This window comes from Sciurus carolinensis, chromosome 3, assembly GCF_902686445.1.
Source record: "Sciurus carolinensis chromosome 3, mSciCar1.2, whole genome shotgun sequence".
Lineage (NCBI taxonomy): Eukaryota > Metazoa > Chordata > Mammalia > Rodentia > Sciuridae > Sciurus > Sciurus carolinensis.
In genome coordinates this window covers 44,733,717-44,804,718 of record NC_062215.1, presented here as the reverse complement: position 1 = coordinate 44,804,718, position 71,002 = coordinate 44,733,717, and the positions used below count along the sequence as shown (strand labels likewise).

General features: G+C 38.0%; 2 protein-coding genes, 1 non-coding gene and 2 pseudogenes across 3 annotated transcripts; 3 read left to right on the top strand and 2 right to left on the bottom strand.

Annotated features, from left to right (window-relative positions):
• Window positions 1-25,380: 25,380 nt before the first annotated feature.
• Window positions 25,381-25,487, top strand: LOC124981460 (U6 spliceosomal RNA). Its single transcript, XR_007107984.1, has one exon. It is a non-coding gene; the product is annotated as a U6 spliceosomal RNA (small nuclear RNA).
• Window positions 25,488-40,272: 14,785 nt separating this feature from the next.
• On the top strand, window positions 40,273-45,313 carry LOC124980753 (60S ribosomal protein L7-like 1; annotated as a pseudogene).
• LOC124980754 (enhancer of rudimentary homolog) lies at window positions 43,974-44,467 on the bottom strand. Its single transcript, XM_047546637.1, has one exon. It carries the CDS (start codon window positions 44,457-44,459, stop codon window positions 44,145-44,147), a length of 315 nt encoding a protein of 104 aa, XP_047402593.1. The 5' UTR covers window positions 44,460-44,467; the 3' UTR covers window positions 43,974-44,144.
• Window positions 45,314-46,030: 717 nt separating the features above from the next.
• Window positions 46,031-46,613, bottom strand: LOC124978819 (protein lin-7 homolog C-like; annotated as a pseudogene).
• A 2,184-nt stretch (window positions 46,614-48,797) lies between these two features.
• On the top strand, window positions 48,798-66,018 carry Znf286a (zinc finger protein 286A). Its single transcript, XM_047542642.1, has 7 exons — window positions 48,798-48,846; window positions 49,260-49,497; window positions 50,470-50,558; window positions 54,343-54,457; window positions 55,899-55,991; window positions 61,501-62,754; window positions 63,619-66,018. Exons 2-6 carry the CDS (start codon window positions 49,443-49,445, stop codon window positions 62,730-62,732), a joined length of 1,584 nt encoding a protein of 527 aa, XP_047398598.1. The 5' UTR covers window positions 48,798-48,846; window positions 49,260-49,442; the 3' UTR covers window positions 62,733-62,754; window positions 63,619-66,018.
• Window positions 66,019-71,002: the final 4,984 nt, after the last annotated feature.

Genomic DNA, 71,002 nt, shown 5'->3' with positions numbered 1-71,002 from the left:
CCTTTGAAGTAGGAAAGAATCTCAGAAAATCTACTCTCCTCAACATCTGTAATTAAGGAAACTCAGACATATTTTTAGCAATAAGTAGGGACTGTAAACTCACAATGCAGAGGCAAAGGAAGGAAAAATAGACTTTTTCATTCTAGGACCCAAAGTGTGCCCCTCCCTTCAGGGACTATTTGTGGTCAGATTCTGAGAACAATACATCATTTTCTGTATAAAGGACACACTCTCCTCTGCCTCACCAAAATCCCCCAGGGATCTCTTAAGTTTCAGGAGTCCTTGAAACTCAATTCTTAATTCCACTTCCCCTGGGACACCCGTTTGCTCAAATGGTTTCTACTTCTGCTTCATTGTTGAAAACCAAATGGATAAAGAGTGTTCTATATTTCTGTTCCCTGATTGGTAGAGAAATTGTATATAGGATTCTTAGGATGAGGGGGCATACCTCCTTCAATGCATAAACTCAGGAAGAATATGTAACACCAAGACTGTTCAAAAGAAACCATTAACATAACTACAGCCATCTTGGTTGTAACCACGATTTTGCCCATCAGGTGACCCTGGTACACAGCCCAAATCCTATGGGACAATTAAAGTTAAGATAGTCAACTGTGTTGTACTAGTGACTGATGTTCAGACTGTTTCTCTTGAAAACAGAATAAGTTTTGAGAAAGACCAGATACATTCTGGTTGGTCACAACCCATCTTTGTCTACTTTAACATACAGACCTCTTCCGAAGCCTGCCTTGGGGTACAGGGATCCTCCTGCTTTGTTGCTACCAAAGACAATTTTCTGTCTGTCTCAAATAAATTGTACTCTGTGCAATCCTGCCTTAGAGATGGGCAAGTCTATATTAATTTTGATTCATGATATGTGAGAAGTTTGCTGTAATGTTCTTAAGAAAGATACTTGGGAACCCAGCTTCTTTCTTCTCTGAATATGGACAACCACCCCAGGATCTGAAGGAACTGACCTTAGGATGAAGCCTTCAGAGTGAACAGCCAAGCAGAGGCTGTGAGGACCATGTCCTTAATGATGACATCACTGAGCTGCAGAATCAGGTTGATCCACTTTCCATACATTTCTTTATGGCTTACAAGCATTTGGGTTGGCAGCTTGATGGTGCTCAAATTCTTGACCCAAAGAAATTGTGAAAGGATAAATGTTATTGTTCTGTGAAAGTTGGTGATATGAATATGAGAATATTCTTGTCAGACACAGTCAAAATTAGAGTTGGAAAGTAATGAAGAAAGAAGACTTATGCCTGCTGTCTGAGATAAAGACTATTTCAGGGAATTTCCTTCTAGTTCTACATGCACCCTGTGATTTGCATGCCTACAATTTAGGCACAAATTTCTGTAACAAAATATATCCTTGCAGAACTGGGGATTAAACCCAGAGTTTGTACATGCTAGGTAAGTACTCTATCATTGAGCTTCATCTTGTCCTTTTAATGTTTTGTTTGGAGACAGGATCTTGCTAAGTTGTCCAGGCTGGGCTCAAACTTGCAATCCTCCTGTCTCAGTTTCCCAAGTCACTGAGATTAGAGATATGTGCCACTGCACCTGGCAAAAATTTATCTACAATAAACTTTGCAATAAATTCAGACAAGATGCTCTGGATAGCACACTTTCCCAGCAAGGGTACCTCCACCAATGAGCTGATGCCAACTCCTGCCTCAGTTCTCCAAGACCAATGAATTTTGTGTCCAACTTACTTAAGTAAATTTCTCCCTTTTTGCCTTTCAAAACTTCCCTTTGCCTCAACCTCCTTGAATATGCTCATAGTTTACTATGGCATGTGTGTTCCCACTAATATGCTTTATTATTCCCAAATAAATATTATTCTATTGAGAATCTGTTATTTAGGTTTATAGTTTAAAAAGAAAAAAAGACAGTTAAGTCTTCAGATAGTCTGAAACTCCCTAACAAAGGAATACTTTCAAAAAGCCATTCTGACATTAGCCTGAATTCTTTTGCCACAAAAACCTTAATTCCAGCTACATCCCTATGCTTCTGTTTGCATCATTTCAGGGAGTACCAAGAAACCTAGATCATAAAGTTCATTATAAGCACCACTGAATTTGTATCAAATGTTTTCCTCAATACTCAAGATGCTCTTTTCACTTACAGGCAAAATTTCTGCTAGTCACATTACTACTTTTAGAAACAGTAGTTAGTTTGGGCCACCTGACTCTGATGTGTCCATTCAAGGGGGTTCCATCACTGGAAATGTAGCCCCCCTCCACATTTGTATCCCCTATACCCTTGCAGGGATTGAGCTTGATATATAACTATAGCCATCTTGGTCATAACCACCATCTTTTCCACCAAGAGACCCTGGCACACATTCTAAAGCCTTCAGAATCAACAAAGTCAAGACAGCTGAGCATTTCATGCTGGCTACCAACACCCTGACTATTTCTCAACTGTTTTAGTCAGCTTTTTTCATTGAATAGGTTGTTCATTCCTTTGGTTTGTATCTCTGTGCCTTCCTCAATCCCAATAATTCTTAAATTTGGTCTTTTCATGATGTCCCATAGTTCTTGGAGATTCTGTTCATGATTTCTTACCATCTTCTCTGTTTGGACAACTTTATTTTCAAGATTAAATATTTTGTCTTCATTATCTGAGGTTCTGTCTTCCAAGTGGTCTAGTCTTTTGGTGATGCTTCCCATTGAGCTTTTTATTTGGTTTATTGTTTCCTTCATTTCAAGGATTTCCATTTGGTTTTTTTGAGAATCTCTATCTCTTTGTTGAAATGATCTTTTGCTTCCTGCAGGTGCTCTGTCAGCTTATTGGTATTATCATTCATTGCCTGCATTTGCTCTCTTATCTCATCCTTTGCTTCACGAATCTTCTTAATCGTGTATAATCTGAAGTCCTTTTCTGACATTTCTTCTAACATACTGTCATTGGATTCTATTAATATAGAATCTAGATTTGTTTGGATCATTTTCTTCCCTTGTTTTTTCATGTTGTTCATGTATCTTCCCCTCTAGCAGTGCAGATCTGGGGTATTGCAGATTTCCCCCTATAGGTTTATAGTAGCCCTATAGGTTTCCAAAACCCTTTCTTTAAGGGGAGATCAATATTAGCAGTGCCCAATTCAGACACTATGCAATCCTAGATCAAATAGCCCCTATGAGGACAATAACAAAATTGTCATAATAAACAGAATGAGTTAAAACATTATCTTCAATAAAACAAACAGATATGCAATAAGGTCTGTAGTTTCTAATGGAGGACAAAGAGGATGCAGAGGGATGTAGAATGTGGCTGTTAATGGGATAAGAAAAGATTATACAAAAGTTCTAGATAATAGAAAGGGTGAGAGTGTAATCAAAAGAAATTGGATGTTAGCATGCAAAAAAGGGAGAAAGAGACTCTGAGGGAACAGGTAAACAAAAGGAAAAGAGAGCAAGAAAAGTAAAGAAATAAAAACTTAAAATTGTTCAATAAGGAGAAAAAAGAAAATCTACAGTATAACAGACATATAGTAATGAAACCTCCCAGTGTTCAGTAGTCTGATGCATGAGAGGTACCTGACAATGAGCTTCAAGTCTCCAGCAGGCATCCCAGGATGGGATTTGCTCCACCTAAAGATCGGACCTATGGCTTCCAGGATTATCCAAGATGGCCACTGTGGCTTCCAAATGTGTTGGCAAATGGGGAGCTGCAGCTGAGGGTGTGGACGTGGTCAGCTGGAGATCCTGGAGGTGGATGCGGTTGGTCAGGCAGGGATTCTGGAGGTCCGGTGTGTTTTGTGTGGTTGTGGGATCCTGGAGGCCCAGTGCAATCAGTTGGTCTGGGGTCCCGGTGATAGGGCGCAGTCAGTTGGTCTAGGGGTCCTGGCGGCAGGGAGCCGTTAGTCGATGTGAGGGCCCCAAAGGCAGGGAGTGATTGATCGGGCTGAGGGATCCTGGAAACGGGGCTCAGTCAGTCCAGCCAGGGGTCCTACGGGGCCTAGCTGTTGTCTCAAAATGGCAGCAGCCACGTGTAATCAAACCTGCAATTACTGTGACAGAGAACTTCCAGACAACAGCAGGCAGCTGGTGCTCCACTGGCGGTCGGCCATCAGTTTGCTGACTGTTGTCAGACGATCGGAAGGTGAACTTCGTGCATTGGGGGATGGATAGGTGTAAGGCAGGCGATGGACCAGCCAGAGGCAAGCAAATGGCAGATGATAGGCGCCTGACAGTGAGCAATCTGCACTCAAAAAAGGCGTCGATATGCTGGCAGACTGCAGTTCATCACAGCAGACAAATGGGGTAAACACCAAGGAATCAATAAGCAGCATAAAAACTGCCTCACCAAGAAACAGATATCCTCTGCTTGAAACCAGAGTTACGGAGCGACAAGGAATGCAGCCTCCCTCTAGTACACCATCTTGGATCCTAGTCAGCTTTTTTGTTTCTCTGACCAAAAGACCTGACAAGAACATTTTTAGAGGAGGTAAAGTTTATTTGGGTCTCATGGTTTTAAAGGCCTCAGTCATAGAGAGCAAACTCCATTGATTTGTGCCTAAGATGAGGCAGAGGAAACAGCTGGGGACGTGGCACCAGGAAACAGAGAGGGAGACACTACAGACAAGGCACAAAATATTTATCCAAAAGAGGTACAACCCCAAAAACCTATCTCCTCTAACCACACCCTATCAGGGAATTAATGCACTGATTAGGTTCAGACTCTTATATCCCCATCATTTCACCTCTAAACTTTCTTACCTTGTCTCACATATGAGCTTTTGAGGGATACTTAATACCTAAATCATAACATTAACTGATGTTTGACAAATTACTTTTTTAAAAAGGTCTCAGGTAGATTTCATTTATTTTTAGGTCACCTTTGTCAGTTTATCTTAGCTTATAAACCCAAATTTATAAACTTCTGGGCATAGGGATCCTCCTGACTTTACTGTCATCCAAGACATGCTTCTGTTCACAAATCCCTAATAAACTGCATTTTGTGCAATCCTGGATTTGTTTGTCTCTTTCTTCTACTCTTTCCCCCCTACTCAGCCTTCAGCTGCAGGGTGTTTGTACAGGGGAGGCAACCGCAAAATGCTCCCTGGGCTGCTGCTTATCATAAAGGTCAGAACGTCCTCTTTCCCTTTTTCACAATTATTGTTATGACTTGTGTCTCCCAAGGCACATGTTATTAATACACCGAGCCTTTAAGCTTGAGCCCCAGTCCATGGCGCCATTGAGAGGTGGTAGGACATTTAAAAGAGGAACCTAGTAGAAGAAGTCAGTTCACTGGGGGGTGGGGGGTGCCCTTGATGAGCGTATTGGGATCCTAGTTCCTTCCTCTCCCTTTTTCAGTTTTTAGATGCCATGTGGTGAACAGGCCTCCTCCACAACATGCTGTGCTGCCACAGCCCAAAGCAACTGGGTCAAGTAATCCTGGACTGAAACTGAAACTTTTGAAACCATGAGCCAAAATAAACCTCTCCTCCTAAGTAGATACCTGAGGTATTTTGTCATGGCGACAAACAGCTAACACAATTGTCAAGTGCACTGATAATGCAAAAGCACTACTGGGTAAAACTGCTGGACTCCAGCACAAATCAAAGCAAGGACACCAAGCTGTACTGGTAGTCATGTTATTTTATCCCCCAAACACTCACATTAAAAACAAAAGCCCTTTTAAGGCTTAAGACTATGCTTGATTAAGTGGTAAAAAATTATTAATTTTTAAATTCCTCAACATTTGAGGATATGACTATATTTTCTAGGTAGCAAAATGGGACTACAAGTAAGGTATTTCTGATGTTTTTTTTTAGCAAAAAGTGTACTTGTATAATTGTATGAGATGCAAGCAGCCAGGTGCAGTGATGCACACCTGCTACATTAGGTACTCAGGAGGCTGAGGCACGAGGATCACAAACAGACTTAACTCTTGCCCCAGAAAGCATATTTTTATTAATTAACTTCCTGATACACATCTAGGACACTTTCTTCTTCATATTGTTTTTGGCTGATTTGAGTACTTCTTCATATAAGAAATTCCATAATTTCTTGCAAAGAATAAATTTCTCTACCACAATAGATCACTTTTGTTTCCACATACCCCACACCCAAATTCCCCTACTGTTAACACTTTATGTTATTATAATTTGTCACAATTATGAACCAATATTAATAAATTATTAACTAAAGTCCACACTTACTTAGATATCCTTGTTTTTTAATCTACTGTCTTTTTTCTGTCCAAGGATCCCATCAAGATCACGTCATATTCAGCTGTCTCTTTAGGCAACTCTGAATTGCGACAGTTTTTTTTTTGGCAGTTTTTTTTCTTTGTTCGTTTTGTTTTGTATTTGATGACCTTGGCTATTTTGAATAGTACTGACCAGGAATTTTGCATATCTTTTAATTGAATATTGTCTAATGTGTTTTCATGATTAGACTTGGGTTATAGGTTTTGGTGTTTGTTTTCAGAGGAAAAATAGGGGCAAAGTGTCATTTTCATCACATCTTATAAAAGGCACAATCAACATGACTTAGTGAGTTGATGTTGACCTTGATCACCTGGATGAAGCAATGTTTGTTAGGTTTCTCCACTATAAAACTTCTCCCCCTCCCTTTCTCCACAGAGTACTGTTTGGGAGGAAGACCCAACATGCACTCCACACTTAAGAGTTAGGAGCTATGCTCCACCTCCCTGAGGGTGAAATATGTTAAAAAAAAAATTTGGATTTCTTCAGGATGGGAGATTTGTCTATTTATCCTCACTTATTTATAGCAGTACAGACTCATGTGTATTCATTTTGTACTTTTGAGTTATATTACAATACTATTTTACTTTGCTGCCCAAAGTTTGTGCCAGATTTGTCCACTGGGAACCCTTTATGAGCTCTCTTTGACATGTTTTTTGTTTTATTGTGTTGTTTGTTGTTTTGGAGTACAAGATACTCATCTTGTGTATTCTCTACCACAATTCTGCAATCAACTGCTTCTCCAAGGATTCCTGGTTCCTTTTATTTGAAAATGGCATTAGAAAAAAAGATCTATTCATTTCCTTTTCCTATTTTCACATTGGGTTACTTTCTTTTTATCAATTTGCAGTATCTCTTTATACATTTTGCTTACATATTATAAATGTAGTACACTTGGATCTAACTCTTATGTTTCCAGAAATTTAAATTTAGCCTACAGAAATAACAACATGACCATAGAATTACTTGTTTAAGCAAAAAAATTGGAGAGAATACATATCTGTATATATATGGTGTGTAATAGTGCATCTATACCTCAGAACACTATTAATGCATTTTTTAAATGAAGTAGCTCTAAATTACTTTAAAAGATATCGACAGGATAATTTAGAATTAAAATGAGTTAAAACAAAACCAGTACAATCCTGGTTACGTGCACGTGTTTCACACAATACACACATAAGTAAGGAAAGAATATGAATGGATACACATTTAACAATTCTAAAGGGTAGAATTTAAAGGGAAACAGGAATGCTTATATTTGACTCTAAGCTTATTTTTTTTATACTTTCTAACCTATTTGAATCTGTTAAAAAGAGGCTTTCACTTTTGCAATGTAAAAGCAGTTAACTGTGTGTGTGTTAGAACAGACTCATTTAAAATCAACTGCTCATGTGAACTTACTCTGTGGTTTTGATCTCAGCATCAGAGCAAGAGGCACTGCTGCCACCTCGTGGTGCAATGCTACCATGGAAAACCTTTATCTAAGCATTTCTGGACCGCAGTACCCTTGCCATTTGAGGCAGGCTAATCCTTTTTTGTGGGGGTTGTACTGTGCATTGTAGGATTGACAGTATCCCTGGGTCTCTATCCCCTAGATACCTACCAGTAGCATTCTCTCCCTGAGTTGTGAGAACCAAAAATGTCCCCAGGGGGATATATTTGAGGTGAATTGGGGATAACACAGTATTTTCCAAATAGTTAGCCAATTGTACTGCAGCCATTATTAAACAATTCCTCCTTTTCTCACCAAATTGTAATATGAACCCCAAAATTGTTCACATTGCTGGCAAAATCGTTCTCCTAAGAGACTGATAGTCTTGTGAGTGCAAGGTATATAAACAACATGTATTCATTTACTTTCAAAAATATCACAATAGAAAGTCTTTACATTATAATTTTCTAATGTTTGGCATTTTTGTTGTTGGTGGTGGTGGTGGTGGAATAAGTGATCTCCAGTCCTTGGGTGTTCTCACACAGAATTCTTTTCATAGCTTTGGGATATTCTGAGATTCAAATTTGATGACAAGAAAATCTATGCTTATCCAGTGGATCCCCAATTGCCGGAGGCAATGAATCCAAAGCAAGAAGGATGCAAATCCTGGCACATGTGCTCCCCACTCCACTTCCAGGTATAGGGCAGGACTTTCTAGGACAGGACCTGTATTGTGGCCTCATCACAGATATCCAGTAAGTTATTACCACTACTTAATAAGCCAATTTCTTCATGCCTCATTCAGCTCACTTATTTCCTCCAGTGTTGCATTGCTATAACAAAACATCTAAGGCTGGATACTTTAAAGTGAAAAGAAGTTTATCTTGGCTGATGGTTCTGGAGGCCAAAGAACATGGTGCCAGCACTGGTTTTGGTTTTGGGTGAGGGCCACCTTGTAGATGACCTCATGCAACAGGAGCACGTTCAAAACAGAAGTCCCATAGCAAGAGATGATGCAAGACTGAGCTAAAAAACCGAACATGCCTTTTAATGACCTGCTCTCACAGTAACTAATCTAGTCCTACAAGACCTAACTCACTCCCCTGAAATGGTCATTAATTACTTTTGAGGGTAGTGGCCCCAGTGACCTAATCACCTCTCTCTTGTCCCCATCTCTAAAAGGTTCCATCCACTACCTCTTAATACCATTACTTTGGGGACCAAGTCACTACTACATGAACCTTTGGGGGATGGCCCCTATTAAAACCACAGCACCTATCCACTAGAAGTATCCCTATGTCCACTGCTCTCACAGTGTTATTCCTCTATGGTTTACATGTTGCTAAGAGGCCATTTTTGTTTGTTTGTTTTTCCTTTTATTTTAGTCTGTGCAAGTTCAGTTCTTCCTTTAATTACCCCTCCCCAATCAGTATGGGCATTATCATTTAACCTCTCTTGGATTATATTAGATATTTGAAGTTCCCTTTCATCACTGAAATCTATGGTTAGGGAAGATTAGAAATTACTTACATAGGCTTTCCATACCTAATGCATTTTTTTTTCTCCAGTGAGGATCCTCCTATACACAATTAGGCTGGCCTTGCTAGAATCTTGTCACATACAGGAATTTTCATTAGATGATCTCAAGTAATTTAATCTGGTGATATTTGATACAGATTCATATGGCTATTATGTTTTCCTAAAATGTTTTCTGAAAATATTGATTCAATCCTCTCCAACTCTTTCATCAGGATTGCATGAGATATTATTGTAAAAGGCTGTCAGTTTCCAATTTCTAGGGTGTTTACTTTCTGAGAACAGGTCAGCCTTCAGGAAATAGGAAAAGAAAGAAAATTCTGAGAGAAATTTAAAAAAGCAAATTCTTCACTAAAGAAAACACAATAACATTAAGTAGTTATTTTGAGAGAAGCAAACAAAGATTTTCTGAGAACGTAGATGTAATATGAATTCAACCCCATTTTTAATGTCTAGCCATTGACAACATTTGAGCTTTCACCCTTTCTTCAGTTTACCAGAACATACTTGGTACTTAAGGTGAGGCAATCCATGGGTATCTGAGTTCTTAGTACTGGCAGGAACTTAAATCCTTCACATGGGGACATGACACTATTCCCATTACTATGAAAAGAGGGAAGAAACTCAGTTCTGAACAACTGGAATTTCCTGGCCTACTCTTGAGGTAAGAAAAAACAATCACTGTGTGGTGGCATTAGTCACTTTCAGGTACTGATAAAAATACACAAATATACACATAAAGATTGATATTTATAATCTACTAGGTTATGCTAGATTTCAGATCAGTATTTTTTTCATTTGGATATGTAATATTATGGCAGTTAATTCTGGAGGGAATGGATTTTCATCCCTCAAAATATAAAAGCATCATAATTGTAACAACCTGTGAAAGTTTTAATCTTTGGTATTTAACAAAATTAAGTCTGGATGAATCTGTCCACACATTCAGGGTGATTCTCCACTGTGAAGCCTCTGATGCCTAATGAGGGCTGAACACCTGAAAGTTTTGAAAGCTTTGCCACATTCATTTTCCTCACAAGGTTTCTCTCCAGTGTGGATCCTCTGATGGTGAATAAGAAGGGCACTTCTACTGAAGGCTTTCCCACAATCTTTACAGTTGTAAGATTTCTCTCCAGTATGAACCCTCTAGTGTTGAGTAAGGGATGAACTCTGGCTGAAGGCTTTTCCATAATCTTTACAGTCGTAGGACTTCTCTCCGGTGTGGATTTTCTTATGCTTTATGAGAGTTAAGCTCTGATCGAAGGTTTACCACATTCCTTAGACTTGTAGGGTTTTTCTCCAGTATGAGTTCTGTAATGTCAAACAAGGGCTGAGCACAATCATTACAGATATGAGGCTTCTCTGCAGGTCTCTGTTGACAGAGGTGTGAGCTCTGACTTAAGACCTTGCCACATTCATTACATTCATAAGGTTTCTCTCCAGTGTGAATAAATTGATGGACAATAAAGGAAGAGTTGCGACTGAAGGCTTTCCCACATTCATGACATTCATAGGTTTCTCTCTAGGATGAATAAAATGATGTTCAATATGGGATAAGTTGTGACTGAAGGCTTTACCACATTCATTACATTCACAGGGTTTTTCTCCAGTATGAACTCTCTCATGTACTGTAAGGGCTGAAGAACTACTGAAAGCTTTTCTATATTCACTACATTCATAAGGTTTCTCTCCATTTTGGATTCTCTGAGGCTGAAGAAATGATGTATTTGGATTTAAGCCTCTTTTATATACATTATATTCCTTCTCACTGTGACTACTTTGATGATGTTTGATAAAGGATGAATTCGAGCTACAAGATTCCCTACCTTCATAAAGACTTCTCTCCAGTGTTAGTTTTCTGATGTTCAGTGTATTTCACACTATAACCAAAGTCTCTCATATTGATTATATTCTGAATTTTTCTCTCTACTATGAACTATATAAGATTGAACAAAAACTGAGAAATCACTGAAGATTTTACCACATTCATCACTGAACAACTTTCTCATTCATGTTATCTTTTTCTTCTTTAGGATAGCTTGGTTGTAAAACAAAATCTGACATCAGACTAACATGCCTACCAAATAAAACACACATTGGGCTACTATCTGCTATAGAAGTTATTTTCTCACAAATAGTTGTTGCTTGTTTTCTGAGTCTATCTTCTTGAGTCTCCTGTGTGACCTCTGAGAAAACAACATATTCCTGGATCTCTGTCAAACTGGAGGTCCATACATCAGCCTTTATGTCTCTCTCTGTATCTGTCCCTTGGTATGGTTCTTTTTCAGAGAGTACTTTCTTTGGTTTTGACTTTATGGTCTTCCAGTCTGGGAAGAAAAAGTAAAAATGTTCCCTGTACTAGAAGAAGAAAATGGCAAAGTGGGAATGAGATAATAAGACTATAAATACCATTATTTATACCACAAAGGTAAGTCAAACAGTCAAAAAATAATTTGTTCAATCTATTATGGGTAGACACTATGTTCTATGCTAAGAGTCAATGATAAACAAAATAGATATAGAACCTGCTCTTTTGAAAGTTATAGTCTATTATGGAAGACAGATATTAATCAAATAATTCCCAGCCTGATGAATGCTATAAAGATGCTATACAGTAAGGTGTTAGGGAACTCTCAATTGGGGAATGATAGTACCATACTGATTACTGTACATGCCAACAGTCCCTAGTTTCTGAACCACTAAAATCTTTCTTGGCTTTTTTTTTTTTTTTTTAAAGATTTTTTTTTATTTTTTTTTAATTGTATACAAATGGGATACATGTTGTTTCTCTATTTGTACATAGAGTCAAGGCATACCATTTGTGTAATCATACGTTTACATAGGGCAATGATGTTTATTTTTTTCCCCTTCTCCCCCACCCCTCCCACCCCTCTTTTCCCTCTATACAGTCCTTCTTTCCTTCATTCTTACTGCTCTCCTTATCCCTAACCCTAAACCTAACCCTAAACCTAATGCTAACCCCTCCCACCCCCCATTATATGTCCTCATCCGCTTATCAGCGAGATCATTTGTCCTTTAGTTTTTTGAGTTTGGCTTATCTCACTTAGCATGATATTCTCCAATTTCGTCCATTTGCCTACAAATGCCATAATTTTATCATTCTTCATTGCGGAGTAATATTCCATTGTATAAATATGCCACAGTTTCTTTATCCATTCATCAACTGAAGGGCATCTAGGTTGGTTCCACAATCTGGCTATGGTGAATTGAGCAGCAATGAACATTGATGTGGCTGTATCTCTGTAGTATGCTGATTTTAAGTCCTTTGGGTATAGGCCAAGGAGTGGGATAGCTGGGTCAAATGGTGTTTCCATTCCAAGCTTTCTGAGGAATCTCCACACTGCTTTCCAGAGTGGCTGCACTAATTTGCAACCCCACCAGCAATGTATGAGTGTTCCTTTTTCACCACATCCTCGCCAACACCTATTGTTGCTTGTATTCTTGATAATCGCCATTCTAATTGGGGTGAGATGAAATCTTAGGGTAGTTTTGATTTGCATTTCCCTTATTACTAGGGATGTTGAACATTTTTTCATATATCTGTTGATTACTTGTACATCGTCTTCTGTGAAGTGTCTGTTCATTTCCTTAGACCATTTGTTGATTGGATTATTTGTATTCTTCGTGTAGAGTTTTTTGAGTTCTTTATAGATTCTGGAAATTAGCGCTCTATCTGAGGTATGGTTGGCAAAGATATTCTCCCACTCCGTAGGCTCTCTCTTCACATTTCTGATAGTTTCCTTTGCTGAGAGAAAGCTTTTTAGTTTGAATCTATCCCAGGTGTTGATTCTTGCTTTTATTTCTTGTGCTATGGGAGTCCTGTTAAGGAAGTCTGATCCTAAGCCAACAAGTTGGAGATTTGGACCTACTTTTTCTTCTATAAGATGCAGGGTCTCTGGTCTGATTCCGAGGTCCTTGATCCATTTTGAGTTGAGTTTTGTGTAGGGTGAGAGATAGGGGTTTAATTTCATTCTATTGCATATGGTTTTCCAGTTTTCCCAGCACCATTTGTTGAAGAGTCTATCTTTACTCCATTGCATATTTTTGGAACCTTTGTCTAGTATGAGAAAATTGTATTTATTTGGGTTTGTGTCCATGTCCTCTATTCTGTACCATTGATCTACCTGTCTATTTTGGTACCAATACCATGCCGTTTTTGTTACTATTGCTTTGTAGTAGAGTTGAAGATCTGGTATTGCAATACCCCCTGCTTTGCTCTTGCTACTGAGGATTGCTTTAGCTATTCTAGGTTTTTTATTCTTCCAGATGAATTTCATAATTGCTTGCTCTATTTCTGCAAGGTACATCATTGGGATTTTAATTGGAATTGCATCGAATCTGTATAGCACTTTAGGTAGTATAGCCATTTTGACAATATTAATTCTGCCTATCCAGGAACATGGGAGATCTTTCCATCTTCTAAGGTTTTCTTGAATTTCTTTCTTTAGTGTTCTGTAGTTCTCATTGTAGAGGTCTTTCACCTCTTTTGTGAGATTGATTCCCAAGTATTTTATTTTTTTCGATGCTATTGTGAATGGGGTAGTTTTCCTAATTTCTCTTTCTGAAGATTCATCACTTATGTATAAAAATGCATTGGATTTATGAGCATTGATCTTGTAACCTGCTACTTTACTGAATTCACTTATGAGTTCTAAAAGTTTTCTGGTGGAATTTCCAGGTTCCTCTAAATATATAATCATGTCATCAGTGAACAGGGATAGTTTGAGTTCTTCTTTTCCTATTCGTATCCCTTTAATTTCTTTGGTTTGTCTGATTGCTCTGGCTAGAGTCTCAAGGACGATGTTGAATAGAAGTGGTTAAAGAGGGCATCCCTGCCTTGTTCCAGTTTTTAGGGGGAACGCTTTCAGTTTTTCACCATTTAGAATGATATTAGCCATGGGCTTAGCGTAGATTGCCTTTATAATGTTAAGGAATGTTCCCACTACCCCAATTTTTTCTAGTGTTTTGAGCATGAAGGGATGCTGTATTTTATCGAATGCTTTTTCTGCATCTATTGAAATAATCATGTGATTCTTAACTTTAAGTCTATTGATATGGTGAATGACATTTATTGATTTCCGAATGTTGAACCAACCTTGCATCCCTGGGATAAAACCCACTTGATCGTGGTGCACTATCTTTTTAATATATATTTGTATGCGATTTGCTAAAATTTTGTTGAGAATTTTTGCGTCGATGTTCATTAGGGATATTGGTCTGAAATTTTCTTTCCTCGATGTGTCTTTGTCTGGTTTAGGTATCAGGGTGATATTGGCTTCATAGAACGAGTTTGGGAGGGTTCCCTCCTCTTCTATTTCATGGCATAGTTTGAGGAGTATTGGAATGAGCTCTTCTTTAAAGGTTTTGTAGAACTCGGCTGAGAACCCATCTGGTCCTGGACTTTTCTTTGTTGGTAGGCTTTTGATGACCTCTTCTATTTCATTGCTTGAAATTGGTTTATTTAAGTTGTGTATGTCCTCCTCGTTCAGTTTAGGTAATTCATATGTCTCTAGACATTTGTTGATGTCTTCGAGGTTTTCTGTTTTGTTGGAGTATAGATTTTCGAAATAGCTTCTAATTATGTTTTGTATTTCACTCGTGTCTGTTGTGATGTTTCCTTGTTCATTCCGAATTTTAGTAATTTGAGTTTCCTCCCTCTTTCTCTTTGTTAGTGTGGCTAAGGGTTTATCAATTTTATTCATTTTTTCAAAGAACCAACTATTTATTTTGTTAATTTTTCCAATTGTTTCTTTTGTTTCGATTTCATTGATTTCGGCTCTGATTTTAACTATTTCCTGTCTTATACTACTTTTGGTATTGGTCTGCTCTTCTTTTTCTAGCGCTTTGAGCTGTAGTGTTAAGACGTTTATTTGTTGATTTCTACTTCTTTTTTTGAATGCACCCCATGAAATAAATCTTCCTCTAAGTACTGCTTTCATAGTGTCCCAGAGATTTTGATATGATGTGTCTTTGTTCTCGTTTACTTCTAAGAATTTTTTAATTTCCCTCCTGATGTCTTCTGTTATCCATTCATCATATAATAGTGTATTATTTAATCTCCAGGTATTGGAGAAGTTTCTGTTTTTTATTCTGTCATTTATTTCTAATTTCAATCCATTATGATCTGATAGAGTACAAGGTAGAATCTCTATCTTCTTGTATTTGCTAACAGTAGCTTTGTGGCATAAAATATGGTCTATTTTAGAGAAGGATCCATGTGCTGCTGAGAAGAAAGTGTATTCGTTCTTTGTTGGATGGTATATTCTATATATGTCTGTTAAGTCTAAATTGTTGATTGTGTTATTGAGATCTATAGTTTCTTTATTCAATTTTTGTTTGGATGATCTATCCAGTGGTGAGAGAGGTGTGTTAAAATCGCCTAGTATTATTGTGTTGTGGTCTATTTGATTTCTGGAATTGAGAAGGATTTGTTTGACGTACGTGGATGAGCCAATGTTCAGGGCATAGATATTTATGATTGTTATGTCTTGCTGATTTATGCTTCCCTTAAGCAGCATGTAATGTCCTTCTTTATCCCTTCTGACTAGTTTTGGTTTGAAGTCCACATTATCTGAAATGAGGATGGATACTCCAGCTTTTTTGCTGTGTCCGTGTGCATGGTATGTTTTTCCCCATCCTTTCACCTTTAGTCGGTGGGTATCTCTTTCTATGAGATGAGTCTCTTGCAGGCAGCATATTGTTGGATTTTTCTTTTTAATCCAATCTGCCAGTCTGTGTCTTTTGATTGATGAATTCAGGCCATTGACATTCAGGGTTATTATTGTGATATGATTTGTATTCCCAGTCAATTGACTCATATTTGTTTTTGACATGATTTGGTTTCTCCTTTATTTGGCTATTCCTTTAGGCTAGCGCCTCCTGTTGCTGATTTGCATCGTTGTTTTTCATCTCTTCCTCATGGAATATTTTGCTGAGAATGTTCTGTAATACTGGCTTTCTTTTTGTAAATTCCTTTAGCTTTTGTTTATCATGGAAGGATCTTATTTCATCGTCAAATTTGAAGGTAAGTTTTGCTGGGTATAAGATTCTTGGTTGGCATCCGTTTTCTTTCAGGGCTTGGTAAATGTTGTTCCAGGCCCTTCTAGCTTTTAGGGTCTGGATTGAAAAATCTGCTGATATTCTTATTGGTTTCCCTCTGAATGTAATTTGATTCTTTTCTCTCGCGGCCTTTAAAATTCTGTCTTTATTTTGTATGTTAGGTATTTTCATAATAATATGCCTTGGTGTGGGTCTGTTGTAATTTTGTATGTTTGGAGTTCTATAAGCCTCTTGTACTTGGTTTTCCATTTCATTCTTCAGATTTGGGAAATTTTCTGATATTATTTCATTGAATAGATTGTTCATTCCTTTGGTTTGTTTCTCTAAGCCTTCCTCAATCCCAATAATTCTTAAATTTGGCCTTTTCATGATATCCCATAATTCTTGTAGATTCTATTCATGATTTCTTACCATCTTTTCTGTTTGGCCAACTTTGCTTTCAAGATTAAATAATTTGTCTTCAATGTCTGAGGTTCTGTCTTCCAGATGTTCTATCCTATTGGTTATGCTTTCTATGGAGTTTTTAACTTGGTTTATTGTTTCCTTCATTTCAAGTATTTCAGTTTTTTTTTTTTCAGTATCTCTCTTTATTGAAATGATCTCTTGCTTCCCGTATTTGTTCTTTTAACTGTTGATTGGTGCGATCATTTAATGCCTGTATTTGCTCTTTCATCTCCTCCTTCAATGCCTGCATTTGCTCTTTCATCTCCTCATTAGCTTCCCTGATCATTTTAATTACGTACATTCTGAACTCCCTTTCTGACATTTCTTCTTCTGTGCTGTCATTGGGTTTTATTGATGTAGTATCTAGGTTTGTTTGGGACATTTTCTTCCCTTGTTTTCTCATATTGGTCAGCTGTCAGTGGGACCCTGAGATATTGCAGTTTTCCGCTACTGGCTTATAGTGTCCCGGTAGATTTCCAGTGTATCACCTCCCAGCCTTCAGTAGCCTGATGTCTTGGAGGAATCTGATAAAGCAGCACATCCGAAGAAAACTGCCCCTAGCCCCCTACTGGTTCCACGGTTTGGAACTGGTTCTGTGTGGAAATGCTCTCACTGTGGGCCTGCACCATGCAGCTGGCCGTGTGGGAGGAGCCCACTGCCGGAGTGTGGAAGGCTACCTTGGGAAGACTCTAGCTGCCCTGCCCGGCTCCGATAAGCCACCTCTATCTGGGCCTGCCACCCGGGCCGAGCTTTGCCCAGTGGGCAGACTCACCTGTGGCTCTATTTCAGTCCAAGTCTCTCAATGCCTCCCCTTCTTAACTCCTGGGTTCTGGAGCGACTGGGGGTGCAGTCACCCTCTAGGCCGCCATCTTGGATCGCCCCGTGAAGAGAGCCTGCGGCCGGAGTGGGCAGAGCCGCCTGAAGAGGTCTCTGGCTGCCCTGCCCTGATCCCAGAGGCTGCTTGCGGATCGAAGCTCTCCGTTGGTTCGGGGACTTGTGACTGGTTCTATGTAGAAAACCTCTCACTGGGCGGTCTGGTCTGAGAAGCTAGCCTTGAAAGGCACCTCCCACCGCAGGGGTCCAGGCTACTTGGGGAGGTCTCTGGCTGCCCTATCCTGGTCCCTGAAGCTGCTTGTGTGCCGGAGTACACTGCGCTGCACTGGCTCCGGGACTCGGAGCTTGTTCTGGTCAGAAAGGCTCTCACTTGCAGGCCAGTTCCGTTCCGAGAACCTGGAGAAGCTGGCTATGTGGGTGGGGCCCACCGCCAGAGTGCGCAGGGCTGCCTGTGGATGACTCTAGCTGCCCTGCCCTGCTCCGATAAGCCACCTCTATCTGGGCCTGCCACCCGGGCCAAGCTTTACCCAGTGGGCAGACTCACCTGTGGCTCTATTTCAGTCCAAGTCTCTCAATGCCTCCCCTTCTTAACTCCTGGGATCTGGAGCGACTGGGGGTGCAGTCTCCCTCTAGGCCGCCATCTTGGATCGCCCCGTGAAGAGAGCCTGTGGCTCTATTTCAGTCCGAGTCTCTCAATGCATCCCCTTCTTAACTCCTGGGTTCTGGAGCGACTGGGGGTGCAGTCACCCTCTAGGCCGCCATCTTGGATCGCCCCGTCTTTCTTGGCTTTTGATACATACTCCCTTGCCTCCCTTGTATTGTGTTCACCCCAACTAACATCATCCTTTAATGCCTGTTTCTTCTACTCTCACTAGCACAGTCCCCCAGATACTCTCGTTGATTACAGTTGAAGTTGCTCAATGTGACTATTTTTCATATTTTCCTCTGTTACCTTAAATGTTACAGGTTTGCCAGAGATTTCCTTCAATCTCCACTTTTTGCCATTTCTCTAAGACACATGCACACACACACCATCACCACCACCACCTCCACCATCAACAACAACAATGACTTAAAGGGAACCAAAGTTTAGAAGGCTGCAGAAATTTTTAGGAGGATCAGAACAGGACTACTACAAGTACTAATTCAGTCTTATTATGTAAACCACATGTGGCATACTTTTTGTTGTAAAGTAGGACTTTTTATATTGGTGATCTTTTAAGTTACTTTTTCAATATTATTATGGGCCAAATAGCATATGTATCTTTATAGTTTGAGAACTATTTTAAAAGTAAATTTTAATATGTGGATTTGACAACCTTATGTAATATAGGAAAACGAGAGTTAAAAAAGGCAATGAAGTCAAGCAGGAGGCAGAAGTCTTAGTAGTGGGACTAATCCAATATTAGGTTAGCCGAAAGGAAGGAACAACCTATTAATATTAGATCAGGTTTCTTGTACTTGACCTAACTTGAAACACTTCAAGCCCTTTCCTCCTTGAAATGCTTTCTTCTACTGGATTCATGACAATTAATCTGACCTCATGTGCCTCTTCATTCAGGTCACTCTAGGGAGTACCATCTGGACTCCCCTTTCCTTTACTTATACTGAAAAAAAATTAAATACAAAAATTTATACAACATACTTCTATCACTACCACTCAGCATTAAAAACTACCACTTCAATTATTTGTGTTACCAGTTTTCCCTGTGTATTTACTTCTGAAATATATGACTGATAAATACACTCATGTATTCATGTATATATGTATATCTATAATATTTTTTCCTTTTCTTTTTCAGATATAGTAAATGTTCATATTCATTAGGGTTCCAGGCTCTCTTGCAACTCTTCATGCTCTTTGGATGATCTCATTCACTTTCATGGCTTCAACTGTCATCCATTCTCAGGTGATCCTCAAATCTGAAAGATATCACCACCAGTTGTGAAATCTTTCCTTCACTAAGATGCATTTCACATATCCTCATTATAATCATCTACCCTCAGACATCTCCACTTAGATTAGAATTTCTTAATTGTAGCACTATTGATGTTTTGGCTTCAGGGATGTTGTCTTGCACATTGTAGGATATTTAGCAGCATCCTTGGCCTCTACCTACCAAATGATCATAGCATCTTCAGACACTTTTCAAATGTTCCCTACAGGGCAAAACTGTCCCCTGGTTGAGAATAACTAGTTTAGATCTGCTATAGATATTTCCTACGACTGAGGATAAATTGAACTCATCTTCCACCCTCCACACTTGCTTCTTTTCCTATGCTCTTCATCTCATGGGAGAGAACCTCCATTCACCCATACCTCTACTATAGTTTGGATGCTAAGTATCCTCTAAAGGTCTATATATAAAGGCTTGGTCCCCAGGATGGAGGTATTGGTAGGTGCTTGTGGGCCTTTAAGAGATAGGGTCTAGTGGGAAGTCCTTAGGTCACTGGAAGCATTCTCTTAAAGGGGATTGTGTGTCTCTTTCCCTCTCTACTACTCTGGTTCAAACTATGACTGTTCTTTCCTATGCAGCACCCCTGCCATGATGTGCCAACATTCACAGTCCTTACCAAAGTCTAAAACAAGTGGGTTTTTCCTGTATCAGACTTTGAACCTCCAAAATTGTGAGCTAAATAAAAAATTTCTCTTTATAAACTAGTTGCTTTAGGTATTTTATTATAGTAATGCAAAGCTGATTAATACAACATCCAAGTCAGAAACCTGGGAATTATCTTTACCTGTTACTCCCTCACCTCCTACTCAGTAAACTGTCACTTTTATATTCTTTGCATTATTCAAATTACTTCATTCTTTTCCTAGTCTTAGAAAAAAAAAAAAACTAGGTATGATGAGGATAAAGCAAATGTCTACTAAACAGGAGAGGGGAATGACCTTGTAAAATACCTGGGGATGGGACACAAGTGAGATCTCTGGATCCAATGCTACAGTAAGGAAGAAGTATCTCTTCCTTGTCTATCAGGATATGATAATATATGACCTAGTTCAGTGAGGTTGTGCCTAAAGGGACTTCACTTTAATACATGCCTGGAGGATTTAAGGGGAAAACACTAATTTACATTTCAAAAGATGTTATCTGCCTTCTTCTCACTTCTGTGTATGGCTGTTTCTTAGCACTTATCCCTCTTGCATTTGCATTTGTGAGTTTACTATTTGTTCCAATTGGGAGATGATATCAAGTTTAGAAAATGGAAATCCTACTTGAGGGAAAGGAACAGAATGTGATTGTAAGTTTAACAGACAAAGGACCACCCTATTCTCAGCCCCTCTTTGTTGCACTTTAGAGAGCAAAGGACAGGATAACTAATTGTCAAAAGCAACTGAATATTTTTTAAGTAGGGTAAGAAAATGTTTAAGAATCTGATCCAGATTCTGAAGGAAGAAATCCTTATTTGTTATTCTACCCTTAAAGTGCCTCGACCAGCGCAGCCAAACTCTCAGGTCCGGTGAGGGGCAAAGGGGGATTGGGAAATAATGATTCACAGACACAGATCTTGAAGATTAAGCTGGGATCAGGTGGAGCCTGCCCTCTGATGGAAATGCAGGTCTAAAGAGTTACATCAGCAATCTTTATTTATATATGTCTCATTATCAGGTTAAAGACTATGCAACCATTATTCTTTGTATTCAGGAAAGTTACAGAAACTAGGACATTCTAGATAGCTTTTCTACAATGTGCAATCCATAGTTGCAAAATGCAATGTTAGGAGCTTTGTGTAGCTCTCAAGAAAGTCCATTGTTTAAAGTTACTGTAAGGCCAGCAGCAACTGGAGGAGTGGAGTTGGTGAAACATTGTGGTTGTCTAGCATAAGAATTCCTTCCTTCCCAGGAGCTGTGTGTCTGAGATCAAGGTTAGAACAGAATAGGGGTCTTGCAGAGCCTCCTCATGCAAGGTATTGCTACAGTAGCGAAGCATCCTGTGCCCTTGCACAGAAACATTCCCAGGAACCAGGCATGCCACAGCCATGAGGGCATCAGAGATCCCTGATCTCAGTAACTGCTCTCCCATCCTCTGTCACCACACTAAACATTATAGGAGCAAAGGAATCTTTACACAGTAAAGGTCAATCAGAGAAACCAAGTTTACCCAACAATTCCAACAATTCTCTAGCATGACATCCCTGTACAAGACTCTGAGTAGGATCCACTCTTCCTCAGTGAAGTTCAGAGTCATATCCTTAAGTGGCACAACACTTGCATGGAATTTTAAAGAAAAGGTTGAAGGAAGCAGAATTTAGTGAAGATTGATGCAGTGGACAGGAAATGAACCCAACTATGCTTATTGCTTTGAAGGTGAGATTTTATTGACTTGCATATTAAAGAATCTTAGAATGTATATGCCCTTGGACATAATTTTATTTGATAGTAATTTTATATCTAGAACTCAATTATAAGAAAATGATCAGAAAGTGGGAACGGGGTTATTATAAGTTATAATAGTAAAACAGTTTTAAACTTATAATGGACCCACCATTTGACCCAGTTATCCCACTCCTTGGTTTATACACAAAGGACTTAAAATCAGCATACTACAGTGATGCAGCCACATCAAAGTTCATAGCTGCTCAATTCACAATAGCTAGATTGTGGAACCAACCTAGATGCCCTTTGAAAGATGAATGGATAAAGAAACTGTGGTATATATACATAATGGACTAGTACTCAGTCATAAAGAAGAATAAAATTATGGGCATTTGCTGGTAAATGAATAGAGTTGGAGAATATCATGCTCAGTGAACTAAGCCAAGCCCAAAAAACCAAAGGCCGAATATTTTCTCTGATAAGTGGATGATGATATATAATGAGAGGGAGGTGGTGGGGGTGGGGAGTGGCAAGAGAAGAATGGAGGAACTTTGGATTGTGTAGAGGAAAATGGGGCGGGAGGGGTGGGGGAAGAAAAGAAGGGAACTGAAACAGACATTATTACCCTATGTACATATATGATTACATGAATGGTGTGACTCTACATTGCGTACAACCATAGAAATTAAAAGTTGTACCCATTTGTATATGATAAATCAAAATGCAATCTGTAAAAATAAAAATAAAGAAAAAAAAGTTTTAAATAACCTACAAGTTTAAGGAGAGTGTCACAAACTGCTAAAAGCTCATTAAAGCCCACTTTCTCCTCTCCTTTTTAGGTACACAAATATTTTTCAAGCTCCTTTCCAATATATATTGCCATATGATTGAAATGTAAGCAGAAATGATGGGCACCACTCCCAGACCTGAATGACATATGTTCCTCCATTTTGCTTTCCCCTTCTGACTAGCTTATGAACATAACCCCCAGAATGAATTGGGAAACCACAGAGTAAAGATGCTAGATCCAGACAGCTCAGGACCAGATAGCTCAGGTCCCTGAAGGGCCATTCAATCAAACTAATGACTCAGTCACATGGTTAAAAAAACAAGAAATACACTTCCATTGTAATAGGGCTATTATGCATTGTAAGTGTATTGTTTACAACAGTTATTAGACAGCCAAACCCAACTAATTCAGAAGTTAACACCTTGAAGTAGGAGGTATCATAATAAAAATCCTGGCTTGAAAATCAGGTGGCTGGTTTCAAGAAAGTGGATCTTTAAGGCTTGAAATATGTAAACTCTTGATATACGCTATAAAATAATCAGTAACTATGAGGGCAGACTAAATGCTCGCTGAGCCTATGGCTCTAGAGGAATAGGTTGGAAAGAGTCAGAATGCTAATTTGTTAATTTGTGTAGGATACTTCTGGATATGCTTGCTAAAGAAAGAGAGTTGAACTCAGAGGAAATTTTCCCCTTTTCAAGCCAAAATAAAATGGAATATTGAGTCCAGAAACTGAAAGGAACCTATGGTTGAAAAAACAAAATGTATCTAGAGTTCAGATACTAGTAAACAAATTCTAAAAAGGACTTGGAACAACAAAGTCCCATCAAAACTTCTCAGCTGTTTGTTTAAAGTGACTCAGCCCTCTTGAAAAAAAAAAAGTCAGATTAAGGATATGGCCTTCCCACCCAAGCCTATTATTCACCTAGTATTAAGGTTATCTCTATTAAATTCAGAGAGAAATATGGTAAATAAGAAACTAAGAAATATATCAAATATAAGGATTATATCAAGAAAAGAACTTTGGCTATGATTATGATCTTTTAATTTGCTCTATTTAGTTATATACATGACAGCAGAATGCATTTTGCTTCATTGTACACAAATGGAATACAACTTTTCATTTCTCTAGTTGTACATGATGTAGAGTCACACCATTTGTGAAATCATAATGTACATAGGGTATGATGTCCATCTCATTCCACTATCTTTTCCACCCCCTTTCCCCCTCCCCTCCCCTCATTCCCCTCTGCCCAATCCAAAGTTCCTCCATTCTTTTCTTACCCTGCCCCCCCATTATGTATCAGCATCCACTTATCAGAGAAAACATTTGGCCTTTGGTTTTTTTGGGATTGGCTTATCTCACTTAGCATGGTTTCTCCAACAAGAACTTTGGCTATGATTATTTGTACATTAAACAAACTGGAGGCAAATACATCAGAAGTGTTTTGAGTTTTTGTGGAACAATAGATCCGTGATTTCAGTACACTTTCCTTTTTCCTGTGTCAGATAAAGCATCTCTCCTTGATTCAAAGTCATTTATGCCACTGACTTTCTACAATTCTTTCTTCCCAATCAAATATCACTACTTTCATTAGTTGGGAAGCTGCTTAAAAGGGCTTAAAAATGCCAAGTTGAATAAGGCCCTCCCAATCTCTTCCAGCCAGACACACTTTCTCACTGTCCTCTGAATTCACTGCATTTTCCTATAGCACTTTATTATTAAGTAAGCTCTTAGGAAATCTGATTTGTACCACAGACTTATGTACATCCTTTCTCCCAATAGGATTCTAAGCAGATGCAAGCAAGAAATGCCTCATGTACTTTTGCCTATCTACACCAAATGTTTCAAGTGAACAAATGGAAGCTTGATTCTTACTCAATCACAATCTATGACTTATCCTCCCCAATTATTTGCTAAAGAGGCCTCACCTTCCTCTCTCTAGACTGATGGGAGAGGTTGCCAAGTCTCCTGACCGTCACTGCTGCTTCCGCACAACTGAGGAACACCTGAACACTATCTTGTTGGCAGTCTATCCCACCCATATGATACTATCTTTTCAAACTCCTGCTGACAATCTTTATGTTAAGAGTAAGAAATCTATTTGCCTCAGTATAAAAACAAGATTTCAGGAAAGAAAGGAAAATCCCCAACTTACCTGGGATTTTGCTGTACTGTGAGAAGCAGCCATGGTTTCCTCCTTAAGATACCCTTTTTGGGAAAGAGCAGAGTCCCTGGATGGCAGTGTTTGAAGGAAAGAGTTACCAAGAGATCCAGTTATCTTTATGTGTGCCAGACCTATTGCATGAAAAACAGATTCTTCTGATAAAATGTGCCTCAGACTTCGCTGTCATATGGTTTGAAGGATTTTGCAGACATCTAAGGTTTCAAAGATGATCTCAGAGGATAGAATGAATGCAAACTTAGGGAACAATATGACCGTTAATGGGGTTCAGGATCTGCATGAGATTCCCTGTGATTAACCAAACAAACAAGAACAAAGAGCAACACTTAATATAGGGTTGGAGAGAAGCTCTAGCCTCTGAGGTGACAGATATGCCAATTATATTGATCTGATCATTATATGTTGCACAGAAGTATTGAAATGTCACATTGCACCCCATAAATATACAATTACTATGTCAAATTAAAAAAAATTAAAGACTGGTAGCCTCAACTCCTTTATTCAAAACTGGAAAAATTGTCTAACTTTGTGCTCCCTTCAACAGCACATATACTAAAATCAGAACGATACAGAGAAAATTAACATGACCCCTGCTAAAGGATGACATACAAATTTGTGAAGTGTTCCATATTTTTTTGTGTGTATTTCTCTTCCACAACATGGAAGCAACTTCAGCACAAGTAGACTGAAAAATTTTATAGCAGCTTTAAAGTTTGTAATTCTATAGAACCTTTCCTTAAATTTAAAACTTAATTATTTCACAATAAATGATTAACATGTTTAAAAAGTTGTGATACAGAACAAGGAAAAGCCAAAGGGGGGGTGGGGAGAAAGTAGTGCCATTCTACCAGTCACAATCACAGAGGTCTTCAGCCACCACATCCTAAGTATTCCAGGTCCAGGATAAGCCTGTGGCCATCTACTATGATTTTAATGTCCCCTTCAAAACTCACATTGAATTTTAAATGCTCTGATGACAGTATTAAGAGATGGGACCTTTAAGTGGTTGTTATCAAAGAAATAGGATAGTTATTGCAGGAGCAGCCTCCTGGTAAGAGGACAAACTCCTCTATCCTCTATCTCATGTACTAGCTTTTCCTTCTGACTTCCACCATGTGATGATGCAGCAAGGTGGCCCTCATGAGACGCTGAGCAGATGGTGCCACCAGTCCTAGGACTTCCCAGCATCTAGAACTGTAAGTCAAATACATTTCTGTTCAATGTAAATTACCCAGTCTGTGGTATTCTGTGACCACAGCAGAAAACACTAAGACACTATCTGTCCCACTGTACACATGATCCACAAAGTTGCATTGTGTCAACTCACTCATCCTGCATCCTAAGCACTGAGTACTGTGTACCTGGGCAGATAGCAGGCCCAAAACATTGTGAATGAATCAATGAATCCACTAATTCCCTTTGTCTGATTCCATGCCCATCAAGGAATTTTCTGCTTATGATCTACTTCCCCATTTTGATTTTTTGCTTACAAGGAGAAAATCGCTGATCATACTAACTTTAAGCAATTCTTTGAACTTATCTCTGGGTTGTAGGATAACATGCTACCTATTTAATTCTACATATAATTCTGTATTTTCCTAATAGTCTTCAGTTTATTATCTTTAATCATGCCTTACTGCTCCCCCTGCCCCCCATCTGCAAAAGTAATGGTTAAAGTCCCTTGTAAATTTGCTTGAGGAATCAATATTTCTAGCCTCAGTCACCATAAACAGCACAGTATTTCACAATTTTTAAAAACCCATGCCTCTTATAATCCTTTCTCATTACAACACTGTTTCTGGAGTTTTCCTGACTATTTTCAAATTCTGGCTCTGTGTGTCCATAGCCAACTTTCTTCTGTGCTCCAGTTTCTTCACTTTAAAAAAAAGGGAAAAATAATGGTACCTACCTCATAGTATTGTGCAGTAATGCATATAAAGGGACCAAACCAGTACCTCATACAGAGTTTAAGTACTCGGTAAAGGTCATTTAATTATCAGTTCATTATTATTCTCAATACCTTCTACACATCAACATTAACCAATACTTTATGTTTTCTTTCTATTCCTTGCTCCATGAAGATGAAAGGTATAATCAATATTTGGTAATACTCCCAAACCCCTTCCTCCTGCCAAAACCCTACTTCCCCCCAAAATGCCTACTGGCTCCTTATACTGGACACTGACAATTAGTATCAAGTAAGGTGGAAATAGGAACTTGTAATTTCCAGGGCCTTGAGAAATCAGAGGTGCTGACGGCAGGATGTTATGGGAAAGTGAGAAAGAATAAGGAATAAGGGCAATCTATGGAAGGCCTCCCCACCTCTTTTTTTTTCCCCCTTCGCTTAACCACTGAGTCATATTCCCAGCCTTTTTAAAAAACTATTTATTTAGAGACAGGGTTTCACTAATTTGCTGAGGCTGGCTTTGAACTTGCAATCCTTGTGCCTCAGCCTCCCGAACCACTGGGATTACAGGCATATACCACTACACCTGGCCTGGAAGCCCTTCTAATCTACTGTATTTCCTTAAGTAAGAAAGTACTTTTTAAAAGGGAACTGAGAAGCCAAGGAATGGCTAATTCTTCTAGAACCAGGTAGCAGGGCCATGGACTCTGCAGATATAGATATACCTGCCCTCGTGAAAGGTTCAAAGACCCAGAACTCCCCATGTACTACAATGCCAAATCAAATCATCAGTTTCTCCATGTCCATTTCCTTATCTCCATCCAGAGTGTGACTTACCCCCTCTCTCATTCTTCAGAGAGGAAGCCAGTATAATGAAAAATGTATAGAAGGTAGGTATCTTATTTTCTTGGAGCTTCAAGTATAAAGTGAATTACATTAGTAAAATTACTACCATTTATCAAGCACCCACCATGTACCAGGTGCTTTTCATAAATCGCTTTTTACAGATGATGAAAGGGGTAACTTGGGCAAGTTTTCAGAGCCACCTACACACATTTTATAAGATGGTTATAAAGAAAAAGCAAGGTTATGTGTGTACCTGTAAGGTGTCCAGATAGTGGTAGAATCCTCTCTCATATTTCTTACCTCTGTTCTAAAGTTTGTGGGCCCAATCTTCTATAATCACAGCCTTTGAACGACCACTTGAGTATAGTAATCCTTCCCAAGTTTTCTGCTTCCTTCCTGGGAATTTCCAGCACCTAGAAACTCTGGAAAAAGATTCTGGACTGAATGTTTTCTTTTTCATTGTATTTCTTTTTCCATTCTCTGAGACTCTACTCAGAGCAAATAGGGAGTCTGAAGTAGTATCTTTTGAGCTAAGGCTAAAGTTAAGAACTTCATGGGCTGGGGTTATAGCTCAGTGGTAGAGCACTTGCCTAGTTCATTTGAGGCACTGGGTTCAATCCTCAGCACCACATATAAATAAGTAAAACAAAGGTCCACTGGCAATTAAAAACAAATTTAAAAACAAACGAACAAACAAAAACTTCAGCAGCCACTAAATCTTCAGGAAACCTCAATACCTTTACCCTGGTGCCCTGTGGAGAAAAACACCTAGGAACATGAGACAATTACATACAGACAATGGTAAAGATACTGTAATCAACAAGCTCAATTAATACACAAGTGCAAGGAGGCTTGATGAAAAATGCCCTCCTGGAAATGAGGGCCCTTCTATTCTATGTGCCAGTTGGCTGGGTGACCCAGAACAAGATACTTTTCCTTCCTGTATTTCAGTTTCTTTGTATGTGCAAATGATGAGATGGATGTCTACTACTGAAGTAGCACGACTTTCTGTAAATGAAGATGAATGATCTCCTACATACATCCCATGTCCCATGCTAATATTGTCAGTCATAAAAAAAAGAAGGGGGAGGAGGAGGGGGAGGGGATGGAGAGGGGGATGGAGGAAGGAGGAAAGGAGGAGGAGGAAGAGGAGGAGGAGGATGGGGGAGGAGGAGGAGGAGGAGGAAAAGAAGAAGAAGAAGAAGGAGGAGGAGGAAGAGAAAAGAAGAAGAAGAAAGAAGAAGAGGAAGAAGAAGAAGAAGAAGAAGAAGAAGAAGAAGAAGAAGAAGAAGAAGAAGAAGAAGGAGAAAAGAAGAGGAGGAGGAGATGGAGAAAAAGAACGACAACAACAACAAGAAGACATGGGTGCAGTGTCTTGATCTCTGACCTGCCCCAAACACTGGGAACCTTGGACCCTACCTGCCTCACCTTCCAACCAGGTGCTTCAGGTTGTGTGGGCCCTCATTCCATTTCCAAGCAAAGGAACCAGAGGTAACTCAGATGTGAAACACACATACTCCATTGTCAGTCATACACAAAACCCAGACACAAACACCAGGAGGTGAGGGGGTGGGCCAAGGCGGCCCCGTCCAGATGGACACCAACCCAGCTCCAAAAGAAGGGACTACGGTCAGATCAGCGGGCCTGGAGCCCTGGGAAGAGACCCAGCGGGGGAGGCCGGGATCCCAAGACTGACAATGTAATGATGGACATACCCGCTTATCCAGCATCAGCTCCTTCCAGATCCAGACACCAGGAGGTTATTTGCTGGGAAAGAACAGAACTCCAGGAGCTAAAGGGATCAGAAGCGGAAGTCAACGCCAAGGCTCCTGGGAAATGTAGTCCGGCTCCTCCTGGTTGCAGGACTTGAACTGAATGCGTTCGACCCCACTGCATGATGACCCTGACTTGACCTAGGAAACACCCAGCTGGCTCAGAAGGCAGAGACAAACCCTGTGGTCCCGAAAATACAGGTTGTCGTTGGCTGTCAGGCAAAGGTGGACTGGAGCCATTAGGAGCATTTAATAAACCATTAAGTACTACTGAGAGTGTTTTAGGAGGTAAAGATGGGAAGTTAGAAATTGTAGATTCCACCCAGTGGGTTTTTCCATTTTGGTCCAGGCCCTTCTAGCTTTTAGAGTCTGGACTGAGAAGTATGCTGCTATCCACATTGGTTTCCCCTATATGTAATCTGAGGCTTTTCTCTTGCAGCCTTCAAAATCCTATCTTTATTTTGAATGTTAGGCATTTTCATTATAATGTGCCGCGGTGTGGATCTGTTGTGATTTTGTGCATTTGGTGTTCTGTAAGCCTCTTGTATTTGATTTTCATATCATTCTTCAGACTTGGGAAATTTTCTGATATTATTTCATTGAATAGGTTGTTCATTCCTTTGGTTTGTTTCTCTAAGCCTTCCTCAATCCCAATAATTCTCAAATTTGGCCTTTTCATGATATCCCATAGTTCTTGCAGATTCTGTTCATGATTTCTTACCATCTTCTCTGCTTGTTCAACTTTATTTTCAAGATTAAATATTTTGAGGTTTCAAGATGGCGGACTAGAGGGCGGCTGCATTTCATGTTGCTCCAGGACACAGGATTCAAAAGAGGAGATAGTGAGAGACTTGGGACCAACTCAAAGCCGCCGGGTGAGTCTTTGCCATTGGGGAGGCATCCCGGATGGGGCGGTAGTCCCGGGACACAGGGAACTTTGTGAAGTAGAGTTGCCCGGCAAGGCACCCCTCCCCCCGCTGGAGTGGTGAACTCAGACAACTGGGAACATCGTAGAGGTGGCTGCTCAGCACAGCACTTGGACTCGGAGCAACCACTGGGGCTCCAGGTGGCTGCCTGAGGAGGAGCTGCGCGGTGAGCTGTTTAGATTCAGAGCGACCACTTCTGAACACCAGGGGGGATGCCCAGAGGAAGAGGAGGAGAGCAGCAGGTCGCTTGGTCTAGGAGTGACTGCATCAGAGCTACAGGCGGTTGCCAGAGGAGGAGCAGTGCAGTGAGCTGTTTAGACTCAGAGCAACCGCTTCTGAACACCGGGGGGCTGCCAGGAGGAAGAGGAGGAACGTGGCGGGTCGCTTGGTCTAGGAGTGACTGCATCAGAGCTCCAGGTGGCTGCTCAGAGGAGGAGGCAAGTGGTGAGTTGTTTGGACTCAAAGTGACCGCTCCTGAACACCCAGGGGGGCTACCCTGAGGAGGAGGAGGAACAGGGCAGGTCACTTGGACTCAGAGTGGCTGACTAGGGCTACGGGCGGTTGGTGAGAGGAGGAGACACGAAGTGAGTTGCTTGGACTCCTAGTGACTGTGTCGGAACACCGGGCAGCTGTCCGGAGGAAGAGGTGTGTGGCGGGTCTCTGGGACTCGGAGCTATTGTACAGGGCTCCAGGTGGCGGCTCAGAGGAGGGGCCGCATAGCCAGGCAATTAGGTGCAGAGCAGGGTCGCAGGACATAGGAGGCTTCTTGGTGGAAGAGCCGCATGGAGACATGCTTAGAGGTGGAGCGAAGGTTCCAGGACTGCGGGCAGATTCTCTGAGGAGAGGCAGCCAAAGGAGACTCTTCTGCAAAGGGTGAGGCTCCCAGGCCCAGGAGGTAGGTCCGGGACCCTGGGAACGTTGCAGAGGAAGGCAGCCCAGCCCAGGCGGTAGTTGTAGATTGAGGGGAACCTCTAGGAGGGGAACTGACCAGCGAGACCTCCCTATCAGGTGAGTCTTCTCTGCCAGGTGAGGTTTTCCCACAAGGATGGTAAAACCAGAGACACAGGCACAAACAGGCCTTGTCTCAGCCCGCAGTCTAGTTCCCCATTGGATGACCATTGGTCAACAAGTGGAGGCACCTCTGCCCACTATCAGGGAATATACCCCACCTGAGGGTCACCAACCCTAGAGAGGCAGCTTCCTTGTGGAGCACCGCATTATCAACTTCCTCCAAGACTTCAGGCTACTGAAGGATAAGAGGGGATATATTAGCAATCTTCAGGACATTATAAGTCGATAGAGGAAATCTGCAATATCTTAATGATCCACTGATTCCCGAACAATATGAGAGAACAAGGGAAGAAAACGCCCCAAATAAATCTAGATTTAACATCAATAAAATCCAATGACAGCATGGCAGAAGAAATGACAGAAAGGGAGTTCAGAATGTACATAATTAAAATGATCAGGGAAGCGAACGAGGAGATGAAAGAGCAAATGCAGGCATTGAATGATGAGATGAAAGAGCAAATGCAGGCATTGAATGATAGCACCAATCGACAGTTAAAAGAGTAAATATAGGAAGCAAAAGATCATTTCAATAAAGAGTTAGAGATATTGAAAAAAAAAAAAAAACAGAAGTCCTTGAAATGAAGGAAACATAGAAAGCATAACCAATAGGATAGAACACCTGGAAGACAGAACCTCAGATATTGAAGACAAAATATTTAACCTTGAAAACAAAGTTGAACAAACAGGGAAGATGGTAAGAAATCATGAACAGAATCTCCAAGAACTATGGGATATCATGAAAAGGATAAATTTGAGAATTATTGGGATTGAGGAAGGTTTAGAGAAACAAACCAAAGGAATGAACAATCTATTCAATGAAATAATATCAGAAAATTTCCCAAATCTGAAGAATGAAATGGAAAATCAAGTTCAAGAGGCTTATAGGACTCCAAATACACAAAATTACAACAGACCCACACCAAGGCACATTATAATGAAAATACCTAACATACAAAATAAAGACAGAATTTTAAAGGCTGTGAGAGAAAAGAACCAAATTACATTCAGGGGGAAACCAATACAGATATCAGCAGATTTTTCAATCCAGACCCTAAAAGCTAGAAGGGCCTGGAACAACATTTTTCAAGCTCTGAAAGAAAATGGATGCCAACCAAGAATCTTATACCTAGCAAAACTTACCTTCAAATTTGACAAGAAATAAATCATTCCATGATAAACAAAAGCTAAAAGAATTTACAAAAAGAAAGTCAGCATTACAGAACATTCTCAGCAAAATATTCCATGAGGAAGAGATAAAAAATAAAGAAGCAAATCAGCAAAGGGAGGAATTATCCTAAAGGAACTGTCAAATAAAGGAGGAACCAAGTTGTGTCAAAAAAATAAATAAATAAATAAAATTTAAAAAATGAACCAAATGACCGTGAATACAAATCATATCTCAATAATAACCCTGAATGTTAATGTCCTGAATTCATCAATCAAAAGACATAGACTGGCAGATTGGATTAAAAAGAAAGATCCAACAATATGTTGCCTGCAAGAGACTCACCTCATAGAAAGAGATACCCATAGACTAAAGGTGAAAGGATGGGGAAAAACATACCATGCACATGGATTCAGCAAAAAAGCTGGGTATCCATCCTCATTTCAGATAATGTGGACTTCAAGCCAAAGTTAGTCAGAAGGGATAAAGAAGGACATTTCATACTGCTTAAGGGAAGCATAAATCAGCAAGATATAAGAATCATAAACATCTATGCCCCAAACAGTGGCTCATCCATGTATGTCAAGCAAATCTTTCTCAATTTTAGAAACCAAATAGACCATAACACAATAATACTAGGTGATTTTAACACGCCTCTCTCATCACTGGACAGATCTTCCAAACAAAAATTGAACAAAGAACCATAGATCTCAATAACACAGTCAATAATTTAGACTTAACGGACATTTATAGAATATACCATCCAACCAAGAGCGAATACACTTTCTTCTCAGCAGCACATGAATCCTTCTCTAAAATAGACCATATATTATGCCACAAAGCTAATGTTAGCAAATACAAGAAGGTAGAGACACTATCTTGTATTCTATCAGATCATAATGGATTGAAGTTAGAAATAAATGAAAGAGTAAAAAACAGAAACTACTCCAACACCTGGGGATTAAACAATATGCTATTATATGATGAATGGATAACAGAAGATATTAGGAAGGAAATTAAAAAATTCTTAGAGGTCAATGAGAACAAAGATACATCATATCAAAATCTCTGGGACAATATGAAAGCAGTACTTAGAGGAAAATTTATTTCATGGAGCGCATTTAATAAAAGAAGTAAAACTCAACAAATAAATGACCTAATACTACAGCTCAAAGCCCTAGAAAAAGAAGAACAGACCAACACCAAAAGTAGTAGAAGATAGGAAATAGTTAAACTCAGAGTTGAAATCAATGAAATTGAAACAAAAGAAACAATACAAAAAATTGACAAAATAAATAGTTGGTTCTTTGAAAAAATAAACAAAATTGATAAACCTTTAGCCACACTAACAAAGAGAAGATGAGAGAAAACCCAAATCACTAAAATTCGGAATGAACAAGGAAATATCACAACAGACATGACTGTAATAGAAAACAGAATTAGAAGCTATTTTGAAAATCTATACTCCAACAAAATAGAAAATTTTGAAGACATCAACAGGTTTCTAGAGACATATGAATTGCCTAAACTGAACGAGGAGGACATACTCAATTTAAATAAACCAATTTCAAGTAATGAAATAGAAAAAGTCATCAAAAGCCTACCAACAAAGAAAAGTCCAGGACCTGATGAGTTCTCAGCTGAGTTCTACAAAACCTTTAAAGAAGAGCTCATTCCAATACTTCTCAAAGTATTCCATAAAATAGAAGAGGAGGGAACCCTCCCAAACTCGTTCTATGAAGCCAATATCACCCTGATACCTAAACCAGACAGAGACACATCGAGGAAAGAAAATTTCAGACCAATATCCTTAATGAACATCAACGCAAAAATTCTCAACAAAATTTTAGCAAATCGCATACAAAAACATATTAAAAAGATAGTGCACCATGATCAAGTGGGTTTCATCCCAGGGATGCAAGGTTGGTTCAACATCAGGAAATCAATAAATGTCATTCACCATATCAATAGACTTAAAGTCAAGAATCACATGATTATTTCAATAGGTGCAGAAAATGCATTTGATAAAATACAGCACCCCTTCATGCTCAAAACACTGTGAAATATAGGGATAGTGGGAACATTCCTTAACATTGTAAAGGCCATCTATCCTAAACCCATGGCTAATATTCTAAACGGTGAAAAACTGAAAACATTCCCCCTAAAAACTGGAACAAGGCAGGGATGCCCTCTTTCACCACTTCTTTTCAATATCGTCCTTGAGACTCTAGCCAGAGCAATTAGACAAACCAAAGAAATTAAAGGGATACGAATAGGAAAAGAAGAACTCAAACTATTCCTGTTCGCTGATGACATGATTATATATTTAGAGGAACCTGGAAATTCCACCAGAAAACTTTTAGAAGTCATAAGTGAATTCAGTAAAGCAGCAGGTTACAAGATTAATGCTCATAAATGCAATGCATTTTTATACATAAGTGATGAATCTTCAGAAAGAGAAATTAGGAAAACTACCCCATTCACAATAGCATTGAAAAAAATAAAATACTTGGGAATCAATCTCACAAAAGAGGTGAAAGACCTCTACAATGAGAACTACAGAACACTAAAGAAAGAAATTAAAGAAAATCTTAGAAGATGGAAAGATCTCCCATGTTCTTGGATAGGAAGAATTAATATTGTCAAAATGGCCATACTACCAAGAGTGCTATACAGATTCAATGCAATTCCAATTAAAATCCCAATGATGTACCTTACAGAAATAGAGCAAGCAATTATGAAATTCATCTGGAAGAATAAAAAACCCAGAATAGCTAAAGCAATCCTTGGCAGAAAGAGTGAAGTAGTGGGTATCGCAATACCAGATCTTCAACTCTACTACAAAGCAATTGTAACAAAAACGGCATGGTATTGGTACCAAAATAGAAAGGTGAAAGGTGGATCAATGGTACAGAATAGAGGACATGGACACAAACCCAAATAAATACAATTTTCTCATACTAGACAAAGGGGCCAAAAATATGCAATGGAGAAAAGATAGCCTCTTCAACAAATGGTGCTGGGAGAATTGGAAATCCATATGCAACAGAATGAAACTAAACCCATATCTCTCACCATGCACAAAACTAAACTCAAAATGGATTAAGGATCTCGGAATCAGACCAGAGACCTTGCATCTTATAGAAGAAAAAGTAGGTCCAGAGCTTCAACATGTCAGCTTAGGACCAGACTTCCTCAACAGGACTCCCATAGCACAAGAAATAAAAGCAAGAATTAATAACTGGGATAGATTCAAACTAAAAAGCTTTCTCTCAGCAAAGGAAACTATCAGCAATGTGAAGAAAGAGCCTACAGAGTGGGAGAAAATCTTTGCCAATCATACTTCAGATAGAGCGCTAATCTCCAGAATCTATAAAGAACTCAAAAAACTCTACACCAAGAATGCAAATAATCCAATCGACAAATGGGCCAAAAAAATGAATAGACACTTCACAGAAGAAGATCTACAAGCAATCAACAAACATATGGAAAAATGTTCAACATCTCTAGTAATAAGAGAAATGCAAATCAAAACCACCCTAAGATTCCATCTCACCCCAATTAGAATGGCAATTATCAAGAATACAAGCAACAACAGGTGTTGGAGAGGATGTGGGGAGAAAGGTACACTCTTACATTGCTGGTGGGGCTGCAAATTAGTGCAGCCACTCTGGAAAGCAGTGTGGAGACTCCTTAGAAAACTTGGAATGGAACCACCATTTGACCCAGCTTAACCATTCCTTGGCCTATACCCAAAGGACTTAAAATCAGCATACTACAGAGATACAGCCACATCAATGTTCATAGCTGCTCAGTTCACAATAGCCAGATTGTGGAACCAACCTAGATGTCCTTCAACTGATGAATGGATAAAGAAACTGTGGTATATATATACAATGGAATATTACTCAGCCATAAAGAATGATAAAATTATGGCATTTTCAGGCAAATGGATGAAATTGGAGAATATCATGCTAAGTGAGATAAGCCAATCTCAAAAAACCAAAGGACGAATGATATCGCTAATGAGTGGATGATACATAATGGGGGGTGGGAGGGGTTAATGTTAGGATTAGAGTTAGGGTTAGGGAGAGGGGCAAGAATGGAGGAAGGAAGGACTGTATAGAGGGAAAAGAGGGGTGGGAGGGGTGGGGGGAAGGGAAAAATAACAGAATGAATCAAACAACATTACCCTATGTAAATTTATGATTACACAAATGGTATGCCTTTACGCCATGTACAAACAGAGAAACAACATATATCCCATTTGTTTACAATAAAAAAAGAAGATAATAAACTCTAAAGTAAATTATTTTTAGTCTTCTTTTACATCTTGAAGCATCTTCCTGGAATTTTCTTTCTCCAGAAATAGTTTCCCTGAGGTCTTTTATACTTCTAAACCACTTCATTTTGCCTCATTTACACAATACTTAGATAAAATGTAAAAGTCTAGATTCAAAGTTTTATATTTTACAAATTAAAATATCATTACATTTTCTTCTCATAGACTGTTCTTCTATTGGCAAGTTAGATATATTTATTCAATCATTATTTGTTGAGGGGCCACAACATGCCAGGCACTGCTTTTGACACTAGAGATCCAATTTTTCAAAAATTGTGATCTGTTTTCTGTTATCCATGTTTCATTCAATAGCATTAGTCTCCAGGTGTTGGAGTAATCTCTGTTTTTTATTTTGTCATTGATTTCTACTCTCAGTCCATTATGATCTGATAGAACCCAAGGCAGTATCTCTATTTTTTTGCATTTCCTAAGGGCTGCTTTGTGGCATAACATATGGTCTATTTTCAAGAAGGTTCCATGTGCTGCTGAGAAGAAAGTGAACCTGCTCATTGATGGATGGAGTATTCTATATATGTCTGTTACATCTAGGTTATTGATTGTGTTATTGAGTTCTATGGTTTCTTTGTTCGATTTTTGTTTGGAAGATCTATCTAGTGGTGACAGCGGTGTGTTAAAGTCACCCAGAATTATTGTGTTGTGGTCTATGTGATTCCTGAAATTGGGAGGATTTGTTTGATGTACAGGTATGCACCATTGTTTGGAGCATAAATATTTAGTATCATTATGTTTTCCTGATTTATGGTTCCCTTAAGCAGTATGAAATGTCCTTCTTTATCCCTTCTGACTAACTTTGACTTGAAGTCCACTTTATCTGATATAAGGATGGAAACCCCCACTGTTTTACTGAGTCCATGTGCATGGTAGGTTTTTTCCCATCCTTTCACCTTTAGTCTGTGGATGTCTTTTTCTATGAGATGAGTTTCTTGCAGGTAGCATATTGTTGGGTCTTTCTTTTTAATCCATTCTTCCAGTCTATGTCTTTTGATTGATGAGTTTAGGCCATTAACGTTCAGGGTTATTATTGAGATATGATTTGTATTCCCAGTCATTTGGCTTATTTTTGGTTTTTAAATTGGCCTGGTTTCTCCTTTGAGTGGTTTTTCTCTAAGGTAGTTCCTCCTCCCTTCGCTGACCTACATTGTTGTTTTTCATTTCCGCCTCATGGAATGAATATTTTGTTGAGAACATTCTGTAGTGCAGGTTTTCTATTTGTAAATTCTTTTAACTTTTGTTTATCATGGAAGGATTTTATTTCATTTTCAAATCTAAAGGTTAGTTTTGCTGGGTATACCATTCTTGGTTGGCAACCATGTTCTTTCAGAGCTTGAAATATGTTGTTCCAGACCCTTCTAACTTTTAGAGTCTGGGTTGAGAAGTTGGCTGCTACCCACATTGGTTTCCCCCATATGTAATCTGATGCTTTTCTCTTGCAGCCTTCAAAATCCTATCTTTATTTTGAATGTTAGGCATTTTCATTATAATGTGCCGCGGTGTGGATCTGTTGTGATTTTGTGCATTTGGTGTTCTGTAAGCCTCTTATATTTGATTTTCATTTCATTCTTCAGGCTTGGGAAATTTTCTGATATTATTTCATTGAATAGGTTGTTCATTCCTTTGGTTTGTATCTCTGTGCCTTCCTCAATCCCAATAATTCTTAAATTTGGTCTTTTCATGATGTCCCATAATTCTTGGAGATTCTGTTCATGATTTCTTACCATCTCTGTTTGGACAACTTTATTTTCAAGATTAAATTTTTTGTCTTCATTGTCTGAGGTTCTGTCTTCCAAGTGGTCTTTTGGTGATGCTTTCTATTAAGCTTTTTATTTGGTTTATTGTATCCTTCATTTCAAGGATTTCCATTTGGTTTTTTTTGAGAATCTCTACCTCTTTGTTGAAATGACCTTTGCTTCCTGCAGTTGCTCTTTCAGCTTATTGGTATTATCATTCATTGCCTGCATTTGCTCTCTTATCTCATCCTTTGCTTCACGAATCATCTTAATCAAGTCTTCATACTCTGAAGTCCTTTTCTGACATTTCTTCTAACATACTGTCATTAGATTCTATTAATATAGAATCTAGATTTGTTTGGATCATTTTCTTCCCTTGTTTTTTCATGGTGTTCATGTATCTTCCCCTCTAGCAGTGCAGATTTGGGATATTGCAGATTTCCCCCTATAGGCTTATAGTGGCCCTATAGGTTTCCAAAGCCCTTTCTTTAAGGGGAGATCAATATTAGCAGTTCCCAATTCAGACACTATGCAATCCTAGACCAAATAACCCCTATGAGGACAATAACAAAATTGTCATAATAAACAGAATGAGTTAAAATATTATCTTCAATAAAACAAACAGATATGCAATAAGGTCTGCAGTTTCTAATGGAGGACAAAGAAGATGCAGAGGGATGTAGAATGTGGCTGTTAATGGGATAAGAAAAGAATATACAGAAGTTCTAGATAATAGAAAGGGTGAGAGTGTAATCAAAAGAAATTGGATGTTAGCATGCGAAAAAGGGAGAAAGAGACTCTGAGGGAACAGGTAAACAAAAGGAAAAGAGAGCAAGAAAAGTAAAGAAATAAAAACTTAAATTTTTTTCTATAAGAAGAAAAAAGAAAATCTACACTATAACAGTCATATAGTAATGAAACCTCCCAGTGTTCAGTAGCCTGATGCATGAGAGGTACCTGACAATGAGCTTCAAGTCTCCAGCAGTCGTCTCAGGATGGGATTTGCCCCACCTAAAGATCGGACCTATGGCTTCCAGGATTATCCAAGATGGCCACTGTGGCTTCCAAATGTGTTGACAAATGGGGAGCTGCTGCTGAGGGTGTGGACGTGGTCAGCTGGATGTCCTGAAGGCGGGATGTGGTTGTCAGGCAGGGGTCCTGGAGGTCTGGTGTGTTTTGTTTGGTTATGGGATCCTGGAGGCCAGGTGCAATCAGTCAGTCTGGGGTCCCGGTGATAGGGCGCAGTCAGTTGGTGTGGGGGTCCTGGCGGTAGGGAGTAGTCAGTCGATGTGAGGGCCCCAGAGGCAGGGAGTGATTGGTCGGGCTGAGGGATCCTGGAGATGGGGCTCAGTCAGTTCAGTCAGGGGTCCTATGGGGCCTGGCTGTTGTCTCAAAATGGCGGCAGCCACGTGTAATCAAACCTGCAATTACTGTGACAGAGAACTTCCAGACAACAGCAGGCAGCTGGTGCTCCACTGGCGGTCAGCAATCAGTTTGCTGACTGTCGTCGGGTGATCGGGAGGTGAACCTCGTGCGTTGGGTGATGGATAGGTGTAAGGCAGGTGATGGACAGGCGAGAGGCAGGCAAATGGCAGATGATAGGCGCCTGACAGTGAACAATCTGCACTCAAAAAAGGCGTCAATATGCTGGCAGACTGCAGGTCATCACAGCAGACAAATGGGGTAAACAGCAGCGGATCAATAAGCAGCAAAAACTGCCTCACCAAGAAACAGATTGAAACCGGAGTTATGGAGCGACAAGGATCGCAGCCTCCCTCTAGTCCGCTATCTTGGATCCCCCAATTGTGATCTGTTTTACATGTGACCTATATTTTTTCTCCAAAGGTTTTAGAATTTACTCCTTTTTTTTGAACAAGGACATAACATACAAATTTATTTTAAATAAGCTAAGAATTAGAATTAAATTGATAAATGAAGTCATCTTTTGAAAAAGTGTTATTTGACATCCATTTTAGAGAAATATTATCTCAACCCAAAAAAGTAGAAGCATATCACTTGCCAGTATTTTAAAAAATCATGTTCAGATACAAATTAGTTTTAAAGTTCCTGAAAAGCAAAGAGAAAGCAAGTAATTTGTTTTTATCCCTTATTTAACTATTACTAAAACAACTTTAAAGAAACATAAGTGAATTTTGGACAATAAAAACTACAAAACCAGACTGCTGACAGAGTAAACAACAAACTATAATTAGAAAATACGATTCAGGAAATACGATTACTAGAGGCCTTGATATTTCAATGATCATTCCACATTATAAAATATTCACAACATGTATTCTTTTAAGTCTATATCAAGTCATGCTGATGTTCTTTCCAGATAAGCCATACTATTTTTTCTACTAAATGCTATAATATCCATTTTAATTGTAAACAAAGTACGTGAACCAAACTACTTAAGTAATTGAGCATGAAAATAATAATAATTAAAAAAGACCTAAAAATTTTAGGAGGAAAAATGACAAAGAAAAAAAAAAAAAAACATGAATTTAAAGAATGAGGCCATTATAATCTAGCATTACAGTAAAGGATAAAGTGACCTTATTAAGACAGCATGTAATTATCAATGACAATATTTCTCATCTGTAATTTTTAAGCATGCTTTTCCAAAGAATAAACACTATTTTTGTAAGTTTTAAAGGCAAAGGGAGCAGAAAGATGAAACATTAAAGTTTACATTTCAACTACTAGATTTTTTAAAAAAGAAAAAAAGGCAGACTGTTACTACTTTCCAATTAAGAAATGCGAAGTACCTTTTATTCCTAAAGAATTTACTAGAAATATAATCAATCATTAAGTAGCTACAAATTGAAGTATTCTATCCTGATACTTGCAAACAGAACTAGTGGTTCCTAACACTGGATGTCCATTAAAATCACTTGGTATGTTTTTTAAAAATGAGTGATCCTGATTTAATTTTTATGGGAGGGTATTCAGGTATCATTTTTTTTTTTTTTTTTTTTTAGCTCTGAGGGCATTCTAATATGCAGCTAAGACTGAGAAACACTGAGTCAACTCATTTAGAAGTAATAAGAATATTAAAGGAAAAATGGAAGGGGGTGGTTAACATTTGTAATTTACAAATCAAGTACCAATTATACTTACTATGTGCCTAGCTTAATTAACAAACCATCCATTTATAAGATGAAAATTCCCTTCATTTCCTCATCATATTAGATCACCTTTGTACATCTTTGCTACTGAACAAACCATTCTATGGTCAAGATTTAAAATTCTGAAATATACTATGAAAACTACAATAATGAAAACAAACTACTGCTACTCATGCTCAATGATACCAAGCAAAACTACTGTATTTGGCTTCTTAAGCTATATTTATTTTAAGAGTTATAAATAGGTGCCAACCCACACAAAGAACAGATTGTGGATTACTGCAAAAGAAAAAAACAAATACCCCAGCTTATTTAATTTGCTGAGTTTCAATACCAAAAGAGAGTTAACTTGGTTGAAAGTTCTGAAACAGCTGAGGCATTGAACCAGGAAGCTATAATTTATAAGGAAATGCTCATATATCCTAAAAGTTACTGTTGCTGTAGCTATATTAAAATAAGATTTCTTCATGTTTTATTTACTCTGTAATGCAAGAATACAAGCATAACAATAATATTACTGTTTTTATATGCACAAACATTTCTCTTTAATGTATAAAGCTCTGCAACAAATGCCTTTAATAATTCTACAATTAAATTAAGTCCATAATTCTATACTACTTTGGTCCCAACATTTTAAAAACACATCATTTAATTTTGAAAATATACAATTTAACCCAAGATCCTATCAATAACAAGCATGTTTTGTAGTGGACTAATGACACATTCAACCATGCAGTCCAGTGTTCAATACCTAAATGACAAATAATAATGCTGATTGACTTATATTCTGAAAAAAATCACTGAAAACTGGAATAGTCTTTTAAGAATCACAGTGCTCACAAACATGCAGAAAAGGATATACACATTTCTATTCTTCCTTGAAGGAATATTACAATGCCTACTTTTTTTTTTATACTGGATGGATAATTATGCCAATTTCTTATTTTTTTCCTTATAGCATGTCATTCACAATTTTTAAAAAGTACAAATGTTCCTATGAATTGTGACTGAAAATGAACTCTTAAAATTCAGCTTTTATGCAGACTTCAGTCACAATCATATACTCAGAGCTGCCATTTAGTAAAATAGTGACATCCAGTGGACAAATGACATAAAGTAACTTTCAAAATTCCCACTATATTTGAATAGTAAACAAAGATTGCATCTCTAAATCCAACCATTTTAATATGAATGAGTTCCTACTCATTTTGACAATCTACAGATTCTTATTAAATCATCTCACAGATTTTATGGATCTTAACCATATCCTCTTTTTCCTATTTAACACTGATTCTTTAAACTAATCTAGTAAGACTAGTGAAGTTAAAGGTATTACTTTTTCTTTTTTGTTTCTGCTATTTCCTACCACAAATTAACTGGCTCATCTCTAGGTATAGTAAGACCAAACCATGAGTAATGTATTTAAATAAAAATGAATAGCTTTAAAAAATTTGCAAGATGAAATCTGAACCTGGTTTGCATTTATACTTTTTGATATACTGTTGAATACAAATAGAAAGGAATATAATCATTAATGCTAATAGTCAAATTACATCCTCTTGCCTCACTGCTCTAATATTATGAAATACATATTTTAGCAATGATTGTTTCTGGGTTTAAAAATTAACTTTTATAAATCAGTATAAATGAATACCCATTATACATGTTCAAATAAAACCTAAAAAACTTCCAATATGCTATAATTATCATCGATTATATATATATATATATATATTATGCATATGTTTGAAGTACAAAATGCAGCAATGATGTTAACAATGACAGTGTAATGAGTTGTATGTGAGACTGCCATGTTTAATTTCTTGGAAATCTGTAAAGGAATTTCAGAGGTTAAAAAAAATGTAGTAGGCAAAAAAAGAGTTGGAGAACTGTTAATTTTAAATAAGTAGCCAAATGAAGAAAACATTCTTCCTAAAAAAAGATTAAGAATGTAAAAGTACATTTTTTTTTTAACTAAAGAACATTTATTTATTTTTCACTAAGACTTTATCTTGAGGACATAACTAAACTGTGTCACCACCCCCCACCCGATCTTGAAGGGTTAGTACAGTGAATGTTATAAAGCAGATATGAACAGTTCGAAGGACTGGAACCAACATAAACTGACAAAGAGCAACTGCAACCTAAATCGTCATAAAAATGTTTAAGTAAAAAAAAAAAAAAGAAAGAAAGAAAAAAGGGGCAACGGGGGTTTCAGATTGAAAAGATCCTCAAAGCCCCTCACATTTCATCTAATACATTCAATCTTGGCCAGAGTGTAACAAAATGGAAACAGGATTACTATAATACAAAACTTTCACTACAGCACGCTGTACACACCTGTGTTCCAAGCCCACCCCCAGCTCCCTAATGCTTCCAGCTCAATTATTTCCCAGCCTGTTGGGCCTGCCGACAAAGGAGCACGTAGATCTTCTCTTTGATCCAGTCTTTGTTATAAGGCTGGTATGTCTGGGTATCAGCGCGGTAAACAAGACAGCTGAGGTCTGCCAGATCATCGATGAAATCAAACAACTGACTGATATCGTATGTGATAGAGGGGCTGTTGGGATTCATTCTCTTCAGATGTTCTTCATACATTTTACAAACTCCTTCCATGTATTCATTCACAGACTCATAGTCAGCGTAAGTTCTGCCCTCTGGCCTCTTGGTTGGCTGTACCAGCAAAATGGTGTGAGACATCGCGACAATCTCTTGCTGCAGCCGCTGCCGATACCGTCGCCGCACACCGTAAAAGTACATTTTAATATTAAAAAAGCATTTTTAAAAATCTAGAGTAATCGTAGCTCTGGAAAGATGGCGGAGGGACAGCAAAGGAAAAAGATCCCTCTGGTTCCAGAAAATCTCCTGAAAAAGAGGAAGGCTTATCAGGCCCTCAAAGCTACCCAGGCAAAGTAAGCACTTTTGGCAAAGGAGAGAAAAGGAAAACAGTTCAAGTTTAAGCGACCGGAATCATTCCTACATGATTCCTGGTGGAAGAAACGTTACCAAGTGCGTGTCAGACGACTAGAAGTGAAACCTCATGCTTTGGAAATGCCTGATAAACATTCCTTGGTCTTTGTTGTACACATCCAAAGGATTATTGGGGTGAGTTTGCTGGTGCAGAGGACCATTGCAAGACTTCGTCTGAAGAAAATATTTAGTGATATCTTTGTTAAAAAGTCACCCCGCAAAGCCTGAAAATGCTATGGATAGTAGAACCTTATGTGACTTGGGGATTTCCAAATCTGAAGTCTGTCCAGGAACTCATCTTGAAACATGGACAAGCAAAGATCAAGAATAAGTCCATCCCCTTGACAGACAACACAGTGATTGAGGAGCACCTGGGGAGGTTTGATGTCAGTTGTCTGGAAGATCTCATTCATGAAATTGCCTTCCATGGGAAGTATTTCTGGGAGATCTCTAGGTTCTTGTGCCCTTTTCATTTCTCTGTGGCCTGTCATGCTACCAAAAATAGAGTGGACTTCCTCAAGGAGATGGGCCTACCTGGTTATCCGGGTGAATGCATCAATCAGCTCATCCACCAGCTAAACTAAACCCAGAATATCTGAAAGCAGTGCATTGGAAGGGCGTGTTTTTGTTTGATGGAATTGTTATCAAGTATCTTCAGAGATTATTTCCTGCCTTAAGAAAATGGAAGGAAGGGATTGGGGAAGAGACAGTAGTTATGATCATGGCAGGCACCTGTCATCACAGACAAGTTCCAAGGGAAAATCCCATTGTTTCTTACATTGACCCACCTCTGCCTCTGAAATCAACACATGCCATGGAGAAAGAAGTCCTGCTTTGTCAGGGGTTTAATGTTGGTGAATAAGTAACCCAAGCATGTATACAAGGCTCCCTAAGACTTGTAGCAGTTGACCAAGTCTAGGAGCATACTTCAATCTAGAGGTCCCAAGAGTCTTGTTTTGAAAAGACTTGAAATACTTAGGAAGAAAAGTACAAAAACTGTGAAAAATAAATAAATAAAAATCTATAACAACTTTATGACAAAATTTGCATTTGAAAAAGTTCTGTAAAAACAACAGGACAGAATTGCCCTCAACATCTTTTACTTTTTCTTGTCATAAAAAAGTGTATGCATCTCTAGAACCATAAATGATGTTAAAATAGACATTTATAAAATGGCAAGGAGGATTTCACGGCAAGTTTGTATTTTTTTTTTTACAATCATTGGCACTGCGGCCATCAGTAGGTCACAAGTAAAACTTCTCTAGCTAAAAAGCAAAATGAAATATAAAGTTTTAAATGTATTAGGTCTGTTGCCTGCGTTTTGCAGATCTCATTTTTTCAAAGCGTGACTCCATTTCTTCTAAGACTTCGGGTGTCTACTGTACTACTAATTTAACTTTTCCTTGGGCTGCTTTCAGCAGTTCTACAGCTTTTTCATGATGTTCTCCTCAACGCTCACTCCATTAACAGAAAGGAGTTGATCTCCTCATTTGAGGCCCCCATGCCTATCAGCTATTCCACCTGGAATTATTCAAGATACATAGAATGGAGAGTTTTGTTCTTTGCCTCCCATAATATTGAACCCAAGACCTTCTTCTGTATTGGGTAGCTCAACATCTCGAGAATGAGAATGTCCTTCACTGGCAGCTAATGCAGTGACAGTAGCCTTTATAGTTGCATTAGCTCTCACTTCAGGACTGCTACTAATATTCACAGGCTCATAGACATGTTCATATACCTCTTTTACAGCATTGCAGAACGCATTCTGAAGGACTCTTTGTAAAGCCTTAAGTTTCTGTGGTGGTACCTCTTCACTCCTTTGTAGGTTTTGCAACAATTCAATTGCTCCCTCTCCAGGTGTACAGGTTCCCCAAGCACCGCCATCTAGAATTTACTCTTTATTTATGTTGTTAGAGCTCACTACAATGTGTGATGCTTTTCATAATTTTCCTGTTCAACTCTCAATGAGCATTTTCATCTAAAGGTCCCTAACAGGGCTGGGGAGATAGCTCAGTTGGTAGAGTGCTCGCCTCACAAGCACTAAGGCCCTGAGTTCAATCCCCAGCACCGCAAAAAAAAATAAATAAATAAAGGTCCCTAACTTCTCTTTATTTCTCTATAATTCTTGGTTTATTGTTTTAAAAAATGTTTTCTTCATCTCTTTTCTCTTCTAGGATTCTAATTATATACAATTCAGTCAGTCTCCATATTGCCAATATTCTTTTTATATTTTCAACTTTTTATCCCTTCCTTCTTCTAAAGAATAGTATAAGTTCCTTGACCTCATATACTAGCTTTGCATTCACTCCAGGTATTTCTTACATTTCCTTCAACTCAGCAGGAAAGACAAACCATAGATGAGTTGTATGTATATATGGGGGAGCAATGAGTTATCCCTTATTTATGTTGTTAGAGCTCTTATTAAAATATTAATAATCTTTCACTATAAAACAATATTACTCTGTACCTGATGACTCAGAAAAACACACATTTATTGTTCTCACAGCTCCCATAGGCGAGGGTCTGGGCACAGTTTTTTTTTTGTTTTTTTTTTTTTTGGGGGGGGGCGGAGGGAGGAGGTCCTCAGCAGCCTGCTATCAAGGTGTCAAACAGGACCAAGTTCTCATGGGTAGACTATAGATAATGATCCCTTTCCAAGCACAATGGGGTTGTTGAAAGGGTTCAGTTCCTGGCAGGTTGTGGGATTGAGGGCCTTAGGTTCTTGCTGGTTGTTGGTTAGAGGCCATCCTCAGTTCCTTGTCATGTGGTCTCCCAAATATCACTAGTTTCTTCATCAAAGTCATCAAAAGGATTCTGCTAGCAAGACAAGCATATATCACCTGTGTTGTATTTTATCAGTAAAAAGTAAGTCACAGTACTACTTATGCTCAAAAGGAGGGGTTTGTGCAAGGGTGTGACTACCAGGAGGCTCAGATAATGGAAGTTACATATCCTTTCTTGTGGGAACTGAAAATCATTTTGCCCCAAAATTTGTGAAAGCTACTGCAGGTTTTAAGCAGCAAAATAATAACATCATTTTATTGATGTAGAATGACTACTACTAGCCAGAAATTGTGGAGAATAGATTGATGGAAGAGAAAACATAAGTTCAGGAACCCAGTTAGGAGACTGTGACTGTAATCCTGGTGAATCAGTGACAGCCAGAACTAAAATAAAGCTAGTGGGAACAAAGAGGTGGAACAATTGGAGAGTAAAGAAATATATAAACCTCAGTGATAACTAGACAGTGAGAGCAAAGGTTTGAGAATATCGTTCTTCTGACTTATGCAAATGACCAAATGGCAGTAACATTATTCAGTGAGAAGAGAAGCAGTGTAGACAAGATGAGTTTGAAGTGAGTAGGTTAGTCCCATAACAGAACTGGACTCAGCCACGTTCCTTTGGGAGAACAACTTCTTCTTTTGATAAATTTAGATCATCATCATCATATATATATATATATATATATATATATATATATATATATATATGGAGGGGTGCTTCAAATAACCTATTTCTCAAATTTATTAAAACAGGTTCAATTTTTTCAACCCATCTTACATAATACAGGAATTTTTAGGAAAGCAAGATCGTCTAGGATACAAGAACATTGGAATGAATGTGTAACCTGGAACCTACTGCTCCTAAAAACACACCTTTCATACTGTTTGAATGGAAAGGATGAGTTTGGGGAGGACAAAAACATGGATAAAGGTCATACACTCTAAAATACTTTAAAATAGAGTAATTTTGCGTTGAACTCTGCAGTTCTAAGCATTGTGCTGTTCGGCACATGTGTAGACAAGGCGCGAAAAAGACCAGCCATTTGGGTCAGCGTTTGTGGAGATGCCAGCCTCCCTGGGTGAGCGATCAGACACAAGAGATGCTGCTCGGCATTCTAGCAGCAGGGAAGGAGCTCCCTGGATCTCTGATTCTACCAGCTCCGCCACACGTGCTCCCACCTGCCGAGAAACGAGCCTGACGGCGCGCAAGGCCTTCTGGGAATCGTAGTTCCGGGTGGAAGGGGCTGGTCGGCGTTGCCCCGCAGCTTCCTACGCATGCGCGACTCCGAGCTGGCCCGAGAAGTTCGTAGCCTTTGTCAGGCCCAGGATGGGAGGTGAGTTGGTTTTACCGATGCTGCCCCTCTGCGTTCTGCCTGGGAGGTGGCCCCAGGGGTCATTCTGTGCCTAGTCGGGGCCGGAGTGCTCGTTTGCGAAAGGAGTTTGGAGGACAGACCTTGAGCCTCATCCTCTCACGCTCTGGCCTGAATCCTACCTACTGAACCCGGGTGCGAGCGCGGCGCTGGCCGGTGCGAGACGGGCAGGCAGCGCGGGGCCCAGCGGGGCACGCGGGGCAGTCGCGGGTCCTCGGCGAGTGCCCGGAGCGCCGCGGGATTTGCCTACGCTGCCGTGCCGCGGCGGCAGCTCCAGCGCCATCTCTTCAGACGTTCCGTGTCCCCCGGGATCGCTCCCAACGCAGGGACAGGTATTTGAGGACCCACCCTCAGGGATGCTGTCCTCGGGTTTCCAGGCTCCCGCTCCGTAGGACCGAGGCAGGCTCCACCGTAAGAAAGAAACCCGACCTGACCTGACTTGAGACCTTTCCTCAGAGTCCCCTGAGGAAAGACAGAAAGGAACACTCCGAGGCTCCCGGGACTTCTAACTGCTCTGTCCATAGAGGCGTGACTTGGGTGAAGAACAAAATCTTCAGGACATGGAGGAGGTGGTGATCATGGAGACAGATTTGGCCGGAATGCCTGAGAAAAAAGGTAGAATTGCTCAAGTGTTGAACTTCTGTGGAGGAAGGGTGGAATCCTTCCTCTTGGAGGGAAAAGGGTTCCGTTGGATAGGTGACCTTTAGCAGAGATGACTGTCTCCATTGCCTTGGGGAATGAATGGACTTTTTGAGTGTAGAGGGTTTGGTGTGGGATCATCCCCTGTCCTTTCCATTGCAACCTGGTGCATAACGGACCCTTCCAAGCAACCCCCCCAAATAGGAGTGAAAATGTTAATCTGAGATGTGAGCACAGCCACAACCACTTTTCTCACTTTCTCTTCCTTTCAAATGATTTCCCATTCTAGTCCCCATCAGTGGATCTGAGAATTCAACTTTGTGATTGACAAAAATTTCTCCACACCTGTTGTCCCACTTTATCCATACAGTTACCTGTGATTTCAATTCTTTGCAGGTTTGATGCTTTGTTTGTTTTACTGGTGGTGGTGTTTAACATGCAAAACAACTAGAAGTTATCAACTGACTTTCAGTACTACTAGACCAGTATTTTATTCTGTGACCTCTAGCATCAGAATCCCCCCAAATTTCCTACCCCATGCTTGATAGGTGTTTAGATTACACTCCGTATTCAGTCAGTGATAATTATTGAAGTGAGGTCCAATAATCTACATTTTAAATAAGCTTTTTGGAGTAGTTTTTGAGAACCATTGAAACTACTTCTCTGATACTAATTTTGTGTAGATTGAATTGGGAAATTCACTGAGTTATCTAATTTCAAGATCAGAGAGGACCACTTTCCAGAATGTGATACGATTATAGCAAATGAATTTAAGCCTGGTGTAGCAACATTTTCCATAATTCTGGGAGGCAATAGGTTGTTTGGGGTCCTTTCAGTCTCAATGGTAGTAAGGGTACATTTCGTGTGATAGAGGGATTTTTAGATTTGTAAGTCTTGTAAGTCTCAGTGGCATCTCAGTCCCCATCATTACTGCTTTCTTTCCCTTAGCTATGTCTTCCCAGGATTTCCCCCTCTGCCAGGAGAAGAACACAGAAAATGAAGAAGTGGCAGCTATGCGCCTCACAGCCAGATCACAGGTGAGTGTGAGTCTACTGATGATTGAAATCCCATGTTATTTCTCAGAGTACAGGTGTACTTCCTTCTTTTTGATAGGAGTTTCTTTATTTACTAGAGCCCATCTAGAGTGCTGAGTTCTAATTCTGAGAAGCTAATAAATTCAGTAGGAAAAATTTTCTATTTTTTTGTAGTACCTCACTTCTCCATCTAGTTTTTGTTGTCCCTCTACAGGCAGGTAAGCAACATTTCCCTTCTTTGGCCTACCATGCTAATTTCTGTGCTTGGTAATGTGGGAAAGTATTTTAAAGATAATGTGGCAAATGCTCCTTAAAACTTACATTTCTCTCTAGAGTAAAAATAAGTGTGATACTCTATGTAGGAGTTTAAGAAAACACCTTAAATTATGAAGTGATTAGAAGGTAATTAATACTCCAATAGTTCAAATTAATGCTATAAAAGGAAAGCCTAGGAAGGGTAAACTTACCATTAGACTCCAGTCTAGACCTCCAAGGAGGCAAATGCTGGAGAATTATTTCTGCAATTTACATTTATATCATTGCCACCCCTGCCCTGTGCAAGAGCAGCTATGGCAAATATTACAAATTTTTTAATTTATGTGGTTTGTCTTTGAGCTTTCAATTTTTATTTAAGGAAATTTGATAGAAAAAAGAACTCTATGATGTGTACAACATACTATGATTCCTTAATCAGCCTTCCTCTTTACTACTGTAATCCAAGATATAAATACAAATACATATTGTTAGTGTTTATAAAAGTGACCTCTCAGGTTCCTTTATATACTTGCCTGTGTTCATTTGCTACTCAGTTCCCTTTACATGAGTCTGTGTTCATTGGTTTCTCAGTTGTCTTACATGAGTCTTGGAGACTTCTAGTCAAGAAGTTTAAAATTGCATGTGATGAAACTCATCTCAAACAGGCTTATGCAAAAAGAAGTATTTATTGCTGGGCACTGTGGTGATTACACCTGTAATCCTAGCAGCTGGGGAGTCTGAGGCAGGAGGATGGCAAGTTCAAAGCCAGCCTCAGCAATGGCGAGGTGCTAAGCAACTCAGTAAGACCCTTCTATAAATAAAATACAAAATAGGGCTGGGGATGTGGCTCAGTGCCCCTGAGTTCAATCCCTGGTACCCCTTTCCCCCCAAAAAAGGTATTTATTGACTGATATAACTGAAAACTCCAGGTCTGGCTAAATAGAGGCTCAAGCAATAAGATTAAAACCTATTCTGCCCATTTCACTGACCTTTTGATTTGCTGTCAAGCAGGCTTTTCTTCTACTGTTGGCCTCAGATGAGTTAAGGTTTCCATATTCCTGTTTTGAAGGCCAGGGAAAAATGGCAGCTTCTCTCCCACTCATTCCAGCACATGTACTAGGATGAATTCTAACAGATTAGGCCCTTTCCTGGACCATCATTGGCCTTGTCTAAGTGTAAATTCTCTGTGGAATATATTTATATCTGTATATATAAACACATTCTAACCATGACTGCAAAATGGAATCAAAACTAGAGAGGCTAAAAAATGGCCTGGCACAACTGCCAGAGGAAAATCAGTGTATAGGTACCAAAAGAAGGGTGAATGCTTTATATGTTTTAATACTTTGATATTAGATTCAAGACTGTTACAGCATCAGGGTGATTGAATCTTTTATGGAAATTAAAAACGAAACTGTTATTTTGTGTTTCATTAGATTTTGATTTTTTTTGATGCTAATAAACAATTTTGAATATTTTTATTAGATTTTAAAATATTATTTTTAGTTCTTCCTCATTTAACAAGGCAAACATCACAGAATATAGAAATACAAAGATATTATTACTTCCCTCCCCAAATTTAGTCCCTCACCTCTTCCTATACAGTCCAATGTATATTTTGCATATTTTTATTGAGCTTGCACTACTATATTTAGGCATGTGGTTTAACTGTATTTTGTTTTCCTGCCAGTCCCCAACCTTGGGATAATATTTTGTTTGGGGTCTTAAGTGGGACATGACTTTTAGAAACTGTTTTATGGAAATTTACATTCACATTTAGTATGTGTGTTTCAAATTTTTCTTGCCAGTGATGGTTATAATTCTGTTTCCTATGCTTTCTTTGTTTTTTGTATATTTTCCTACCTTTTGTACAATTGTTTGCATTTTTTGTTGTTCTGATTTTCCTTCCTTATAACAACCATAGGCCACTGAGTGTTGATTTAACCATGTATGTGCAGAGTCTGGGATCAAGGTCTTTTTCTTCATAACATCTTTTCCATTTAGTGACTGCTTAGTGATTTTTACATTTTCTTTTCAAAGTCTGATTGATTGATTGATTGATTGTTCTCGTTCCAGGGCACTTAACCACTGAGCCACATCCCCCGCCCTTTTTATTTAGATCTAGGGTCTCAATAAGTTGCTCAGTGCCTTGTTAAGTTGTTGAGGCTGACTTTGAACTTGTGTTCCTCTTGCCTTAGCCTCCCAAGTTGCTGAGATTGTAGACTTGCACCACAGCACATGGCTTTTATTTCTTAAATCTCAGATTATTTCCATTTTGTAAACTTTATTTTGGAAAAACTATAGACATAAGAAATGTTACAAAGATTACAGAGAGATCTTGTCCAGGTTCTCTAGAAATTAACATTTTTACTTTGTATTATTCTTTTTCTAAAATTAGGACATTAACAATGGTTTAATACTGTACCCTGCAGACCTTCAGATTTCCCATCTGTCTTATTTTTCTGTTCTGTTTTATCCTACAGTGCTTTCCATTATCCTTAATTTGTTGTTGTTATTATTTAACTTGATTTGTATGCTCTCATTTATTTACATTTTTTTTAAATGAAATGAAAGTGTTTAAAGCTCTGAAATTTCCTCTGAGTACAGTTTTAGTCATTTGGCATTGGGTTCTACATTATTTCATTATTATTTGTATAATCTGATGGTTTTTTATTATCATCCATCATTTCTCTCTTCTATTTCTGTTTGGGAATTTATTGAAATTAATTTCGATAGTGTTTGCAAATGCTTCATGATTGTTTAAAGAGAAGGCATTTTCTGTACTATTACACCAACTGTAGAATATTATTTTCCAAGGTTTGTTTATATATGTTTGTTTCAGTAGCCTTAGACTTTTATTCCCATTCCCTATGACTTTACTTAAAGGGCATGTTCAATACTGATACATTTCTATCTCATAATTTTTGTATCTTTTGTCTTATAGAAACAAAATCTGAATGGTATTTTACACATAAACCTGTGTGAGTTAAATCTCAATCAGTTTGTTGCAGTCATTTTTCCAATTTAATACCTTTTACCTTGAAGTACTAATGTTTAATGGGTTTTGGTGCTCACTGCCAGTGTTTTGACAACATGGCTTCTGTTTGCAAATTCTATATTGCAGTTCATCTTCTGAAGGTTGATTCTTCAAATCTTTATTAGGGAATCACAGGGGAATTGTATAGACCTGTTTTCTTTTTTTCCTCTACCTATATTTTGTTTACTTTGCCAAACAATATTGTTAACTCATTGTCAATATTTCATTCTCCAGGAAAATTGTAATCTCTCAAAGGAGAAACCATGATCTTATTTCATTTGGTTCTCATGTTGAGACCAGCACAGTGTGCCTGGCACCCAGTTGATATTCATTGACTATACATAGAATATTCAGATTCCAAATTGTTAGAATACTTTTGTCACTTCCCTTTTTGAATGTTATCTCAGGCCTTTGCTTCATTCCAGCTGAAACTGGGGGATAAAAAGCAGGCTATCAAGTGAAAGATGGTAAACACAGGTATGTTTTGTGTCTTAGGAAAGAGTGACATTCAAGGATGTGGCCATGGACTTTACTCCAGAGGAGTGGAGGAACCTGGATCCTACACAAAGGAATGTGATGCTGGAGAACTATAGGAACTTGGTCTCACTTTGTAAGAATCTTCATGACTCTGAAATCTGCTTATGTGGATATCATTATTTCATTAAAAATGAAATAACTTCATTTTTGCACTCATTTTTGCTTTCAGAAGTCATAGAGTATTAATTCTTTGGAAATTAGAGAAAAATCTGTTTCTAGAGTTTTTTGTTGTTTTTTTTTGTTTGTGTTTGTTTGTTTTGCTGGAAATTGAAGCTGGGACCTGCTAAGAATACACTCTACAACTGAACCGTAACTCCAACTAAGAAAACTCTTATTTCTGTTGTAGGATCTTGGTGAAATGTCTATGACTATTGTGTACCAGGATTCAAGTGACAGCCTAATTTAAACTAGCTTTAAAACAGGAGAAATCTTGACTCAGGAAATCAAATATGTCATCAGGAATTTTATTTATTTATTCTTTTATTTATTTATTTTTTTGGCAGTGCTGGGGATTGAACCCAGGGCCTTGTGCATGACAGGCACTCTACGAACTGAGCTATATCCCCAGCCCTTATTTGTTTATTCTTAATCTTTATATTAGCTTTATTTTTAGGATCTCTCTGTGTGGCAGAGATGGCCACTGGCAACTCTAGGATTACATTATTATTCAGTTAGAGAACTGAGCAAAAAAGAAAATGCATGTTTTTGTGAGGGGTGGAAAGGTAGTAGCCCTTCCCAAACCTCATGTAACAAATCCTCAATGAAAGTAACTTCTAATAAACAGAAAAGGAGGAAAGGAAAAATATTAGCAGACAAAAACTCCAGTGACCCCTCAAAAAACCAAAGGCTGAATGTTTTCCCTGATAAGTGGATGATGATATATAATGGGGGTTGGGGGGTGAGAGAAGAATGGAGGAACTTTAGAGAGCATAGAGGGAAATGAGAGGGAGGAGGAGGCGGGGGTATGAAAGATGGTAGAATGAGACAGACATTACCCTATGTACATGTATGATTACGCAAATGGATGAATCTACATTGTGCACAACCATAGAAGCAAAAAGTTGTACCCCATTTGTGCACAATGAATCTAAATGCAGTCTATAAAAAAATTTAAAAATAAAAATAAAAAAACAAAAACAAACTCTAGTGACCACAGTCACAATTTTGTGGTGCCACTGAAGTCCAAGTTTTTCCCCAATTTTCCCATTAGTAAGAACTAATCTGCAAGATTGCTCTAGATTTCTTTTATTTATTTAAGTAAAATTTCTTTGTACAATAAAGAAATTAAGAGACAAACCCAGTTTAACTTTCCACCAGGCCTAAACTCATACTGCATGTATTTTTAACTCCATTTAGAGGCCCATCTCCCTTATTCTGGATCTTATAACATTTTGTCCTTGTAGATTATGGGGCTGGGACTATACTGCAGCATAAATTTTTAGGCCCATCACAAAAAGCTAAGTTCCATTTCCTCATTTATTTCTCCTTTTTTTTTTTTTTTTTTTAACTAATAGGGCTTCCAGTTTCCAAACCTGAGAATTATAATTTGAACAGTGGAAAAGAACCATTAAAACTTGAGAGAAGAATTCCCAAATGCAGCTATTCAGGTGAGTCATATAATTGGGAATCTTCAGAAATATTCAGCAGAACAGTAAATAAGTGGCATTTTTTTAATGCTTAAGAAAGAATATTAGAAGTACCTATGTGTTTTTATTTTCAGTATTTTATTTTAAATTCTAAAGCATTTTAAGTACACACAGAAGTCCAGAAAATAAAATAACATGTATTCATCACCAATATTAAACATACATGCTAATATTTTACTTCATTTGCTTCTTTCTTTTTTCTTTTCTTTCTTTTATTGTTGGCTTTTTTTGGTCAAATATATAAAATACATAAAAGCATCAATACTATAAATGCTATGAATTTTCACAGACCAGATGCATTCATGTAACTACTGCCCATATCAAGAAAACAACTTTACCAGTACCTCTTGAAATACGCCTATGCCCTCTTTTGGTCACCTCCCTCCTCCCAGGGATAAACTCGTCCTAACTTGTAATATCATTGGTTAGTTTTGATGTTCTTGAACTTTATATCAATGGAATCACTTTGTATATATTCTTTTTTTTTTTTTTTTTTTTTTTTTTTTTTTTGGGGTGCTGGGGATTCAAACCCAGGGCCTTGTGCTTATAAGGCAAGCATTCTACCGACTGAGCTATCTCCCCAGCCCCCTGTATATATTCTTGTGTCTAACTTCCTTCACTGAACCATTAACTGTGAGATATGTCCATGTTGTGACCTGTTATTGTAGTTCATTCATTCTCATTATCATATGGTCTTTCATTATGTCAGTATCCAATTTATTTATTTATTTATTCTCTTAAAGATTGGCATTTTGATAGCTTCCAGTTTTGGGTTATATGAATATTGCTGTTATGTACATTCTTTCATGTGTCTTTTTGTGAACAGATACATGCCTTTGTTGGATATATACATGTAGGTAAAATTGTTGAGTCATAGATTAGGTGCATGTTTATTTTTGGTAGATATCACCAAAGTTTACAAAGTTAACATACCCATTATATTCCTACAAGTAGAAGATGTGAGTTCTAATTGCTCCATATACTTACCAACACTTAATACTATCTGTCTTCATTTTAGCCATTCGTGTGTATGTGATTTTTTTATTTTTTAAGAAGTAAAACATATTAGAGATTAATTAGTTAAAGTCCTTTCATTATTTCTGTAGAATTACTGTATCTCAAAGTTGATGTGAATTATTCCAGTGTTTACCAGTGTGTATGTATACATTGTATTTTGTTGTTTAACCTATGTTAACTGATGAATCATGTTTTTTTTTATTTTAACTAATATGGAGTATGTCCTTAGTTTGAATAATGTGAACAGTTTAATTTTACTGTTTTGCCACTAGTAACAGAATTACAGGTTTCTGTTTATTGATACATGTTCATCTTCAGAGTTGGGGTTAAGGTAAACAACTGGAAGAATAATTACATGTTAGTTTTATTAGGAATTGTCTGGGTTCCATACCCACCGTAGCCTATAGTTGATGTTATCAGACTTAATTTTTTACAGTCTGGTGGGTCCAAAATGCTATTTTATGTTTTTAAATTTTCATTTCTCTGAGTGCTAAATAAGAGTTTGAGCATTTTTTGTTTATTGGCTCTTCATGTTTCCTTTTTTGTGAATTGCCTATTAATATCCTTTGTTCATTTTTAAAAAATTGAACTGTTCAACATCTTTCTCTGAGTTATTTATTTTAGATTCTAATGTATGACAGTGAAAAAAAAAAAGGTTCTTCCAGTCTTGGCTATTTTATTTTATTAAGCATATTGAATTTTTTAAATTTTAAGGTCAGATTTACTGATTTTTTTATAGTTTAATTTTTGGAAGTTGTCTTCCTTATTCCACTGTTAGAAAGATTATCTTATTCTAAAATGTTCAAATTTTGTTTTAAAGATATTTTTGTATATGATATGAAATAGGGAACCAATTTTTTTTCTTTTTCTAAGCTTACAGTTCATAATCCAAGATCATTTATTAAATTATCTTTCATCACAGATTTGAATTGATGTTTTTGTAGTAAACCCAATTCCCCTATATACTTGCATTTGTACCTGGATTTATTTCTGAGCTCTTTGGTTTACTTGTCTGTCTATGCTCTAACACCATACCGTTAAAAAATAATAATAATAAAAAGATTTTTTAAAAAACATTTAGGAAGAATTTTTCTAAAGAAAAAAGTACATATATACATATATGTTATAGATCATAAAGAAAATTCTTCCAGAATGCACACATGAACATATTATATCTCATAAAATCCTTCCTGAATATTCTTTTTAAAAAATATATTTTAAAAATATATTCTTTTGAATACTGAAGGAGTTTAAAAAATCTTTCCCTGTGATTATGGATATCTGTCTGTTTCTCCTTATAAGTCTTTCCATCTTTGTGACTTGTCTACTTACCACTCTTCTTTTCTGGGGAGAAATACTGCTCTTTTCTTAGTGATCTCTGAGAATGTATATATTCACCCTTTGTTATGTTGCAGATATTTTTCCAGATTTTTCCTTTCTGTTTTGCAGTGCCTTTTAATGAACAAATTTAATAGTTTATATTTTTTATTTTCTGCCTTTTGAGTATTCCTTTAAAAGTCCTTTCTCACCCCAAGATTACATACATATTTGCCTGTGTTTCCTACTGTATTTGTTTTTTAAATCCTTAATTTACTTGGAATCATCTCTTGCTTTTCTGTGTGTCTTAACAATTTAATGTTTGAATTGCTCAAGATTTGATTTTAATCTCCCTTTTATTTTGTATCCCTAGAGTCATAAATTTGAGTGTTTAACATGGGCCAGGAGGTAATATAGCTGAGCGAAGCAAGCAAGGTCAGAATGGTAAATTAGAGGAACACATGCCTCAACTGAAAGTAGTAGCCATTACTCCATTAGTTCTAATTCAAGGACTGGTGAGCTTTTTATGTAAAAGGCTAGGTCGTAAACGGTTAGATCTTATGGGACAGATGGTATCTCTGTATCTACTCAGTCTGCCATAATGATACCAAAAACAGTCTTATGTAAATGAGTGGATATGACTGTTCCAATAAAAATTTATTTAGAAAAATAGGCAGCAAACTATAGCTGCCAACCCTTGTTTGAACTGGTCGTTGTTCTTCAGTATGCTTCCATTTTTTTTTCCAAGAGAAACCTAAAATTTGGTTCTCTGTGATATACCCTTATTTTTCAATGTTAGCAAATAATTTTTAAAAAATGTATAAATGGTGAAAGACAAACAATATGCCTGAGGTCAGATTTGGCTGACTTATCATCTGTTTGCAGCTTCTACTTTCACCTTAGGTAGTCTCATCACACTCATCACCAATTATCATCTATTCAGATAAGTCCCACATTTGTATTTCTGTCCTAGATCTCTTTTCAGAACTCCTGTTCGGAACATCTGTGTGACTAGCTCATGTCTCTGTTTAATTATGTCAAAGATTCCTCAGTGCAAAGTGTTCAAAACTATGTATCTGAAATATGCCCCAATTCCCCTTTCCCAACAAAATCCTTTTTCAATAGTTGTCTTAATGATAACTTACTGTCTTACCAAATCATATATGCCAGAAATCTATGAAGTCTTTACATTTCCCTCTCCCTCCCTTATCCAATTCACCATTGTATTTACCAAATTATTCTAAATATTTCTTCCTTGTTAATATCCTTCCATATTCTTTTTGTTTGCCTAAATTACTGTGATAATCTCCCTGATTCCATCTTTACCCCCCCATATACTCCATTCTATATATCACAGTAAGAGTGTTTTCAAAATCAAAATTGGATCATGCCATCCCTTTGCTTAAAATATTTCAATGGCTTCTCATTTGATACTTATTGCAAAGGTTATGTTAAATTTTCTCTCCTGTGTGCATAAGGGCTGTGTGTTTTTCCCCAGCCATAGAACCTAGCATGTGGTAGATATTCAGTAGTTACTCGTTGAATAAAATGGATAGATGATTAGATAGATAAATGAGTAGAATGTATTTGGATATATGGAATAAAAGATAGATCTAACTTAATTTTCTTAGTGTCATGGTACCTTTTCTTGAAAAAGGAAATCTTGTTCACTGAAATATCACCTTCCTGTTATCTTTAATTGTTACATATAAGAATATAGTTTATTTCTAAACTTGCTCTTCTGTTTCACTGATCTGTTTATTCTTTTGAATCACCGTTTAAATTATTCTATCATTTTATTTATATTAGGTATATTTAGAAAGACTTAGCACCTATATCTGCCCTCTCTCCTCTGTTCTGATATTTTCCCTAAAGATAACCATTTTTATTAGTTTTTCATTTATCTTTCCTTGGTTTTGTTTTGTTTTCCAGATTTTTATTGGTGCATTATAATTTATATAATAATGAGATTTATTACACATTCATATATGCATACAATGTAACATTATAATTTGTCCAGTGTTACTCCCCAGCTACGTAATTTTTATAAGCTGATCAACACTAAATTTTCCTTACCGTAGGTTATGGTGATGTCTTCTATCAGGCACTTCTTTTTCTTCTTTGTCATTTTTTTTTTCTGTTTTGAACATACAACTTAAGATTCTTAAATACTTCTGATGAGTTCATATCCTCACTCACTTCTTTACAGAAATTCTGGCTTGGTTAGTATATACCTTAAACTGTGAGAAAAGTTTCTCTAGGATCAGATATTCCTTGAAATTCTGAGTCTGTCTCTCATTTAGTCATTAGATTTACATTCCATCCAATCTTTCCTTGGTTTTTGAAAATAAAATCAAATAATATACTTGGATCTCCCTCCCCTTTGTCCTACACAAAAAGTAATAGCAAACTATACATGTTCTTTTACAACTTGCTTTTTAAAAAAATACTTACTATATGCTGGAGATCATATAGCAATATAATAAAGATTTTTCTCACTTTTTTTAAAAGTTGCATAGTACTCCATTGTATATCCTATAGTTTATTCAATAATTTCTCTGTATTAGGTATTGGAATTGCTAACACGTCTTTTACAGTGTTAATTAGCCTTGTTCAACCATCTCATATATTTGCCATTGTATCTTTGGATTTTTGGTTAGAAACACAAAAGCATGATTGAGAATATTAAAATGCCAGTAGAACTGAACATGAGTAGATTACAAGACTAAAAACTTCAAAATTGTAACTGTTTACTAGGATAATTACCTAGATATTTATTATATCGATAGGTACTCTATTAAAAAAAATGGAAACTTTTTACTGATCCGGTACTGATCCAAGTGTAATCATTACCTGCTCATCTACTGATGTATTGCTTCATCTGCATCATTCCTCCTACATTCTGGTCATCTTTCATACCTTCTAACTATCCTGGATAGGGTGTATTTGTTTTCTCTGCATACACTGAGCATTTATTTCCCTCTTTGCTTCTCTTTTGCAAATCATCTAATAAAAATCAAATTCACTCTATCCTTGAAGGCATGCTTTTCACCTTCATTAACTCTTACCTATTACAGAACTGCCTTTTTGTTGAGCACAGAAAATGAAGAAAATTTACATTTCCAATGTCTTTCAGACATGGAGACTTTACCTGAGAACAAAGATTCAACTTCAATGCAAGATTTTTCCAAAGATGATTCACACCAGATTGCAATAATAGACAGACTGGCAAGAAGTAGTGTCTATGACTCCAACTTGGATACAGCTCTTGAATGTGAAAATTGGTTAGAAAGTCAGCAAGGAAAACAGGAGAAACACTTGCGAGAAATGTTTACCCATATGAATTCACTTCCTGAAGAAGGAGATCATGAACGTGATATATATTGGAAAACCTTTGGTCAGAAGTCTGTCCTTGTCACTCAAGACAGAGTTCCCAAAGGATCTTATGCCTTTCACTCACTTGGGAAAAGATTGAAACAGAAATCAAATTTAATGAAAAAGCAGAGAACCTGTAAAGAGAAAAAACCTCATAAATGTAATGACTGTGGTGAACTCTTCACTTACCATTCAGTGCTTATTCGACACCAGAGAGTCCATACTGGAGAGAAACCCTATACTTGTAATGAATGTGGGAAATCTTTTAGCCACAGAGCTAATTTAACTAAACACCAGAGAACTCATACTAGAATTCTCTTTGAGTGTAGTGAATGTAAGAAAACCTTCACAGAAAGCTCATCCCTTGCAATACACCAGAGAATTCACATCGGAGAGAGACCTTATGAATGCAGTGAATGTGGGAAAGGTTTTAACCGAAGCACACATCTTGTGCAGCATCAGTTGATTCATACTGGAGTGAAACCTTATGAATGTAATGAATGTGATAAAGCTTTTATTCATTCATCAGCACTCATTAAACATCAAAGAACTCATACTGGAGAGAAACCCTATAGATGCCTAGAATGTGGGAAAGCCTTTAGCCATTGTTCATCACTTACTAAGCATCAGAGAGTTCATACTGGAGAGAAGCCATATGAGTGTAGTGAATGTGGGAAAACTTTTAGTCAGAGCACACACCTTGTTCAGCATCAGAGAATTCATACTGGAGAAAAACCCTACGAGTGTCATGAATGTGGGAAAACCTTTAGCCGGAGCTCAAATTTTGCAAAACATCAAAGAATTCATATTGGAAAGAAACCCTACAAATGTAGTGAATGTGGAAAAGCCTTCATTCATTCATCAGCTCTTATTCAACACCAAAGAACTCATACTGGAGAGAAACCCTTTAGATGTAATGAATGTGGGAAAAGCTTTAAGTGCAGTTCATCACGCTTCAGACATCAAAGAATTCACACAGAAGAGCAACCCTGAAATTTGCTGAATGGGAAGAAATGTAAGTACATTTTATTGCTGTGTTAAACACCTAAGTGTTTAGGTGGACCCATAATGTGTGTTTGAGGGCCAATTCTGTGGGCATCTAATTTCACTTGCCTAATATATAATTCCACCCATAGATGCAAAGTTTCATGTCCATTAATCAAGTAATTATGAAAACTTCTAAACAGAGATCTCAAAATTTTAATTCCCAACCTCCCAAACACCCACTTGTGGAAATTCAAGAAATCCTGGGAAAGGGAAGCAGAATAAACATTGTGAAATCCAGTCCCCGCTTTTCATAGTCATATACCAGAGGCAGGTTGTAGTCTCTTGCTTTGAAATTCTTATTTTGTAACTTAGGCTGAAATTTCATACCCTCATCAGAAAGACAGATTACACTGAATCCATAGTAGACTCCTACATGTATATTCTTTCTCCAGAGGATCATTTCTTTTATATTAGCCATAGAAACTATGAAGGCCAAGAGTAGAAAGTTACTTAGGATTCACTTCCTTCCCCTTGAAGGTTACTAATTTTAACATAACTAAAATGTATTTACTGCAAGTCCTAAATAATTATATTTAGATGGATTATGTTGGTCATAGATTTAAATACTTGTTTTTCTTCTTTTGTAAGATCTTCATTTTCCAATTCCTTGAGAATTACCCTGAAGTAGAGAGTGGGTCAGAATCTTAACTGTAGTTGTTGATCAAGTCCATCTTGTCATTGATTGAATCCTTGGTTTTATAGTCAATGTAGGGGAGACTTCATTTCTGTACATTATAAGCTTTCTACAAACTGTGCTTTGTCACTTTTAGAAAAAACTGTAGGATATTGAGGTTCTGTAAAGTTGATAGATTCAATGTGTTATTTTATTTAGGATTCCAGTCAAGGAGAGAACTGAAGCAACTGTGAGGCACCAGGGCATACTTTCCTGTTGGGTGTGGAAAAAGCTTATGAGACAGCCCTCAAGTGACTCACTTAAGGGTTAGTAGCTTCCCTTCATGAAGAAGTTGCCATTTTTCGTGTTGTTGTTCTTGTTCTCCATATGTCACTTGGTCTTTGTCCCAGACCCCTTAAGAAAGTGGACAAGGCACAAAATCACAGAGGCATATTAGCATAAGTTGCATGGGTGACCAAAAACCAGTGGCAAAATTGAAAACAAAATCAGTAGTACAAATAAATATCTAGTAAAATGCTATACATATGTCAATTTTTGTTATATGAAAACTAGAGGAAAAAATCATAATCACAGATTCCATCTTTTCTTCTGAATCTTTACCTTTCATTCCATACATTTGCCCCCTCCACATTATTCCTCTCATTAATCCTTAAGTTTTATGATTGAAGAAAATTAGGGGGTAGGTATAAAGAATTAATGATAATGGGGATCACTCTCATGAAGGCTGGAGTATATAAATCCAGCAGTGATGTGAATCACAGGAAATAAAGATGAAAGGCCTCTTCAGGAAGAGATTATGGAAACACATGGAAGAGGGTCAAAGTGGTTAGAAAGGATTAGGGTTCAGAGATCAGGGTGAGAATAGCTGACTCAATAAAACATAGGAAATGGAGTTCAAATCTTTCATCCTCTTAATCAGTATTAGTGGTTTAGAGCAGGCAGTGGCAAACTATGGCATGGACTCTTGGACCATGTCTGGCCCACTGCTTTTTCTGTGAATTTTGTTGGAACTCAGCCACACTCATCAGTTACATGCTGTCTTTGCTTTTCTGTGCAACACAGAATTGAATAGCTGCAACAGAGGTTGTGTCTCCAGGCTGCTATAATCTAATTCCATATACTGGATAACTTATAAACAGAAATTTCTCAACAGTTCTGGAGACTGAGAATTCCAAGACCAAGGCACCAGAAGATTTGGGTTCAGTGATGAGCTACTTCTTGGTTCACAGAGGGCTCCTTCTCTGTGTCCTCACCTGATAGGAGGGGAGAACTTTGATCTCTTCAGTCCCTTAAGAGTGCACTGGTCCCCTTCAAGAAGACTCCACTGGGGTGACCTAATCACTTCCTAAAAGCCCTACTTTGTAATACCATGACATGGGTGATTAGGTTTCAATGTAAGAATTTTGGAGGGGCATATTGAATCCTTAGCAGATTGTATGTCCCCCAAAACCTAAAACATTTACTGTTAGGCTCATTATAGAAAATGTTAACTGGTCCCTGTCCTGGAGAATCCATGTCAAGAAGTGGAATAGAAGGATTAAATCCAGTCAGAGAAACAAGTGGAATGGAAAGTTATAATGATGGTGAACATAGTCTTCCTCAGGGACTAGCCATTGTGGTTACCCTCTTAAGCTAGACTGGTAAGCAGAACAAGGCAGATAAATACCCTGAGGGACTGCTTGGGACTCCATAGTCCTATTACTATTTTTAAGGTTATAGAATATTGAGAGAGAAAAAAATGGGGTGGGGGACAGAAGATGGGAAATGATGCATGAAAACATTCTTAATCACTAGGTTGCAACTATATATGATGGAGAGAGTTGTAGTTATTAAGGCTTTTTCAATGTGCCAAAAGCTTGAGTGAAAAGAAATTCATTTTGGAGGCCAAATTTTGACTAATGGAAGAAGACCAACATGGGCTTTTCAAAGCTGGGTGTGATTTCTGCCACTCCCAGTAAGTAATTATGTAACCTTGAAAAAACTACTTAATCTGGGTTTCAGTTTCTTTATCTGTAAAGTGGGAGTAAGTCATCCCTTCCTCACAAAATTGTCACAAAGGTTAAATGAAAGTGCATATATAGGACCTAGCACATAATAACCTATAGACAGCCCCCTACTCCTGCCCTCTCCCACCTCCTTGCTCATGTGTTGAGTACTCTGAGGTCGCATGCTCTCTTTCTCTCTAAATATATAATGTTTATATAATTTTAAATCATATTTTCATCAAGTGACTAAGCATCAATCAGGAGAAGTTATATTAGAATGAGTGTATCTCCCCACCTTTTGTTTACCAGTAAGGAACTGTAACTGTCCTGCTCTCCAGCTTATCTTAAAGATGGATATTCCTTCTGAATATCACTTAAGCAGGAGCTATCTGATAGTTTCAGAGACTCAAGTTTACAACCTAATTGCCGTTTAAATAGTGTTAAGGAATTTGCTCTTTTACTGGGAACTCTGACCCTTTCCATTTTGTATTTGTCCTTTCTATGCCTAATGTTTAACCTAACAACATGTTTGTACTCCACATAAATCTTGGAAGTTTTAATGATCTGCATTTTAAATGTTTTGGTTACCTATAAACTATATTATCTGCTCTTATTGGCCTATTGTCAATAAAGATGTTTTTTGTACATGTATTGTCAGAGACTTTTGTAAATTGCTTTTAAATTCTAATTTAAGTGTATTTTAAGATGCAAAGAAAGACCAGATGTATCACTCAGGAAACCAATCACACTTCTCTTCATTTGGGTTTTATAACTTATGGAGACATGATGGGGAATGAATGCCCTTGACAGCCCAAATATCTCTGAGATGATTATGGGGTAAAGGAAGAGAGTTTCTACCAGATAGTTCTGATTCCTTAGGCCAGGTATAGCACCATTCACTTAGCAGGGGTAAAGGGGGCAAAGGGCAGGAAAGAGGTTTCATATCAAACACACAGTTGTGCCTGGGGTTTGGCTCATTGGTAGAGCACTTGTTAGGGCCTCAGGTTCAATCTCAGCACTGCCAAAATAAAACAAAAGAACAGTTAAAACTAGGCAAAACATGGTTTAAAATGTTTGCATACAAATATCAAACATCATTCAGTCCATAGGTAATTAACTCATAGTTCTTGATTTCTTGGATGCAGTCTTTTTAAAAATTACTGGAACAGACCTTTTTCTTTACCCTTGCTTATCCAGTTCTTTTAAGGCCACAACTAGGCCATCTTAGAACCAAGAACCAAATGAACTGTCCTTCACCTTAAGTTATTGGCAAGGGAGAATGATATCCCCCTCTAGTAATGCATGTAGTATGACATTTATGGGTTCCTCAGAAGTTCCAATTAATATTCTCAAAAAATTAGATATTTTCACAAAAATGTTCTCCACATTTTTCACATTATAACTTATTTTTTAACCTGTGTTCAGGCATAATCTTCTCTTATATTGTGTTGACTATGTATAAAATGTACATACCTCACTTCCCTGCCATCCTCACCAGTTTTTCCATAAACACATTATCATGTCAGAAAAGTTCACAGGTGTGGGGAATCTAAAGGGTGAAACTAGAGATTCAGGCATTGCTAAGTCAAGAATCATTTACCTCCATCTTGCTCTGGTTTCCTCTGTGTTGACTTTGTTTTCCTTAGTCTCCTTTGGTGACAAATATGTCTACTGGCTATTCCAAGTTATTGTTCTTAATATTCACAATCCTAAGGAGAGTACCTTCTTTCCATATAACTCCAGCAAAATCCCCAAGGCTACTTATCTCTGCTTGAACCATGATAATTTCTGAAACATCTCCTGCCTCAGAAATGGTGTCTTTTTATTAACCTGGCTTACATTCATGTAAAACCTTGGAACAAGAGAAAGTGGAGTCCATCCCACTCACACATCTTGTACTGCAGGAGGTGAACGGGTGCTTCCCCCAAACAAATCCAAAGATGTTGTGCAGGTGAAACAAACACTACAATTGGAAAACAGACTTCAGCATGGATAAGTCTGTTCAGCCTCCTCTTTCCCATCTGATTCCCCAAACTGAGCTGTTTTCCAAATATCACTGACACACTGATAAGAGGCCACAACCCAAGAAAATTACCTACAACATCAACTTCATAAGGTTTCTGTGGAGATTACATGAAATTATTTGAAAGTGTTTCATAAGCATGTTGCAGAGTTGTATTTCGATGATAATTTTCTAATCTTTAATGCCAGACTCTGGCATATGTATACAAAAAGCATACCCTATTCACCAGAATGCCAAGCCTTAAGGCTAACATGTGCTACCTGTCCACTGTGGTTTGGTTTATCAATACTTATGTAGGGACAAGATGATATAGAGCATCCACCATCTTAAATATTACTTTTGCTACACCAAAAACATAATTTTAGTTAGGTCCCATACATCGCACATAGTGACTTAATCCTGCTAGGTTATCTAGCACTCATGTGTGGAAACCCATTTTAGGTTCGTTTAAAACAAAGGCCACCATGACTAGAGTTTAATGGTGAGATCTGGCTTCACATATGACTGGATTCCAGTGACAGAAGATGTCATCAGGTCATTTTCTTGCTGTTGCAGCTGCTTTCCTAAGGATTGGTTCTCTTCTTGCAGACAGAATGACAGAGATTGTTACTGGCAGCTTTTAACTTGAGTTATCCTGACAGCTGTTGTTTCCAAAGAAAAGAGAATATTTCATTGTTGGTGGTTGTGGTGCCATTAAAAGTTGCAGGGAGGGCTCGGACTGTAGCTCAGTGGTAGAGCGCTTGCTTAGCATGTGTGAGGCACTGGATTCAATCCTTATCACTGCATACAAATAATTGTTTTAAAAAAGTTGGCTGGGAGTGGCTGGAGATATGTCAGGGGCAAAAGAGCACTTGCCTAGCATGTGCAAAGCCATGGGTTCAATCCCCAGCAGTGAGGGAATAAAAGGTGCAGGGAGGATTCTGATTGGCCTGGAGCACATACATTCTTAAATCAATCATTATGGCCAAGGGAGTTAGATACTTCAACATCAGTGAGGCAGTGTAGAAATTAGCTTCATCCAACCCATTAGAGTGGGTTTTCCACAAGGAGTCTGTCACCAGAATGGAGAAAGGGTTAGTGTGCTAAGCAGAAAAAAAAAAAAAAAAAAGAAATTTCCAGGATCAATGCCTACCCACTTAAGGAACAAAGATTACTTTACTTTAGATTGAGGACATTGGCACGTATTTGTCTTTGAAGACAGTAGCATGAGAAAATAAGTTTGTGTGAATATGATTACTCTTGCTTTTTCATTCCACTTCGGGAGTTGTAGCTTCCCTTAGGTCTATGGGAACCCAAAAAAATGGAACTTTTTTATTTCCAGGGATTTCTCAGCAGGTTTATGTGCACATGATCTTTCCTGATCCTTTTTCTTTTTTTTTCTTTTCTTTTGTTTTCCTTGTACAAGCCAGGTAAGTCCACTGAGCTAAAATCCTAGCTCTAAAACGAAGATCTTTCATGCCTTTGCAGAAAAGGAGATTTCTGTGGTTTCTAGCTCTTCTAATTTCAAGTCCATGTTATCTGTAGCAACTTAGTGTCAGTTTCATTCTGTCATGTGTGATAGACATAATTGAAAGTAGATGGACTCTACTGAGGTTCACCAGACAGTGAGGAGTTGACCACATCTACTTCCAGATATCCTGAAGCGGGAATACTAAGAAAAAATATACAAGAGAAAGGGGAAGTAGGATGTAATATCTGCACCCCACAACCCAGAGTGGATGATCAGAAAAATATCTCCTAGACTTACCCTACCACTTAACCAGCTCTGAAGTTAGAAACCACTGCCAGTCATTGTCGGTCTTGGCCTTTTACTAGGACACCCATTCTTGAGGTCACCTGTGTGACCTGTTATTGTGATGGCAGGAATGTTCTCATCATAATCACTCAGGGACCCAAGCAGATGAAACGACCATCATCTCAAATATTGCTTTTGTCTTGCCAGAAGGAGGAAAGGAGGAAGCCAGAGGGTCCTATACTGACATACAATACTTCCACTCAATTTAATTCAATTTAATTCTCTAAAACAGTTCATGTTCCCCTACTGAGGTCAAGGAAACACCATCTCCTTTGAAGCTCTCTGTAGGAGAGGAGGCTTACTCTCCACATATCATAAACAGCATTCTTACCTTTCAAAATGTGGCATAAGTCACATTGTTTGAATACAGAATTTTGGAACCGTCAGCCATTCTTATCAGTGCTAGGAATGGTGGGAACTATCCCAAATCAAACTTCCCAGATGCCAGCCAATGGCCAACCTGGTAAGCAGGCCTTTCTAAAGATAGCAGTCTCAAGTTTGCAGTGTTAACTCTTGTACAGGTAGGTTGCCACTATTTTTCCCATGTAGTCTTTTGACCACTCATATTAATTACAAATTTGCTAACCAAAGTAACTAATGGGGATGTACACAGTCAAGATCTCTCGAATATACATAAGCAATTTAGCAGATGAACAGAGCTCACAAAAACTCATGACTTACAGTCACACACATCCCTTTTATATCTTCTTTTTTAATAAGAAATTTTATTTGCATTTCAAATTGAACACAGAATTAAAATGCATATACTTTTTACATGACCCCCTTATAAATTAAGAAACCAATCATTGCTTCATAATCTTCAGATATTTTCTATTTGGTGTAATCTTAAATGATAATACCACCTTTTTATTTTCTAAATTATTCATAAATTATCTTCATCTTTCCTAATTGTTCCCATTTTGTCTATATATTACTCACCCAAATCATTCTCTAGTAAAAAGATTTGGATTAACATGGCAAAAGTAAGCATATTTGTGTGTATGTGACAGTATAAATACACATTTCCTAGCTCTGTCCACTGAAAGGGGCTAGAAGCAATGATCCCAGATCCCAGCACCCAATAAAAACCTTGGCTATTGAGTTTCTAATAGGTTTCCCTGCTAGATTACATTTCTGAAACCCTTCTCCATTAAAAGGGACCAGGATTTCTCAGAATTGGCTGATTGCAGGTCTAATAGAGGAAGCTCCAAGAAGAGACTGGAACATCTATTCCAAAAAATAAGGTAGTACTTCAAAAATGACAAAGATGTAGGAGGCCACTTGAAGTGACCCTCACTGACAAAACTAGGACAATTTAAGCAGCAAAACAGTTAAGATTAATGAATGATGAACATTTGAAAAAAATGTGGTCCAAGAGTTTATATTAATAGTAAGAAGTAAATAAGGGAGAACAGAGTCTCTTGCTTATGGCAGTATACTGTAAATATGAAGAAGTGCTAGTGCTAGAAAGCCATCATATTACAACCATCACAATAAAGATTGGCTCAAACAAGAATCACCAACTGATGCTAAATCTGAGAGGAAAGTTTGATGAGGAACAGATCATTTGCATAGTATTAGACAATCTTCTCCACAGATCGCTTGTTACAGTTAGCAACTATAAGGCAAAAAATAATTGTTCCATGGCAGAACTAAGGAATACCTTGACTACATGAGCAAAACTAATATAATGAACAAAGGGCAGCCTCAGATGTGCCTGAAATTTAAGGGCATAAGAAAGATATAGCATGTAATATTCTGGCTGAGAATACATAACTT

What these genes read in the sequence shown, in the direction of transcription:
- LOC124980754 (XM_047546637.1), bottom strand. Translation starts at nt 44,459, where the DNA reads ATGTCTCACACCATTTTGCTGGTACAGCCAACCAAGAGGCCAGAGGGC.
- Znf286a (XM_047542642.1), top strand. Translation starts at nt 49,443, where the DNA reads ATGGAGGAGGTGGTGATCATGGAGACAGATTTGGCCGGAATGCCTGAG. An exon ending in CGGAATGCCTGAGAAAAAAG is followed by an intron (nt 49,498 to 50,469) that starts GTAGAATTGCTC and finishes TCTTTCCCTTAG; the next exon opens with CTATGTCTTCCCAGGATTTC. An exon ending in TAGGAACTTGGTCTCACTTT is followed by an intron (nt 54,458 to 55,898) that starts GTAAGAATCTTC and finishes TTTAACTAATAG; the next exon opens with GGCTTCCAGTTTCCAAACCT.